The 72,089-nt window shown below is 35.5% G+C and overlaps 4 protein-coding genes across 10 annotated transcripts in view; 2 read left to right on the top strand and 2 right to left on the bottom strand.

Moving 5' to 3' along the window:
- Positions 1-17,268: 17,268 nt before the first annotated feature.
- On the bottom strand, positions 17,269-22,808 carry LOC128219513 (acetylcholine receptor subunit beta-like 1). Its single transcript, XM_052927323.1, has 3 exons — positions 21,836-22,808; positions 18,303-18,448; positions 17,269-17,280 (listed from the first exon to the last, which is right to left on the bottom strand). Exons 1-3 carry the CDS (start codon positions 22,806-22,808, stop codon positions 17,269-17,271), a joined length of 1,131 nt encoding a protein of 376 aa, XP_052783283.1.
- An 8,013-nt stretch (positions 22,809-30,821) lies between these two features.
- Positions 30,822-44,419, bottom strand: LOC128218923 (putative ankyrin repeat protein RF_0381). Of its 3 annotated transcripts, none has more exons than XM_052926698.1 (7): positions 44,236-44,419; positions 40,560-40,743; positions 39,874-40,074; positions 38,380-38,562; positions 34,159-34,341; positions 33,415-33,538; positions 30,822-31,750 (listed from the first exon to the last, which is right to left on the bottom strand). In XM_052926698.1, the coding sequence occupies exons 2-7, from the start codon at positions 40,725-40,727 to the stop codon at positions 31,308-31,310; spliced, it is 1,302 nt and encodes a 433-aa protein (XP_052782658.1). In that variant the 5' UTR covers positions 40,728-40,743; positions 44,236-44,419; the 3' UTR covers positions 30,822-31,307. The 3 variants fall into 3 exon arrangements, with proteins under 3 accessions (XP_052782658.1, XP_052782656.1, XP_052782657.1); XM_052926696.1 differs by having other exon boundaries at positions 40,560-40,748; positions 44,236-44,418; XM_052926697.1 differs by lacking the exon at positions 44,236-44,419 and adding an exon at positions 43,839-44,126 and having other exon boundaries at positions 40,560-40,748.
- A 3,279-nt stretch (positions 44,420-47,698) lies between these two features.
- Positions 47,699-57,039, top strand: LOC128218809 (uncharacterized). Of its 5 annotated transcripts, none has more exons than XM_052926523.1 (5): positions 47,699-47,774; positions 51,952-52,049; positions 53,540-53,663; positions 54,887-55,135; positions 56,477-57,039. In XM_052926523.1, the coding sequence occupies exons 1-5, from the start codon at positions 47,714-47,716 to the stop codon at positions 56,530-56,532; spliced, it is 588 nt and encodes a 195-aa protein (XP_052782483.1). In that variant the 5' UTR covers positions 47,699-47,713; the 3' UTR covers positions 56,533-57,039. The 5 variants fall into 5 exon arrangements, with proteins under 5 accessions (XP_052782483.1, XP_052782484.1, XP_052782482.1 ...); XM_052926524.1 differs by lacking the exon at positions 47,699-47,774 and adding an exon at positions 48,157-48,294; XM_052926522.1 differs by lacking the exon at positions 47,699-47,774 and adding an exon at positions 48,230-48,323 and having other exon boundaries at positions 54,890-55,135.
- An 8,273-nt stretch (positions 57,040-65,312) lies between these two features.
- Positions 65,313-72,089, top strand: part of LOC128219728 (uncharacterized) — a 25,248-nt gene continuing 18,471 nt past the window's right edge. The window contains exons 1-3 of the mRNA XM_052927674.1: positions 65,313-65,472; positions 68,475-68,551; positions 69,995-70,187. Coding sequence (XP_052783634.1) covers positions 65,385-65,472; positions 68,475-68,551; positions 69,995-70,187 — 358 coding nt within the window. The 5' untranslated portion in view covers positions 65,313-65,384. The remainder of the gene's footprint in view (positions 65,473-68,474; positions 68,552-69,994; positions 70,188-72,089) is intronic.

The following is a 72,089-nucleotide window of genomic DNA, read 5'->3' as shown; positions in this document are numbered from 1 at the left end:
TACTCAAGGATTCTTACATGAATAGCCCTTTGATACGAATATCCCAATTCCATGCTGATTGTTGACATTAGTTTTTTCGACAGAAAATCTTCTCTTACGCGTATAATTCACTTATAATCCATGTTTTACTGTAATGACTCAAATTGTTAGATGTATCGTAATCAACTGTCAGTGTGCACTTTTAGTGTTTACTTATTTTAAACGTATATTCATGACAAAACCGAGTTTCCAACTATTAATCGACGCTGTTGAAATTCCATTATTGACCTATGAATAGCGGGGAAATACCTTCTGGTTCTAAAAATAGCAACATCCGGATATGTGTAGTGTTCTAAAAATAAAACAACTCTGGGGCAATCGTAATACAATTTTACTAATGTCACCTTCAACACATTAAAAAATAAAGTTAGGTGAACATTTAATCCAATATCGATTAAATTAAAGAAAACAGCTTACCTCATTGTTTATTAATGCAGTAACATAACAAAACAACATAAAACATAATTATTCCCATTCACATAATTACCGGTCCACACATTTTACATTTCATTCGGAACTCCTCCGAATATTTACATTTCCGGCACATGATATTACAGTTAACCAATCGGAAAACGTAAACGAAACGGGAACAGTTATTTAACTTATTTGTCGTTCTTCAAATATAATGTTTTGAGGATAAATTGAAGACAATCTATTCAACCACAAATAGCATTTTTAACACCCATGCAATCGCCATCCATTTGCATTTTTTAATCATAATAAAATAACAGTAAAACCCAACTGTCAATCAACTTAAAAACCGCTTCTACCACTAACTAAAAAAAAATTCCCATTCCATAATCAAGCATTTATGTTAAGAAATTCCTTACTAAATAACATCGTTTAGATCTTTCAAGTATTATGACATTTGTAAATAGCCTCCCATAATACTTCATTAGTTAATATAATATATATCTCAGTTTGCATTTGAAATGTATCTTTTTTCCATTTATTGAAACTTTTTGTGTTCTTTAATTTAACTTACTTATACTAGTGTCTTTTATTTGTATATAGGCCATGAATCGTTGTGACCATACTGAATATTTATATGTGTGTTTATATTTTCTATATTTTGTCAAGAAACTGTTAAATAACATGTTTACGACAAAAACATGTCTGGTCATCCGTCCATCCTTAAGACCGCCCGCCCGTCCGCCCGCCCGTCATTCCGTTCGTGCGTCCGTCCGTCCGGCCAATTTAAGAAGCAGCAATACAGATTTTTTTATTCCTAAATGTATTTAAAACGGCTCTAATTGTAAGCTTACTTTTCTCATAATTTGTTACCCATTACTAATTTGTTTTATTGATAGCGGTTGACCCTAACCCACCCATTGGTATGAGGGAGTTGCAATAAAGATGCCCTATCTTTCAAGTTGCACTCTTACATGTTTGACAATTTTAACTTATTTAAGTCAGAATCAGAATCAGCTAAATTTGGCATCAATGTCTTCATTTCTGTCATTAAGGTACCTCACAATAATGATCTCAAATATTTGAAAATCTGCCGAAAATTATATTTTTCTTAAAGCGTTAGTATTATAGTAACGCTTTAAGACATAGAAGAAAATTTATTTAAGGAAATATAACACACAATCTAACTTAATCATTATAATTATTATTATCATGATTATTATTATTATCATTATTATTTATTTGTTATTATTAGTATTATTATTATTATTATTATTATTATTATTATTATTATTATTATTATTATTATTATATATCTATCCCGAACATGCGAGTGTACGGGCTCCGTACATACATATATATATTTTTTCCAATAATGCTGTGCATAAAATATGTTTTTCTTCAAAAGTACGTAAAAGAAATAAAAAGAAATGACATTTTTTTATATTCATTGATAACTACGTATATCCATGGGTGTGGGAATGGATAAACGGAAGTCCGTACACGTGGTGTTCCGTATACGTATTCGTGTACGGGTCCCGTACACGTTGGGTGTACTGGGTCGAACACGCCCGTATATTAAAGATGTATGGGGTTGGGTTTAAAAGACTGGCCGGACCGGACCAAATCCGGACGAACGGAAATCTCCGAATTGTTACGAAATTCGTTCGGAATTTTTCTAATTTTGTGTTGGAGTGGCCGGACCGGACAAAATAAAAATAATCATTGCTATGTTTTATAGATATTATATTTATTTATGTTTTATTATGTCTGTCTGTGCGCCTGTACGTGCATCTGTATGTGCGACTGTACGTGCGTCTGTAGGAATGTCTGTCTGTATGTATGTCTGTGTGGCTGTGCGACTGTCTGTGCGTCTATATGCATGAACGTCTGTTTCTTTGTGCGTCTGTATGTATGTATGTCTGTATGACTGTGTGTCTGAATGTACGACTGTATGTGCGTCTGTATGTATGTATGTATGTGACTATATTGTTCACACGGAATCATTTTCAAAGATTAAATTAACTTATGTATGTTTTTAAAAATACTTTGTAATAATCTGTTAATTATTGTTTTTATTATAATTATATATTATTTTAATAATAATAATTATTATTATTACTGTTATTATCATTATTATTATTATTATTATTATTATTATTATTATTATTATTATTATTATTATTATTATTATTATTTTAACCTGACATAATAAAATATATTAATTAATAAATAAAATATCTATGAAACATAGCAATGCGTATTTTAATTTGGGCCGGAAATTAGGTAAACTTCCGAACGATTTCCGTAACAGTTCGGAGATTTCAGTTGGTCCGGATTTGGTCCGGTCCGGCCAGTCTTTTATACCTACCCATGTACGGGACCGTTCTTTCTCGTATATTCAACCATTTTCCGCAGTGTTAGTACAAAATGCGGTACACATGTTGTGAATCATCATTCATGAAGTATGATAAGCCGTCTCATGCCGCGCTTGCTTTCAGGTGTTCTAATTTTATTTGTGTTATGTTAGGCTCTTTTTCATTGGCTATAGGCAATCGCCAAGGTTTACCGACTGCAAGATAATCTATTAATAGAATACAGCGAAACGCCTCTGATTGGCTGAAATTGTCTCTGTTTGCTCTCCGAATCTTGGCGATTGATCCAGAGTATGGTCACATATCACCAACATTCTGGTGAGCGAGAAAGATCAACATGATGGGTTCTAAACTTATAATGTATGGCTTATAGGAAGCACATTTTTATATATAATCTGTTCATTTTATACTGTCAGTGAGTTCAAATTTAATTTTGAAACGAAGCTGATCTCTGCATCTTTTAAGGATTTCCGAAAGTTGTTTTTTTGGACACTTAAAAGTTGCCAATATAATTTCGAAATTTGGATTCAAGGCTCTGTCTCCTCCACCCCATAAATAACAAACTAAGCACAACATTTACTTTTTATTATGATTGAAAGCAACTGTTTGCTTTTTTCATATTTTAAATATTGAAGAGAAAAAAATGACACATAAAAAAACTCAATCAAATTTTACAAACCCTACCTACATATAGGCGCGACCCTACCGATTTTATAATCAATTGGTTTAAAAAATATTAAAACAATTGTATTAATACTTGTGGTACATCTTCTTTGGGAATAAGAGTGCATCTTTTTTAATATGTAGTTTAAGCATTTTTACGTTTTATACAGGAATTCTTTAACGCTATTCGCCAATGGAAAATAACGTTCTTATATCAATATTCTTAAATCAAGCCTTATAAAAAATGCCTGTTTTAACCCTAACCAAATCTTTGTTTTGCCTTATAGTTCTTAACACAAATAAATTATTATAACAGTACAACAATTTAAATAAAAGATTAAATGAGTCACTTTGCTTTATAAATCTTTAATTTTAAATTACATGACCTGTTTCTCAAGTTATAAATGGTATGATGTCATTGCCAGTAAGTGTAACTGACCATCAAATTTTTGATCAAACAAACGCACTGAACGACCCCTGCTGAGAAAAGTTATAAATAGGTCAGATCTAAGTTGATTACATAAGAAACACCCGCTGCTGACAGTTTATAGTATATAAATTAAGCATCATCAAAGGAACTCCAGATAATGGGAGCAGAAATTAAATCACAGCGGGTGGCTGCTAATATCAACTAAAATGACTCAACAAAGGGCTACACTGTATACATAGATATTCTTAACCACAGATCAAGAGAGGAAATGTTTCACTTTTCATTAATCTTTACTTATATATATTTATATATATATATATATATATATTTAATAATTGAAATGAAAGAAGTCGATCATTTTCATGTACTAAATCGTTAAAATGTTTTAGTATGTACGGAAATAAATGTAGAGAAATAAATTACTTGACATGACACAGCCGTACACAGCCATTTATTTTGTACAAGTACATACTGAGCCAACAATCAAAGTCACTGTTATCTTAACATTTCAATGACAGGATGATGAGGATTTAAAATCAGTGTTTCAATGTCTAATATGTTGTTTAAATAGTTCAGCGTATACTTTGTTGCAGCCCTTTCAAAGGGACTGTCTCATAGATAATAAAATAGCGGAAAAAAATAAAATTGTCGAATAATGACATACACTTGGCATCGATGTGTACAATGCATTGAAACTTATTAACTGAAGTACCACATAGTTTACAATTTATTTAAGTTTAGCAGTTATATTGTATTTTACCAAAAAAATACTGGGTATGTCTACCAGGTAGAATTCATTATGTGTGATTGGCTAGTCGGTGTTATCACGTGATATTACCGACATAATTTATAATTTAATTATGTCACCCATAGTCTTGATAGCTCAGTAAGGAAGACGCTGGATTTCAATTTTGGCGACGCGGGTTCGAATCCGGTCTTGGACACAATCTTTTTTTTTACATTTTGGTACTTTTTTACAATTATGACATCAAAGCGTAACAAATTCTATTAGATTAATGTCCTGAGATTCGTTACAGAAAAAAAACTTTTTGGTGCAAATCTGTGACACAGAATTTGCTTAATGAAACCCCCTTTGTCCCCCTCTACTTAAACACTGTTTATACTCCGTACCTCTTATACATCCAAAATGTTACCTCTGTGTACCCTCCGTTGATACGTATGTACGGTACTAGTCAATAGTTTGCTCGCCATTAGAATTTTTGTCGTTAGATGCGAACCGGGGATTGCAAATTTCTATATATAAAGCATTGAATGTAAATTTTTGGCAATATCTGTCTCTAAATATATAAAGCTATTGTTTCTGTTGAGCAGGTGTTATTCACCTATTGTTTGTTTTATTTTCGGCAATTTTAATTCGAACCTGCGCTAGACGGACCCACTTCAATTGCAAATCAGCGCCTAGGATTCAAACCTATTGTCTACTAGCCGGCGTTAATAAATCACCATTGACATGCAGAATAGATCCCTGCCTGGAATTCAGTTACATATACTTTTTAATGAGTTTTAAATAACCATGATTGTTTCGAATGAACCCGACAATGCCTAGCTGAACATGAGCCAAAGGAGCGTTAAGCGAAGAATGTTCAACATTACACTTTTCGCTAATGTTCCCTCAGTCGAATTTTCGGGTTCTATTTTCGCCTACTCAGGACAAAAGCTCCAACTATCGAAATAGCACAAATTGTTGGGCTCGTGGCCTTGTTCATCCCTGCACTTTTCGTTATAGTCCCCTTACTCGAATTTTCGGGTCAGTGCGTCCCCAAAATGGCTTTTACAGCAGCAAATTTCGATTTTCGAGCTCTATTTTCGCCTACTCAGGACAAAAGCTCCAACTATCGAAATAGCACACATTGTAGGGCTCGTGGCCTAGTTCATCCCTGCACTTTTCGTTATGGCCCCCTTACTCGAATTTTCGGGTCAGTGCGTCCCCAAAATGGCTTTTACAGCAGCAAATTTCGATTTTTGAGCTCTATTTTCGCCTACTCAGGACAAAAGCTCCAACTATCGAAATAGCACCCATTGTAGGGCTCGTGGCCTAGTTCATCCCTGCACTTTTCGTTATGGTCCCCTTACTCGAATTTTCGGGTCAGTGCGTCCCCAAAATGGCTTTTACAGCAGCAAATTTCGATTTTCGAGCTCTATTTTCGCCTACTCAGGACAAAAGCTCCAACTATCGAAATAGCACACATTGTAGGGCTCGTGGCCTAGTTCATCCCTGCACTTTTCGTCCGCATGGGATTTGAACATTTATCATACATACTCGTAATGGTAGTCAAATTTTAAGCATTGTAGTTTCCTTACTATAAATAAAGATTATGTTTAGTTGGTATGGTCCCGTTGGCCCTAGCTGGTTTGTAAGATGAGAAATTGTTCTTTCACAAGAAAATAACTGTGTTGGTGGACCGCTTATCAAAAAGACCCGAAGTAATCAAAATTATACCAAACGTAAAATCTCATTTTTTCTTACCACTATTTGCATTCCTATAAACAGCTGGAAAGCATACAATGATTAACTAAAGTAGTATATAGTTCATATAAATCATTATATTCAAATTTAAAAAATGTAGCAGCTAGCTGCCAGCAGCATAGCAGCTAGCTACCAGCAGCATATCAACTTGCTGCTGGCAGCTTGCTGCTACGCTGCTGTGCTGCTAACTTCACGCACATCATTAATTCCTGTATTTCTCCTCACTCAACGACCCCATTTTAAACTTCCGTGATATACGGAATTATGTCGGACGGCGGTTGACAAAGCCTGTCGTTCAAATTTCATTTTTTGTGTCGAGCTGATAGCGTTATTCGATGCTAGACCGACATGTCACGCCGTGTTACAAATCAAGATAAGGTATCAAACAATGTCTGACTGATGTCGCGCCAGTTTGGATAATAGCATCTAATTTATATCGGGCCGAGGTCAATAACGTATGATATCCTTCCCTGGACGGATGTCAGGGTATGTTGCAAAATAAAGGCATATTGTTTAACCGATGCTGGGCCGATACTCGCGGTGACAAAAATTTAAATTCGTGACGATGTATCCGCGCAAATAGTTCAAGCCTCTTTGTCGGCACTGCGCTGTGCGGCGGCGACTCAAATCTCACGATTTGGTTGTTCCAGAGTAACTACTTCAGGTTAAACAGTTCAAAGATGTATTTTATCTAATCACAAGCCTTTGTATATTAACCACAATTACATTTTTATGTTTGAACACTCTGAAACATACAAAGTATATATACAAATTTAATAAACTTTAAAAGTAAATTACATTGCAGCTACAAGAATAATATATAAGTATTTTCATTTACACACATTTTATTAAATTATATGGAAAATTGACTTTTGCGTTTGTGTTAGTCTTTTGGGGTCTAATTTGGGGTTAAATTTATATTGTTTTATATGAAGATTATTTTGTAATGGACATGTATTGTGATTACCTCGATACTATTATAAGTGTTTTAACCGCAAATATTAAAAAAAATTTGTTTTGCACTAATTATCTAGAATGTGATTTGATACTGAAACTGTTCTATTGGACAAAGCAAACATTGCACGATGTAACATGTTGTGTTCTTATACGGAATTACTTGTCAATAACTAGTGAGTGCATTTATATTGATATTGTAAATATATCATACCAATGTGTGTTCAAACATATATTGAGTTGATGGACTACAAACCGATGTTTATAAGATAAGACAACCATAAGGTCCAACGTAGACCTTAATCTTCGACTTTCCATTCGGTCATTATTCTGGGCTATTTTTGTGTTTATACTTGTTAATAAGTATATCAATGAAAACCCATAACTGCACTATGATATTTTGCCACGCCCAATACAGATATTAATTAATAGGAACACATTATAAAATACACGGACCATGAGAACGGTTTCGTTGTACTACATTTTTGAAATTGATATCAGTGTGCGCAACGCATTCAATCTTACTTATTGATGTATCACATCGCTTTCGACAAATGTGTCTTCTTCAGTTTTTGCGTATTATTTCAATTCGAAATTAACTGGGTTGTCTTCCATGTAAATCCCATTTATTTTATAAATAGCGTCGGTATATGTATCTGTACCTATCAGCAGACTCACATGTTAAATACACACTATAATCTTAGAAACCATTATGCGCATTTTTAAACGGATTAACTCAGCTGAGAGAGCGGCAAATATTATTCTTATCATGTAAAATGACGTAGTATCGGCTTCGTACCAACTCGTACTGACAATTCTAGGCTTGTTTAAAGGTAATACTATATTTGCCGATGTTGGGACCATCTGGTGTTTAGTCCCTTTGATATATACCGTAGAACTCTGAATTAACAGATTCTGTGTCTGATTCAGGACTCAGCCAGAAAAAGGACAAATTTGGTACCAAACCCAAAATAAAAGGGTAGGTTGGGCGGGATTTGTTTCGGCAAAATTGTGTCGGAAAATCAAAATCGCACTTCCAATAGCACTGGTCTGGATTAACGTTACCTTATGCGCTCTGTGAAAACATTTCATCAGGCATCAGGATACTATAAAAGCTATCTAAAACTACAAAAAAAGAGATAAACCATGTCAGATGTAAATAAAGCATCAAGAACCGAATGGAAAACAATGCATTGTTAAGTAACCCCTTATTTATAATGAGGTGAAATTATGTGTGCATCTTCACTATGATAAGAACATAACATGAGTCTTTTTGGGGGCACAATTCTGCGTAATATCATATCACAAGTTGATGCTATTGTATGAAAATGAGCGATATGTTGTAGATAGTATGCACTGTAATGTTGTGTGTAAATATTTGAATAAACTTGTATAATGATAAATTATTATATAATTATATGGTTAAACAACATTACTGTTATAGAATGCATTCCTGCATTGTTGTGTGCAATAACACCGGGGATGAGCAAAAAAGTCACGTGACCACAAATGCAAACGCCAGTAGTATTTTGGCTCGATTGATCGTCAATCAAGGTATGTTTCTTATCGATATTTTTGTTATACGCGAGAGTTCGTTCAAATGACATCGCGCAAAAAAGAATGCATTGTTTTGTCTTTCGATCGGTGTATTGGTCACCATTCATGTCTGCATAGTTTTCGAGAACACTTCGATACAAATTGTGTCCATGAATGCAAACGCACGTAGGTAGTGTTAAAATGTCACATATTTTGATAAATTGCCACAATTTTTCAATTGTTTTGACTTTCAGTTGTTCAATAATGGCTTTTATTTGTTTTATGAATATTTTATGCGATGCAATTTGTACAAACAAATGCATTTTCTGAAGTATTTAAATTTGGCAAACGCACGTTGGCATTTTCATAAGGCAAACGTACGTAGTCTACCTAAAATGACAAACGCACGTAGGCATCTTATATAATAATAATAATGACTTATCGTATATGTCGAAAGCTTTTAAAACTTTTTATTATTTTCATATCCATAACTATTGCTGTAAGATTTTTGAATTTATATTTAATTATTATTATGATCATAATGCTTACGGTCATATGCATAAGGGAAAGTGAAACGCTTTATGTCGTTTTACTTAGCTAGATAAGCCATCTTTTAAGATTTTAATAAGCGTTTGTTTGCATGAGACGTATTTTTTATGAACATGCTTTTACAGATGATATTCTTTTAACAAACTACAATTTGTGTAATATATTTTGCGAAGTAAATAAGTGGCGCTTAATTAATGAATGACAGTGTCTGTTTCAGTGATGTCATTGTTTGCCACGTTTGTGGGAATGCGTTGAAAACGACATGGGGGCTGAAATTGCATGAGCGCCGCCATGACGGTGTAAAAGCATTTACATGCTGTTAGAAACAGTTATACACCACGGAGAGTTTGACGCGCCATATGTAAGTGTATTCTAGTATTAAAAAATGCTTATATTATTCTTGTTTTATTCTATATTATTCTATAATTAAGCAATTATCTACCAGTCACAAGCTCAGGCGTTTTTTTTATTAAAGGTTACCAAAATATTGCAATTACAAGTATTTTAATTGCATACTTTTAAAGGCATACATGTATTTATACAGGTGCATCACACATGGATCCAATAAGCAGTTTCCGTGTCCGAAATGCATGCAGGAGATCACCACACATACGTGCCTGAACAGGCATTGGCGAGGAGAAGATGGCACGACACGTTATACGTGCGACATGTTATCGGCATAGAAATAGATTGTGCAAGCAAAAGTTATTAAACACACCAAATAAAACATCAAATTTTAGATAATAAGTATCTTTCATGGCCGAGAGTGCAAGGTTCATCCCAACCCGAACATAGAGTGTATTGCGAAAGCGGGGTTTACCGTGTTTCCGCAAAACACCCTGCGAGAGGGGTGGGATGAACCTATCTTACACGAGCGGCGATGATCCTGGAAAAACCTGGAAATCTTAAGTGCGTAGTGAATATAATGCGCGTATAGATTTGTAATAATTCGTGTTTGTTATGGATATTCGTGCAGTGATTCAGATGATGTTTATGTTATGATTAAATATTTACAGTTCTAAAAAGAGGACAGCGTTATTTCTTGAATGGAGCGCGAAAACTTTTCTATTGCTCCATTTGAAGCGAGAAATAATCAATTCTGAATTTTAAAATTGCCACGAGACAATGTTTCCATGATGCTACAGACGACAGTCGTCTACAAGGGAGGTAATTGTGTGATGACGATTGAAAAAAATGAATTCCATACGGGTACTTTTTTATCTTGGCCCTTGCCAAAATTTTAGGTCAACTTATCTGATGTGGAAGAAAGTAGAATCTCAGGCAGATCATAACAAAAGTTTGTTTATTAATTAATCGTTATGTTATTTGATTTCTTATCTTTGATTTTATCTGATTATCTGTGATCGCTTTTATTGTCAATCATTTTATTCAATGTATAAAACTAATCTAAGATATACAGTTATAGAATAAATGAAGAACATGTCCATTATAATGTCTTTATTTCTGTAAAACAGCACTTATACATATAGTTCAAAGAGTATTTTCAGTGATATAAACATTGTTCCGGGTAGAGCATACATTGTCATTGTATCATCGCAATATCATTTTATGGTTATCATTATCACAATATCTGTCATTAACAATTATCATGACAGTATTATCATCACAACACGAAGAATGGTTCATTAAAGATGTTTAAATTATGTTCAAATGAAACGTTTATCCCCATGCGATCTGTTACAAGCATCTTAGAATCGTTGCGTCTGGCCCGCTCCCAGCACACACCAATGGTTCCCTTCTGTAATGCATTTCTGTTTATCAAAACAGTCCCGTACTGTACTGGACTCCGACTCTTTGTATCAAACGCGTGGTTCCTGAAATGTGACATTACAACAGCTGTTCTAAATATTCGAGATAAACATTTAACAAGCATTGTTAAGTAAGTTAAGTCTGTATACCACCGGTATGGCCGGATGAGAGTTTGTTCGAGAACTCATATTTCCCGCAACACTCCCGCATAATATCGTGTCAATGTTTGTTACGTATCATAAATTTATATAACTTTCATTATGATGGATATTTAATAATAAAGCGGATAAATATCTTCAATATCTTGAACACATTTTCAGTTTTTAAAGGCTAACGAAATATTCGTTTGCTCCTTATTATAAGATGCCTACGTGCGTTTGCCATTTTAGGTAGACTACGTAAGTTTACCAAATTTGAAATACTTCAGAAATTGCATTTTTGTACATATTGCATCGCACAAAGTATTCATAAAACAATTAAAAACAATTATTGAACAACTGAAAAACAAACATTTGAATAAAATGTGGCAATTTATTAAAATATGTGACATTAAAACACTACCTACGTGCGTTTGCATTTGTATCGAAGTGTTCTCGGAAACTATGCAGACATGAATGGTGACCAATACACTGATCGAAAGACAAAACAATGCATTCTTTTTTGCGCTATGTCATTTGAACGAACTCTCGCGTATAAAAAAAATATCGATAAGAAACATACCTTGATTGACGATCAATCGAGCCAAAATACTACTGGCGTTTGTATTTGTGGTCACGTGACTTTTTTGCTCATCTCCGGTGAATAATATTCGTACAAACAGAAGGCCAAGAACTTTTCAAAGAAGTTGAACATGTGTTGCTTTACAAATTTACGCTATGTTAATGATACTAACATAACGAACGCAGTGCCACTTCATGCGTATGTTAACAAGAACGAAAATATTACATAATATCCTGCCTAGAAATATTGGAACGTCCGAGCAAATAACGCAACTTTGATCATCATGCCCGAATTTCTCGAACTATATTATTTCTCTTTAAATGTATATAAAACTACATGTACTAACAGTACTATATAAAAAAACACTAGCAAATCTGTAAGGATATTGAATCATTTTGAGGCCTGCATGACAAACAATTGTACGTTACCTCATTTTAAAATCAGAATTACTACCGGTGAAGTCGACTATTGCAGTAATATGCAATATTACGTTCATAATCAAATATAAATTATCTGTCCAAACACTAAGTTCTAAAGGAAGGCAAATGTTTACGCATGACACGTGTTATATAAAAAGAAAAAAAGTATAAAAACAAGCACCAAAATGTTTTGGGGGGTTTCTACAAACATAAATGCTTACAGCATGAACACACATTCCACCTGTCTGTGATTCTGAACATGGAATGTAGCTGCATCTGAGCCCGGTCACTATAAATATAGTGTTAAAAGAAACTGTCATGTTCGGTGCGGTTGTATACAACGCAATGTTTAAACTTTTTCCTGCCCTGAACTATGCAATGCAATCGCTTAAAATTTAATTAATGCCATTTTAAAACCGTTTTGGATGTTTTGAGACATACCCAGGGAAATAAAATAAAGCCCTGTGTATAAAACTCCCAGACAGTTTTAATAGAATCTGCAGAAAAGACTTTCCAAAAAGAACATTATATATTTCATGAATAAGTCGTTGAAGTAGATTTTAACGGACCTCATTGGCATCGTTTCTCTTTACGGGAGGTCCGACCGCGCCATTTCTTTCTTCGGTCTTAAGGTAAGCGATATATTTTTCTCACACGATCCGCCGAACCAGCTATTAGTATTTAACCAAACTCATCATTTTTCGAAATTGTCACGAAAACAATACAATAAATGACACACAGACAAACATCAAACACTGTTTGGATCAATCCAATTATTGCATACTATGTTCATCCTTGATCAAGCTTCTTGATTTATAAATGGGGAAGCAATGCCCCCATGGCATTGTCTTACTTTTGCAGGCCCATTTGTCCTGTATGTCGTGCATCCCAAGGAATTGGATGGCACATTGTTTAGTAGTGGTCAAGCGCTGTCATTAACAACAGCAGGGTTGGGGACTGTAGCGGATATTGCCATTGACTGCGCCTCCCTTTTTTGCAAAATTACGATTGAGAGCGTCACAGAACAAGGATTACGTCGGTAAGAAGTTTGTATATAGGCTTGGTAAGAACGAAATGATCCTTGATGGATTAGTGATAAAACTTTGGATTAACAATCAGCACAATCAGTGTTTGTTGTCAAGTAAACAATGCAAATCATAACAAAAAGCATGGCGTAGTCATATCTAATCCACATTGAACTTCTTCATTTATTGTCCACTCAATCGTTAACGATCAATCCCAGAGTTTCATTAACAAAGAATGCTATCGGTGACTTTACGAACTCATCTATGGATTCGAACATACTTGTTGATTATACACATCTTTGGTCTCAGTTTCCTCATCAGACGGTAAAAATGTTCGGTAAACACATTCGTGTCGGCGAAACAACAAACACGCCTATCAAAAATAGAGTTGCGGAACGACTAATGCTTCAACTAAGTTTCAATTTAGCTACTGCATAAATTTTGTTGCAATATATACGTGTCTGTGCTTACCATATTTGCTAAGTTTACAACTGTATATTAATTAATACCATTTTACAATATTACCCTTAATAATGATTCATTCAGCAAAACACCTCTTAATAGATTAATAATAAGATGGACTTTAAAGGGACAAACCCCATAACCAAAAACCAATAATAAAGATACCATCAAAATCGCCACAAGAATAAGGCCTGACACACTGACTAAACTAAAGACACACAACGGCCGATCACACATGCATCCACTTATCTTTAACAAAATAAGTTGCTAATGGGGTCACCGCCTTAGAAGGGCCAGCAACACGGGAGATTACTGTGTCTACTAGCTAATTTGTATCCAAACCAACCCTTGTCCAACATTTATTTACTATTGCAACATTTGAAATATAAGTATAATCGTAGCTAGCATCAACTTAACGACAAGAAGAAAGTAAAGTATTAACAGCGTTGTTCGGCTGCAAGCGGCATTAAAAGAATTTCGTCCTGAGGCATTGCAAGAATTAAGAAGACTGCGAAGACAATGTAAATGGGTTTTATTTGGCCTGGTATCATATTTTACTATATACCTGCACCGTTTAGCTAATATTGATTAATTTGTAAAAACGAGAATACCGAATTTGGATCTGCGTTTGATTGCTTCATACGGGTGTTTGAGTTCAGTAAAATATTTTCAGAATGAATAATTTATGATGTAATTGACCTTTCTGTCCTCCAAACAATGATAACATACGTTCTTCACAACGTGTAGAACAAGAAAGCAAATACCAAATTGAACAATATTAAACGTACAAAACGAGAAGATCTTTCATTAAAAAGACTCATGTATATTAGTATGCACAGTAAGTTAAATTTCATAAAACCAATCCAGATTATAGAAACAATGGACCACAAAGCGTTTATTACATAATACTTTATATATCATTCCATATATCACCGATTTCAATAAAAATAAGTTACTGCCATTCCCACAGAATACCGCCTTGAGGTTCACACGGATTTGAACAACGGTTTGGTAGATGACTGGTTGTTTAACAACCTTTGTATCGGTAATAAAAATGAGGAAATAGCCGATAATTCCAGCGCCACATCGGGCATTGCGTTGTTTTAGGACAATGAAAACTCACTACTTCGTTGTCATAGAACTATCACTACAGGTAAACAGATCAAACGTGTATTTACTAATTATCTAATCAACTAGCACTAGCATTAACCACAGCTCAAACCAGGAGACTCTTGGTGTGAAAATAATGTGTTAACTGCACTAAGTGAACAACACCAACAACACTATTTAACATAACATAAGTATATATATCACTCGGAAACAAATAAACATCGTTAATGTATACAAGCAATCCTCTTTCAAAACAAATTACATGGCTGCAGCAAAAAGAGTACACACTTTCACGTTTATTGATATTTTTCGTAAATAATATGAAATGCTGACTTGAAGCTATTTTACTTTGAAAGTATTTTGGGTCTTAATTTCTGAAAAAATTAAATATATTTCGCATTTGCTGAAAAGGCTATGTTCACTTATCTTTAATAGTGGTGATTACTCTAGACTGTTAAATTGTATATCTGTATATCTAAATTAAAATCTGTAAGTGCATAAAGAGCAAGAAAGAACAAGAACAAAACGTTGTCAATAATTTCAAAGCATTGTTGTTCTTTCATAAGTTGTTTATTGTTGTCTGCACAGTGCTTTCAAACATCCAAAAGACAATACGCAGGTGTGTCGTTGGTTCACGAATGAGTGAAACCACTTTACCAACGCCATGGACAGTGTACCCCGCTTTGACAAAATATAAGAGCCAGACAAAATAACTTAATTCAAAATATCCAATGGTAATCTGAGATGAAACATAGTTGTTTTCATTGTTGTCCATGCAATTGTGCTCTTATTGTGTTTCGAAGTTGTACTGACTGACTCAAACTTGAATTCAATATTTAGTATGCTACAAAACAAGAATTGTATTCCCTCATCGGTAATAATGGTTGCATCCGGTGTTGAATAAAACGCTCTATGGATTTTTGGGACTTATTGAAACCATTGTATCCTGCAAGAAGAATTATATTCGCCATCTATTTAATTTTTCAAGTTAAAGGATAGCACTTGAAATATATGGGGTTGTTTTGACAAGCTTGTGATTCTTTTGTTTGGCATCACTTATCGCGAATAAGATGCAATTATGAAACTCAAAAGTTCGCACACAAAACATAATGGATTGTGTTGCATATCGTTTGGAGAGCTTTTTTAATGGACATACTTGTCAATGAACATAAAGTACCTGTCGAAAATGGTCAAATGGTGCGAGAGAGAGAGAGAGAGAGAGAGAGAGAGAGAGAGAGAGAGAAAGAGAGAGAGAGGGAGAGCCAGCTGTTTTCGAAACAGTTATAATCTATGACATTAAGCATCCCTGTGCATGGTAAAGTTGGCATTCGGTTTCGGCTGACTGGTTATTTTTTTACATACGCCAACAGTTATTAGAGATTTGTACTATCAATATACAGGTAACTTAAACTGGGCTGATATAACTACGTAGGTATTAGAAGTTACTTGTGAACTTATTGGATAAATGCATAAATAGAAAGTTGGTGTGGAATATTTGTCTAATGATTTCATTTTCTTTGATTTTAAACCACATCTGTTCCAGTCAACTGAATCGTGTGTGGGCAATCCAAGCAATTTTTTTATCTAAGCATGCTATTTGGAACCTTCATTAATTCATTCTCAATTCCGGAGCAGACTTTTGTAACATACCTATGCTGTATAATACATTCATTAGATTGACCCGACCGCAATGTAGGCATAAACATAGTTGTGACGTCACAACACATGAATCGAGAACACGCTAATAGAAAAAAAAATATAACACATTTCATAAAGGAAGCAATACTTTATCTTCACTACTTGTGTAACAGAATCGTCCATGATGAAACTGACTGTTCTGCTGTTCAAGGAACAAACATAATCATACTATGACAATCATACCCATATATGCTCAAGACATTTAAACACTGTTAATCACATCATAGTGTATGAATTTTGGTTAAAATGATGATCAAAATAACATAACTGAATCAGAGCTATATTGACTTCGAGATTATCAATTGTTAATTGAGTCTGGGCTGCTTTGGTGACTTCTAATGGACGAAATATAAAACATCTATTTACCTTAGCGATTTGAGGTTTGTCCATCATATCGAGCATGTTTTGGATCTTTTAAAGAAACACTTAATTTCAATAATGAAAATAAAACACATATGCAAGGATCAAACAAGGAAAACAAATCATATTTGAAACTGCCCGACCACCGATCTGGTTATGAGAGTGGTGCCATAAATACATCTAAACCAAGGATCAAAGCCCGAGCCTCATTAGTATGTTAACCACTGCGCTAATCGGACCACCACAATATATGGTTTCTCTATAAATCTCTCTGAAATATTTATACAGAGTATATATTCAAATTTAATCCAATTTGAAAACATAATACACTTAAGCTATACAAAAATGTAATTATTGGCAAACATTTTATCTCAAAAAGATGAATAAGTTATATACCTTTTTGGTATATAAAAGAATGTTGGAATGTATGTCTTTTCTTAGTTTAGTCACACTCTTGATATTGTACACGTTTATAAGTAGTCTATAATGCGCCTGTCAGGTATCGAATTTAACTTGAAACTATAATAAGTGTCACAACCGCAAGTAGAAAAAGAGCAAGAAATATCCAAAACATAACACACTCCATCGTTTCAAAGGACTGTTCTTTCATCATCTGATACATTGCAGTCACGTGTTTTTGACTACCTCGTACACTTTTAGACATCTACTTAAACTTTTATTGTTGTCCCTCTTTTTCGAGAATGCCCCGAATGCTAAATGCCTTGTCACAAATAACTGCAGCATGGACACTTGACTGGAGACATTAGGAATTGAGTCACTGATCATGGTCAGTAAAACCATGAATGAGAGAAACAGGGACACGCGGTAGGATATTCTCTCGCCACTTTGTAATGGGATCTTGAAACTGAGTACATTCATGAAAGATAATATGAATACCGGAACGATCGTATTTATTATATATGATAAAGGCTTCCTGGTCAATAAAATGTGCACCTCCAGATAACTTTTATGTGTGTGATAGTCATTTCGGTATATCGGTGAATCATGTATGGTCCATTCGCTATTTGATCCAACAGCTTCCGTAAGCACAAACTTTTCGGCTGGAATGAGTTGCATTTCTCGATCTGATAAACTCATTTTCGATATTTCAACGATACATGTTTGGTTGTCAAATGGATACCAACTGACATCTACAGTGCATGAGGTCTCGAGCTGGCCTCCTATAATCCACACGACACGTCCAACAGCAAACAGCATAACTTTATCAGCATCGTTAGTTAAAGTTTGGCCATAATCAACACGATTATGAAAATTTATATCTGGTGTCCATACCTGACGAGAATTAAGTGTTATTTTGTCTGCTCCCCCGAAATCGGACTCGTTCCATCGAAGAAGATCCTGCTTCCACCAGAGGAACAGAGCCATTGATGTTTTCAGTGTTTGATCCTTTGCATTCAACTCTTTGAGTTCTATCAGAGCTGGAAGGAGAGAAATATTAATTGACCTTGTTTGATCCAGCACTGGTCTTATTCCGGGCTCCGCTTCCTCTGTTATAAAAGTATGCAATCGTTTTTCATCTTTAAATGAGTGACATTGTACTTCGTACGAAATAAATAGAATAACCACCAAACACAGTCTACTGATAATCGCCTCTGGTTTTTTAGTAGAAGCCCAGTTGGAGTCATTTGTATGCCTGCTTTCTTATCTGATAATTAATTATACTTTAATTCTACTGACAGCTTCTTCTTTTCGATTATTATCAAATCCTTCACACAAAAAAACAAGAAATAACTTAGCTAATCTGCTCAAATAGTTTTAACCGGCTTGGTTAAAAAGTTTACAGGAACCGTCCTGTTAGTTATGGCTGTATCCCGGAACGTTTAGATCAATTGAAGTCATTATCCCACGCTAAAAGGATATATTTACGGTGTTTTTACTTTTTTTTGAAAGAAATGGATTGAAAGAATAGCGCTTACAACAACAAGCTTTATATCTGACACTGGGTGACTCTTTTGTTTTTTCAGTTACCGAGAAATACATTAAATATTGAAACGGGAAAGCTCACACACGACAAACATTGGATTGTGTTACAAATAGTTTCGAGGGTTTTTGAATGGATGTACTTGTCAATGGGCAGAAAGTAAATCGCATACTTGGTAAAATGATTCGACAGACGGAGCCCGTTGAGCAAACATTTCATTACGCATCATTTCATGTTGTGTTCTGATATAAGGGTACTTGTCAATAACCAGGATTTGCATTGATATTGGTATTGTTAGTGTAGGTACGAGTCGATGGACCATGAAATGACGATCTATATATATATACGCCCTCCCAAAAGAGACCTTATGCGTTCGGTTTCGGTCCGATGAATATTTTGGGCTATTCTCATTTTTAATACCAAATGTAAATGAACACACAATGAAATTCATTATGAAGTATTATGTGTAATATTGGAGCATCCCATCCTTACTTATACCACATATTTCTAAATTTAACTTTCAGATTGAACTAAACCAAGAAATAGGGTAGGTCGGACGGAATTAGATTCGGAAACATGAATTGGCGATTTTCAATTTTGCGGTCCGGACTGCTTAGCGATAATTTTGCGGCCTACGCGAGATCGCACACGAATTTTCGATTTAAAATTTAGAAAGGCTAACGGTAAAGTCGTCGGTTGCAGTAACTCTGCAGTTTTTAGTACATTATCACATTCATTAATCTGTTAAAAAAAACTTACAATTTAAATGTGTGGCACCGCGAACGAGGTTTGGAAGATTATGATGGTGATCGATAAGCACGCTGTCTAAGAAAGGCGACTTATAGAAATGGTATATTTGTATCTGAATTTATTAAATGTTGTACAATATATGTATTTAGTAAAGGACAGAAAGTGGCACTGCTTGTTACGACATACTTCATATTAATTTAAATTGTGAAAAATGTGAGAAGAATGTCAGTGATCCCTCCGGCAAGATAATCGGATAAGGCTCATGGGACTTCCATGACTACAAGGCTAGTATTAGTGTTTTTGCTGATGCAAAAATACACATGCAACACGACCTTGTGTGCTTTTTCCAACTAGGATTACTCTCACAACCTTGTGCGCATACTGTAGCTTGGCAACATCTCGGACCGTGTTTCGTCTATGCATGAAATTATTTACAGCAATACAACTATTACAACTATATTGACTTTAAGAGTATGATTTATTATTTGAATCTGGCGCGTAATTATTCTGATTCTTTAAGCAAAAGTAAGCTTAGTAATTCAAATATTACAAAAATGCATTGATTTTTTGTTTGATAAATTGGTGATTAATTTTTGACAAATAGACAAGAATGTTTTTGGTAAAACATCATGAAATGCTATTGACATATTTCGTTTTTTTTGCTAAGTTTATAATTCACTCCTTACCGTTTTATTGTCATATATTAGGTGAAAATGGTATATCGTTTCTCAAAAGTTCCCATGACCTTAAAGTTGGTGGCGTTCGTGCAGGTCAATGTTTGTCTCTGATAAAGTTTGAAATTTGGCTGAAATGGACTCCCAATAGTTCAACATTAAAATGAATTTTCCTAATGTCTTTAAGACGTTATTTCATGAATATTCAAACAATGAAATATTTAAACATTTCAACTAGGTATTATTATTATTCAACAACTGTGAACTACGTCAGTATAATACAATTATGATACTTCTTCGCGAATACAACTTCTATGATAGTATACAATATAACCTCCATCACCTAAGAACAATTTGTAGCATTGTTAGAAACATTATTTTATCACACTTAAAAGCATTTGTTATTTACAATTTAAATAATTAAGAGAGAAAAAAAATGCAATTATCATTTACTCCCACATGACAATATTACCTTGACACTGAACATGACACGTTAGCATTCGAACCTACCTTGTCCTTTTTGTTAATAGGAATAGTATTTGTATCAGAAAAAAATATTTCTACATACAAATACACATAAATACATCATACATGCAGATATGAATTATATATTTCCATTCCAAACTGGTTTAATGAATCGCTTAGCAAATTAAATGAAAACAGCACACGCAAAACATATAAACAATAATGAATTGATGGAAAGCTCTTGTACACTAGTATTAAGTAAAGCTTTATTACACTATAACAGATTACGTTATATGTTCAGATTGATTATTGTAAATAAATATTCATAATCTGCAGCTGTTGTTCCAACAAATGAATTCCGGGAGGATCACATGGATGACAACAATGGAATGTCTGCGTATAGTTCTAGTCTCGTAGTTGGATTTGTGCTGTTTTGGGGGAGCGAAACACGCATCGTTTGTCCGGACCCGAACTACAATATCAGGTAATAATACAAAGGGTTATTTATGAAAAAGCTCAACTAACTTAGACCACGGACCGAACCAGGGGCCTCAAAGCATGAAAGCAGTGTGCGGACAATTACATTGTTCTTATCATTAATAATCTCGGAGTATATGTACAATAACAATCATCTTTGAAAGCGAGACAGATACCACAAAGAGTACATACCCTTATTTACACAGACACACGTCTGATAGATAGTATTATAAATTGCAATTATAGATGTTCCATTTTCTTTACTAATGATGAAACATTAATTAGCACGTCTTCTGTTTAACTTGACACTGCTATTAGGGTCACAACAGCAAATACAGAAAATACAAAAAGAGCAAGAAATAACCAGAACAAAACACGGTCGATCGTTTCAAAGCACTGCTGTTCCTCCCTTACAACGTCGACTTCCTTTTCGGTTTTTCCATCTTCTGATGTATTGCAATCGTGTATCTTTGACCTGTTGATACACAGTCCTTTCAAACAACAATTTGAAATGATACTGTTGCCTTGCTGGTTCGCGAAAGAGTGAGACCACTTTACTAACGCGATTGACAGTGATGTAACCGTTGCCCCTAATGCTAACTGCAGTGACACAAACAGCTGTAGCCCGGAAACCTGATTGGAGACATTTGGAATTGAGTCACTGACCATGTTGAGTAAAACCATAAATGAGAGAAACAAAGATACGGTATAAGAAATTCTTTCTCCGTTCTGCAATGGGATCTTGAAACTGAGTACATTCATGAAAGAAAGAATGAAGACCGGAATGATCGTGTTCATTATATATGATAAAGACTTCCGAGTCAATGTTATGTGCACTTTCAGAACACTTCTATCTTTGTGTAGGGCATTCTTGTACATTGGTGATTCATTAATGGTCCATTCGCTGTTTGGTACTTCGATGTTTATATGAACAAACCGTACGGCTGGAATAAGTTGTATTTCTGGATCTATTGAGGTCACGGTCGCTATTTTAAGGATACATTCTTGGTTATCAAATGGGTACCAACTGACATCTACAGTGCATGAAGTTTCGAGCTGGCCTCCTATCATCCAAATGACATTTCCATCAGCCATCAACGTAACTTTAAAAGATTTATCAGCATCGTCAGTAATAATGTTGCCATAATCAACACGATTTTGAAAATTAACATCCGGTGTCCATATTTGTCGTGCATCAATATTAAATTTGTCCGCTCCTCCAAAATCTGATTCATTCCAGTGAATGATATCTTGATTCCACATAAGCACTAACGCCATGGATGTTTTGAGAGTTTGATCTTTTGAATTTAGTTCTTTGAGTTCTGACAGAACTGGAAGAACAGAAACATTAACCGGTTGTGTTTGATCCAGCACTGGTCTTATTCCGGGCTTAGTTTTCCCTGCTACAAAGGCATACAATCGTTCTTCGTCTTCAAATGAGTGACAATGCACCCCGTAAAGACTTAAAAGAATAGCCAGAAAAGGCACCATGCTCCATTGGTGAAATATGAAGAAGCACATGTGGATCGTTGTTGCTTATGCAAGTGTGCTCTTATTCTTTTTAAATTTCTTCTGAACAAATCAAACTTGAATTTATTATTGAATTATCCAAATAACAAGAAATAGATTCGCTGATCTGCAATAATGAGTGCATCTGGTGTTGAATAAAACGTTTATAGCGATTTTTTGCGATCAATTGAAACCATTTTCTCCTGCAGAAAGAAACTTTTCAAGTTAAAAGGAAAGCACTTTCAAGAAATGGGATTTTGTATGACATTTAAAGTGGTTCTTTTTGTATCAACCATTATCGAAAGTGATATTGAAACTGGAAGGGTCACACTCAGCAAACATTCCATTGTGTTACACGTTGTTGGAGAGCTTTTAAATTGGTGTGATTGTCAATGAACAGGAAGTACATTTTCCATACGGTTATAATGGTGCGAGTGAGAGTCAGCTGGTTTCAAAGCTCTTCCAGTAAATGAACCTTTTATCATTAGAGTTTCACAGTTTATTCAAATCCATAAACGGCCATAGGCCCATGAGCATATATAAATGGAATTGATTATTTATATGAAACTGTCAATCGATCCTTGGTCACAATATAAGTATATGAAAACATGAATACAAACAATGTACTGACAAATTACAAATTATACTGGACATTCAAAATCGAATGTTGTACACATAGTATATAATATAATCAAGGTGAAGGACAGTGTTTACACATGTCATTATTATACCTCACTTTTGTCTACAATGATAAACTCTCATTACCCGAAGAAGAGATATTTTGACTATCAGAAACATTTTCAACCTTTTTGACACGTGACCAAGCGAAAATTCACTGTCAGATTATGTGACCGCAGTGACATTTTGAATGTCATATAAGGGCAAATACCTGCTTCAATATTTTTAGCTTAATCATGACGTGATTGCCTGTATACACATACAGCAGTGACGTCACTATTCAATTTGTACACAAAAACACTAGACAACAGTTTTTGAAGGAATGTTTGCATAATTAAAGATAGAATTTCTGGGTATAATTATTTTATTATGTTATATTATGTTTAACCTTGTTAAACTTGTTTGATTAAATACATTTTAAAACTATTTGATGTACTTAATTGTGTTCGGTATAATAAAATAAATATCAAATGTGTGACAGTGACATTGTCAACCCTCGCCTCGGGTGACATTCTGCTCTCGGGTTGACAATGTCACTGTCACACATGCTGCCATATGATATTTATATACTATAATGTATATAATGTACTTTAAGATTTCGATATATTTCGACATATAATTGTCATCTACGATATATTTCGACAAATAACTATCATCTGCGATATATTTCGACACATAATTGTCATCTTCGATATGTTAAAACAAAAAGTGTCATCTTCGATACATTTCGACAAATAGTTGTCTTCTACAATACATTTCGACACATAACCGTCATCTATGATATATTTCGACACATAATTGTCTTCCACAATATGTTTGAACACATAATTGTCATCTTCGATATATTTCGACATATAATTGTCATCTACGATATATTTCGATACATTATTATCATCTACGATATATTTCGACACATAATTGTCATCTTCGATATGATAAAACAAATAAATGTCATCTTCGAAATATTTCGTCATCTTCGATATGTTAAAAGAAATAAATGTCATCTTCGATATATTTCGACACATTTTTGTCATCAATGATATATTTCGACTCATAATTCTCCTTTCCAATATATTTCAAGACATAATTGTCATCTACGATATTTTAAAACACATAATTGTCATCTTTGATATATTTCGACACATAATTGTCATCTTGGATATATTTCGATACATAATTGTCATATACGATATATTTCGACACATAATTGTCATCTTCGATATGTTAAAACAAACCAATGTCACCTTCGAAATATCTCGACACATTATTGTCATCTTCGATATGTTAAAACAAATAATTGTCATCTTCGATATATTTCGACACATTAATATTATTGTCATCTATGATATATTTCGACACGTAATTGTTATTTAAGACATATTTAAAATATAAAAAAATCGTGGTTAAATTGCATAAGCAGCAAAATTCTGTGATATTCAGATAAATATATAAAACACATCTGATATGATGAAACAAACTACATAACAACAACTTCCATTTTCAAAGCCTTTTTAACATCTCAAGGTAAATATCAATTAGCGAGGCTTGCTTTGCAGGTCAGTTTTCATGTCAATATGAACATTGGTTTTCACAAAAGTATTTAAATAGAATATTCTGATCGATTCTATTTATCACCATAAATTATCGAGACCTGTATAAAACTTTGATTGCTGGCCCAACATTCATTTTAGAATGTCCAATGTCGTGCCAGCATGAAATTCACTTTTGAATGTCCAATGTTCAATGTCGTGCCAGCACGAAATTCACAAGTTCCGGCGCACGGTGGTTTGAGAATCTTGACTTTGTTTACATATAACGTATTTTAGCTTACTTCCATATGCAAAAAATCAAAACCAAGTTGTCCTTCATTTTCTACTCAATTAATTAGAATGTTAACACGACTTACTCTTATCATATGTGTCATTATTTAAGTTAGATGTTAGTTTAACTCTTCCTTTAAAGCGCTAGGCAGATTGTTGTCAAAGGAGAAATGAAACGATGAATACTTTTGAAGGTATTCGCTCATGTTTTAAGACCAAAAAATATTTTTTCCCGGTAATGCATCTGAATCACTTATTTTATCATTATTTTACTCTATGAGATCAAAATTGCAGAAAAAAATACAATAATAGCATAAAAAATATATTGGTTTTAGTGGGGTTCGAACCCACGCCGGTAAAGCCAAGAAAAGGTAGAAAAGAGCCGACTAGTCCATACGGCCACCGGGACATTAATAAAACTGGTGGATATGTTGACCTGTCGTAGTGCACGCGTGGTACTGGACGGGAAATATTGAATGACGTTCTCATCGCGTTGTCTCTAGGTTGTCATTGCATTCCTGCTACGTTAAAGGAGCTCTCACCACAACCTCTCTACGCTTTTACGATGACTAAGGTACGTACGTGCAACGTTGTAGAAGGCCTCATTTAAATGTTCTTTCGGTGCTTAACACGTCTTAGATACGTTTTATCAGGTTCTTACCACGTCCTGTCAGGTTCTGAACAGTGATCATGTATAAATACAGGATTCAACTCCCCTATAACTTCATTTTTTAAGAAAACTAGATATGAATGAAAAATATACAAGTATATGTCCAAGCATAGGACCATTTAATTGAACTACGCAAGGAATGCACTACCATGGTGATTATTATTTTCACAGATACGTCCATGGTCATCAGTGTATCCTAAATATTCCTATCAGTACCTCTGGCCGTTACACCATGACGTTCTGGTCAACGTTCTCTGAACATTTCAAGAAGAACACCAGGAGGAAGAGCACATCCGAGAAGTAACGCACCAGACCCGTTATAGATTTGTGCGTCGGATGCTGCTCCTTTCCCTGAAAATCACAAATTACATCAACGTGAACATACAGTACAGATAGTAATACCAAGAACAATCTAATTCAATCTCCACTAAAGACATTATGTGAAAGAACACTTACCACCAACATCTGCCCAGATGAACTTGTAATCTGCGTCCACTAGGGCCATAATCACCACATAAAAGAATCCCTTGTATTTGTAGTAGGTTGATCCGGAAGAGTTAGGGCATCTGCAGGCAACATGTTTGCCGTCAAGGGCATCACAATGAGGGAAGTTCCACCTTGTCATGAACTGGTTGGCAATCTTCCGGAGTGCTTGGGGGGGGTCATCACCTCAACCAGATACTCGTCAACGATCGCCCGGCACACTTCACGGACAAGGACGGAGATTGTGTTGGATGGTACGCACCACCCAAAATTCATGTCAGCATACTTAGATCCAGAGGCCAAATGTCGCAGAGTTACCGCCAGTTTAAGGCCAGGGTCGAGGGGCTCTCGGTAAAAGGTGTGCTGCTTCGTCAATCTGCCTCTGACACGTCCAAGGATCACAGCAAACATATCAGGTGGCATGCGCATAAAGTTCGTGAAGGAACTGACATTTTCCTGTCGTACAGACCAAACTCTTAACGCCTTAATATCCATGATTTAGTCCAGCACTGTCGTCTTCGTCGGGGTCTTTTTCTCTGCGGGCGAGGTCCCTTGATGTGTTCAGCTATGTTCAAGTTCAGTACATCTACTTCATGCTGGGCTATAGCAAGCATATATAGCCTCCCTAGTCTTTCTGGATCTTCCATAGTAGGTGCTCTCTACGGTAGCCCAAAATCAAATGAAGCTTGCTTACAAAGCATCGGTTTATATACCCATATGCATGGACGTTCGGGAAACGCTCGAATGACGCTCAATGGACGCCAGAAGGACGTTCGTTTGACTTTAGTCACACGCTGCGCTCGCTAGGGAACCGTTCAGCGGTCGTTGACAGGTCGCCAGTGAGTCGTTGACTGCAAAGCAAGTGATTAGTAACAACCAAGTAACGCTACAGTAACGACTGACTAACGATATCCGAACGCGTGCTACGCTCGGCTAACGTTTGTAAAACGTTCCACGAACGTTCTCAGTGCACTTTTGTGCATATTTAAAATAAATTTCCGGAGCAACGTTCTCCGCCGATTCCCGGCGATCATCGACGTTCACTTAAGGAATGAATTGCGGGGTTAATGTCATTATCGGGGTATGAACGCGATTGGGTTGGTCAATGTGTGTGGAGTCCGAAGGACTCCACGCGTACTTTGACCAACCCAATTGCGTTCATATCCCCGATAATGACATCAACCCCGCAATTCATTCCTTATATTTACACCAATAGTTGATTATTGCGTTCAGGAATTGTTAACAAAATTCTTCATTTCATTTAAGAAAACCTTTCAGTAATCCGTTCTTACCCATTCTGTAAATAGAACGACCCGACTATAACCGGAAACATTTTTTTTCAAATGACGTCACAATAACGCGGGAAAAGATCTACCACTTGAAATTAATTTAAAACGTAAAATTGAAACACTTCTGGTATCAATATATTTAAAATATAATAAACTAACACTTTTAAAAATGTTGATCTATATTTTACGGGACCTGCAGACACAATACAACCAATAACAAGATCAATAGCTTTCATGTATATTGTTATGCAATGAATTACGATCCGAACATATCCGAAGAAGTTGCGTTCATCGATTGATGAACGCAATTGCCGAAAGGCAGTTCATTTAAGGAATGGAAGTTGAGGTGTAAATATTAGCGTTCACACAACGCTCTTCTGGCGATATCCCAGCGATCATGGGAGACTACCAACGTTTCCTAAAACGTCATAGAACGCTTACCAGAACGTCATGGTGCGACGGCCCCATTATATAAGGATTCCGATTTAAAGTATACCTTTCCTTTAAGTGACACTCTTATTTAAAATCAATACATACACATGTATTTCAAACACAAATTTTGAGTGATAACCTTTAACTTATTACTAAGTAATGCATTTATTGAAAACATTAATTACTGATAACAAGATTGTAACCGTGTATTTAATAGCTGAAAACGCAAAAATACTAAATGATTGGTGAGTGCAAAAAAGATTTACTATTGTCTCGTAAGGTAGAAATACCATGTTTTCTGCACATTTCCTTCAAATTAAACTCGGTATCCTTTATATTATAAGAACACTTGTTTTGGACATTTATTCATCCTTTTTGATAAATTAAAACAATTGTATTGATTGTGGTAAATTTTTTACAGGAGTAAGAGTTCATTTTTAATGGATTCTATTGGAAAACTCTACGATATTCATCCCTTATTACAGATCGAGACTTGGTTCTTTACACAAATCCATAGTTGCATTGGTACCTGCAGGGTACGTATTCACTAAAGTCTAGAGTCTGAGTTTCAGACTCAGATAACTGAACTTTAAAATGTTTCTAAATATTTATGATGTGCGCCAGATTTTAGAGCAGAACATGTATAATACATACATCACGTTTATTATATTTTCTCATAGAATAGCATTTTTACAACACAATTAAAATTTAGTTAGAGCCTGAGTATTTAATTTATACTCAGAGGGTTAGCGAATACGGGCCCAGGGGCCGTATTCAATAAACAACTTAAATTGAACTTAAAATTAAGATTAGAAACTAAGTGTTATGGTTTGCCTGTATTTGAGATGACCAGTAAGCTGAATGGAATCACTGACTGTCTAAGATCGACATTGAAAACTTGTAAACTACCCAGGAACTCCTGTTTTCGCTGCCCTGCGCAATAGGTCTCCCCCTTCATTAATTGATGAACATATTCGTGACGTTGTTTGTCCTTAAGGCCTTTATCTTGTGCCTGCAGGGGCGTAGCTTGACCAAAAGTGTTGTGCAGGACAGGTTTAATAGGTGGGTTTGGGGGCATGCACCCACCTATTTGCATGGTGTATCATGTTCTCCTTTCAGAGTGCTATGTACTGCTTCGAGTGTGCTTTGTACTGATTTGAGTGTGCTGTGTGCTGATTTGAGTGTGCTTTGTACTGATTTGAGTGTGCTTTGTACTGATTTGAGTGTGCTGTGTACTGATTTGAGTGTGCTTTGTACTGATTTTAGAGTGCTATGTACTGAATTGAGTGTGCTGTGTACTGATTTTTGTGTGCTGTGTACTGATTTGAGTGTGCTGTGTACTGATTTGAGTGTGCTGTGTACTGATTTGAGTGTGCTGTGTACTGATTTGAGTGTGCTGTGTACTGATTTGAGTGTGATATGTACTGATTTGAGTGTGCTTTGTACTGATTTGAGTGTGCTGTGTACTGATTTGAGTGTGCTTTGTACTGATTTGAGTATGTTGCGTACTGATTTGAGTGTGATGCGTACTGATTTTAGTTTGTTATGTACTGCTTCGAGTGTGTAATGTGCTGATTTAAGTGTGCTGTGTACTGATTTGAATGTGCAGTGTACTGATTTGAGTGTGATGTGTACTGATTTGAGTGTGTTGTGTACTGATTTAAGTATGTCATATTTCGCTTTCTATGACAATGTCAAGTTCTGCTTATCATTTGCAGTTTGTTCTACTTTGTTAACAGCATGTTCTAATATTGCAATATATGAACTACAACCTATACTGAAGTTGTAAAAGCATGTACGTAACGTCGATTGAATTAAATTGAACGTAAAACACAATTGCTTACATTTTTCATTTTCTTCTCTTTTTTGTGAAAATCCTAAAAAAATATACGATTACAGTCCTTATTTCTAAGTTTTCAGTTTGACGCGCGCTGACGTCAGTGCGCGTGTTGACATCCCTACATGTTTGTCATTGCGTCTTTGAATGAACTTCATTGTAGGTGTTAATATCTTGAAGGTACACAAACACAGCGGTTTCAGGATAGGGGAGCGAATTATGGTCTTAATGGTACTTATGAAAAATATAAAACGATATACACCCTGTTACATAAATCAGACCTAGAAATTCATACACATTGACAAAATATGCAGATTGATTGAGTACCATCACAAAAATCTCCTTAAACTGTAATATATGTCAAGTGTTAAAACTCTATGCAATGTTGACGGTAAATAAATGACCAAATCAAGCTCAAAACATTTTTGAAAAATATCCTCAAAATACCATGCTCACAGATGCATTAGACATTAATCTCTATGCTGGTATAGAGATCTTGATCAATGAAAGTTGCTAGAAACAAAAACTTTGCCGAATATTGCATTTGTCCAGCGGTGGTGATTGTTGGAATTTTATCACTTTAATAATGTAACAGTTTTAGGCGATTGAGATATTTAATTAATTCCTTGGTTTGTCAATAGTTGAATCAAATTTTAGATTTTTCCAAGAACTCCATTTAGGCCCTGAATCGCTCACCTGTTCTAAAGCCGCTGTTTACATGAAAATTCATTTCTTATTTGGAAAATGAGAGAATGTCTACCTTTCTACTTGATAACAACCAAAATATATTCGAAAAAAACCTTTATTTTTTAACCCTTTGTATTAAATACATTTCATATTAAACAGAAAAAAATGCATCACAGTTATGCACCAGACAATTGTAATCACGACTCCGCAAGGTCCGGGGAATAGCGGAGACTTTGACTTTCGGTCCTGTCAATCCCGGATAAAATACCCGCCCTGTGGGACAAACTGCTGGTAAAATCCCCGCCAAATGCCCCCGCTTCCCGGGATACCTAGGTAAGGCCAATTCCTCGCTATTTTCGGCGCGAAAACAAAACCATCGCATTCACTCGGCACTGCGGGGCCACCTGGGAGGTAAAATCACGGCCCATTTACTATCCCCGCTATCCCCGGTATACTCCCGGACCCCAGGGACCGTGGTTACAATTGACTGGTGCAATTTCAACAGTTTAAACAATAATGAATATGATATAGAAATGGTAACGAAAAACTATTTGTCAAAACATGTGTGGAATTATGTAAGCGCGCTCATGTCAAAATGTCTTCCAGTTGAACAGCACTGATCAGAGACCTAGGAAGTGGCAGTTCTGTCGCTCTGTCAATCAAATGTCCCGTAATACAACTCCTGATTTTCAACAAAGTCCATCTAAACAAACTCTGAACAGTTGTCGCTCTTTGTCTGAAGTACTCACACATCACCTGGTTATGTAGTAAGCTACTAGTTGGCGTGATTGACCAGTCCACTAAATACGAGACACACGAAAGGTCATATCCAACGTCGGCTAGTAATATTGCTATTTCGAAAGCGCCAACGTCAAGAGCCAGATGAAAAACGTCGGCGGTATAGTCCAACTCGCCTCTTACAACGCGGCCCTTCCGGTACAGGTTGCTATGCCACCGGAGAAGTAGCTTCGCCGTCCGTGTGTCCTTGTTCCGTGTGGCAATTTGTAAAGGCGTGACGCCGCACCAAACTGAAACGAATTGGACGTTTTATTAAGTCTAAACCTTATCTATTTACAACGATTGAGAGAAAAAATTATTAAGTATGCTAATCCACTCTCGTTGGAACCTAAGCGCATTCTGAAAACTAAGTGGAAAATGAACCTTAGCGCATTCTAAAATCTTAGTACAAAATGAACCTTAGCGCATTCTGAAAACTTAGTGAAAAATAAACCTTTGCACTTTCCGAAAACTTAGAGGAAAATGAACCTTAGCGCATTCTGAAAACCAAGAGGAAAATGAACCTTAGCGCATTCTGAAAACCAAGAGGAAAATGAACCTTAGCGCATTCTGAAAACTTAGAGGAAAATGAACCTTAGCGCATTCTGAAAACGTAGAGGAAAATGAACCTTAGCGCATCCTGTAAACTTTGAGGAAAATGAACCTTAGAGCATTCTGAAAACTTAGAGGAAAATGAACCTTAGCGCATTCTGAAAACCAAGAGGAAAATGAACCTTAGCGCATTCTGAAAACCAAGAGGAAAATGAACCTTAGCGCATTCTGAAAACCAAGAGGAAAATGAACCTTAGCGCATTCTGAAAACGTAGAGGAAAATGAACCTTAGCGCATCCTGTAAACTTTGAGGAAAATGAACCTTAGCGCATTCTGAAAACTAAGAGGAAAATGAACCTTAGCGCATTCTGAAAACTTAGAAGAAAATGAACCTTAGCGCATTCTGAAAACCAAGAGGAAAATGAACCTTAGCGCATTCTGAAAACTTAGAGGAAAATGATGTCTTAACCTTATCTATTCACAACGATTGAGAAGAAAATTTTATTAATGATGCTAATCCACTCTCGTTGGCACAATGTTGCGAGAGAGTGTGGTCTTGTGTTGTGGGGGAAACCGGAGAACCTGGAGAAGATCCACTTGCCCGGCTTGATGACCACCAACCAAACTCCCATGCGCCCAGGCCGAGAATCAAACCCGGGTCGCCTTTGAGTGAAGCGAAAACGCTTACCGGACGTTTTATTGAATCCAATGAAGTGGCTTCTTCGAAACAGCCTCGACAAGTGGGCTGGGGCAGACGGAAGACGGACTGACGGACGAATGCAACAAAGAGATGTAACCTAAACCATACACAATTTTAATTATTCGAACAGTAAATCCAAGCTCGTATTGGTAATGATGGAAATACAAAATGCAGTAGAGTAACTTTCCTGCATTTTGTTTGAATCAACCAGCTGGTACAATCTTACATACAAAGATCCCTGTGATTGGGACTCCTTCATCATCGGATACCCCCGAAACACAACAACGCTATGCTTCGTTGTGTACCGTGGGCGCTTTTGCTATGAAAGCTCGAAATGATGAATAATGAATGAGGCAGTTGTATTTGTTCTGCAAGAAACCATATGCTTTCCCGTTGAAAAAAATACTGGCGAAAGCCGAAATGAACCCGATCCGCCTTTCCAGTACAATAATTTGTGATGTCCAGATAAATATTTGTAGAACTTGGCAGGAAGCTGAAGGCTGTGACAATTGATTAATAAACATATGGCTGGATAATTCAGCTTATGGGAGCCTTCTCGGACTCTATTTGTTTAAGTGATGGGTAAAAATACAGCTCAACCACGAGCCTGTCCTTGCAACATTAGAGGGATCTTTACCTTTAAACGATTTCTTATTTACTTACAATCCCCATTTTGAGAAGCACCGTTACATAGGAAGTAGTTCACTAAGGGTGCACACCGAAACAGCGTGGCCATGCACAGGGCATTGCTCTGCTCGTACTTGTGAAGATTTAGGTTTGCACCGGCCTGAAAATGAACAAAACCTCGTTCAATCAATCAATCAATCAATCAATCAATCAATCAATCAATCAATCAATCAATCAATCAATTAATCAGTCAATTAATCAGTCAATCAATCAATCAGCCATTCAATCCACATATCAATGAATGAATCATTCAATGAATCATCAACCAATCAATCGACCTTCCATCATTAAGTCAACCAATTGATCAATAAATCATTCAATCAATTAATTAATCAATCAATTAATCAATCAATCAATGAATTTATCAATCGACTTTTAATCAATTGTTCCTTTAGTCGATAGTCAGAAAATCAATCAATCAATCAATCAATAGACCAAGTAGTCAGTCTATCAATAATCAGTCAGTCAATCAATCAACCTGAGTATTAACAATCAATCTATATATCAATAAATCATTCACTAAATCAATCAACCAACCAGTCATTCGATCAATCAACCAATTAATTAAATGATCAATATATCTCACAGTCAATGTTTTGAGACATTTTGTTAGAAAAGTGGTATAACAGCCTTCATAGTTCAAACCTGACGTTCTACATAAGAGAGCAATTTGATCGACAACAAGTTATTCAATTTGTTTCATTAAACTCTAATTCACACCTGAATGAGCATGATGACGATTACCATGACGTCATCATCTACGTCACCAGCCAGGTCGATGCTATGATGATACCAGAGAAGGTTGGTTACCGTGCACCTGCCCGCGCTATCGAGCGTGTTGAGGTCAGAGCCGGCGGTCAGCAGCGCCTCTATCACAGGAATGTGCTTTGTCATCGTCGCCCTCTAGATTAACAGGTTGTTTGTACTTTTAACAAAAAATGGAATAAAACAAACTAGGCCTAAAATATACATTTGGTTCGGGTTACCCGACCCTTTCTTCGACATAGACGCCGACCTTACCATTGTTATAGTCAGTTGTAAAAAAAAATTAAAACATAAAAAAGTGTGTGTTTTTATATGGAGTTTAAAACCTTTTAAGCTTTATACAGAATGATAACAATATAACATATAACATATAAAGCCTATAAATAACATTTGGTTCGGGTTACCCGACCCTTACTACGAAATAGACGCCGACCCTAACGTTTTTAGTCAGTTGTTATTAAACATTTAAAAAAAATAAAAAAGTGTGCTTTTTTATGAAGTTTAAAATCTTTTAAGTTGATACAGCATATTACATTAACACCGTTCTCCAATGATGACAATAACGTACAACGTATAAAGCATAATAAAAAAAAAATAAAAAAAAATAAAAAAGCCTACCTACCCTACGTGTTTTTGAACAGGATGTAAACCTTACCAGGCCATTTCTTTTGGCCATGAAATGTGTTGTCAAACTGAAACAGTTATGCCTAAAATGTACCCATTGACTTTTAAATATAGAAAGTTTTCATACAATATTCCGCCACTTGGAATACTTTAAAGACATATATTTACATTCACACTTCATTCCTTAACGATGGTTGTTGTTTATCAATTGCACTTTATTTCTGTATAAAGTGCAATGGCATTTCCCATCGATATCGCGTGCGTTTATTCGATACTTCTGTCCTGTCATTGGGCGCAATAATACCAAGGGGCGGGGCATATTTACTACGGAACTATTTTTTAATGAAATCGTAGTAAAATTATTGGCAACATGCAAAACTGTAATCTGCAGTAAAGCCGTTAAAACAAAATAAGCAACGATAATTTGATCGATTTAAATGTAGATAATTTCATGATGGACGGAACAGTTGAAGAAACGTTTGTGTTTAAAAATGCTGTTAAATGTCACGAAAATGCAATTTAAACAGTTAGTTCAAATTAACCTATATAACGGGTGCTTGTATGACGTCATGAGTGATGTCATTGAAAAAGTTTTACATTCAGCTCGATTCGGGCCGCAACATAACTCGGCAGCTTCATTTTGTTTCGACGCCATTTTTTGCAGTGTTCATTCGTTTTGAAAGTGTTGTTTTTGCGAAAATTGACTGGATTACTGGGATTATTTACACACAATACCTACTGGGTAATCAATTAATTACCTATTTAGTCCTACTTTAACCATTATTTGTTTTGATAACTAATTTAAGCCTGAAAATATTGTAAACTGGCATGTTCTTGATAAAATGTATGTAGCATCTTCAGCATCAGAGAAAACATATTTGAAATTTCTTTGTTCATTGCATACGACGTAATGGAATCATGTCCATATACGTAAGTCGTATGTTCTGAATAAAACCGACAGAAATAACTAAAGTTTGGAGGAGTTAGTCGTTTTAGACATAATTTAGTGCTTTTAATAGTCAAAACAACTGCAGAAAAAACTATTTGGTAAACACTTCAGCTTGCCAGGAAAAGACAACTCTGTAGAAAATATGTAAGTTATATGTGGTTTATTTTATGTTTTGGTATTTGTATGCAGCTACATTATATATTCTAAAATATGTTTTTGTGCAAAAGTTTGCATCGTTGACCAACCTTCGGTCAGAAACCAGGTCGCTTAGCCTTCATTGATGCGGGCCCTGAAAGCGCATATGTAAAACAAGAAACCGGGCATTAACGGTACGTGAATTTACTGAATAATGCACGTTTTCTACAGATAACGCCCGGGTTTTTGCGTTTTAATACACCACGATAAGGCCTAAAAAATGGTTTGTTTCTGGTTACATGCCCAAAAAATATTGGGTCGGTAGGTAGGTTTTTTTTTCTTGTTTTTTTTCTTCATTGGTTTGAGTATTACATCTTCTTTTCTGCCATGTAACTCATCGAAAAGGTATTTTATAGGTTGTCCTTGTTCTACACACTTTATTTGTTTGAATCCCAATGCACAATGAGTGCAAGGGTATACATTTACTGCAATCAGGCATGTTAATTTCGTCGCCATTCCGGTCTACTCAAGGGGCATTTTGTTGTCAGGAAAAAAGAACTAATGCACCGGTTGGTGCTGGAAAAATATCTAGTTGTGAAATTTAGCAAATGGCATAAATTTCGGACAATTTTTTTTCCGGATACCGGATATTTTTGGCAAGTGATTTTTTTGGCAATAATTTTTTTTTGAGTCGGTGGCAAATAAATTGAGTCGGTCGGGTAACCAGAAACAAACCTATTTTTTGTTTAGGCCTAACGGACCGAAAACACACATTGTCTGCAATAATACGTATTTATAATATTCTTGACCTTGAAAAGATAGAAAATAAACATATAAATAAGGAACTATTTTATCTGTGCATTCATTGTGGTATAAAATTAGGTCAAAAATTAGGTATTAAAAATAGCTGTTCTAATTTACCCACCGTTAAGAACAACGAGAGAAAGAAAAAAGAGAAAATGCTCTTGAATAATCAATTTATTTTAGCAGAAATGTAGATTTAAATGAATGTAAATATAAGTATTAAAATTCGACATGTTGCATTTTATTGGGGTATGGTATGCAATGGGGCTGTTCAAAATGGGTGGAGTCCTAATGCAACATGTCGAGTTTTAATCCTTAAACCGCACTCAACCATGTTTTTCTTTCAATGTATATCGAAATAAAAAGTGTATACATGTACATTGTTTTCACTGTTAAATGCACAAGTTCCCTGATCATAAGCGTTGCACACAACGTAAGGCAGTCAACACTTCTTTATTGCTAAACTTTTTTTTAAATCAAACTTAAATTGAAACTAGATTCCATTTATCCGCTTGAATTTAAAGACAGTCAGCTTTTGGAAACGTACTGCAGCTAATCCATGATGACGTCTTAGTTTCTCAGTTTTTTTTAGTGGAAATAGCACTACTTTAAAGATTTTGGTCACTGTTTTATTTAACTATAATACGTTGTTAATCCTGGCTTCCATAACTTTAATGTATATACACCTCCTAAAAGCTAATACATAACGTGTTCGCTGAAGTTATTTAGCTAATAAGTTTGGTTCAAAATCTTTGAAATAACGTCAGCAAAATGACGTCACAAAGTTAAGTGCTACACGCGATTTACAAATTTACTCCAATTAAATTGACATTTTCATCCTTTTTTCTGATTTAGCTGCTGAACAAGGAAGGTCACTTTTCATTACAATTTAAATTTTGAAATCTGATTTATTTCATATATTTTATCAGACGAAGGAAACTAATAGGACAAGTGCAATTCAAAAATTAACCCAGTCTAGCGGTACAAGGTAACCCAGTCTAGCGGTACAAGGTAACCCAGTCTAGCGGTACAAGGTAACCCAGTCTAGCGGTACAAGGTAACCCAGTCTAGCGGTACAAGGTAACCCAGTCTAGCGGTACAAGGTAACCCAGTCTAGCGGTACAAGGTAACCCAGTCTAGCGGTACAAGGTAACCCAGTCCAGCGGCACAATTTAAGAATCCAAACGACACTGAACGGGAGTCACAAATATTCAAACACCATATTCGGAACTGCTCGGCCATGTTCCATCGACAACAACAAGTGGCGGTAACAATATTAAATAACAGTATTAATTAAGTGTAGTGTTTTAACAAGTATTTTGTGATACTAAGTTTAATCTATTGCCAGTGAAGGGTATTATTGCATAGATAAATAAGATTCCAAAGAGTAAAGTCATAAAGTTTATCTGCATATTTAAATTTACCTCGCGATCAACTAGCAGCGTAGTGTAATGTAAAGAATTATGCCATTGTAAGCCGTTCATGTACATCCTAGGTTATTTTTTATGGAAAATAGCCGAGGTATTTCGATTCACAAACACCCCGTGCACACGTACAAACAGTCGAAACACGCATCCAAATAGCTTTACCGATAAACGATGGGACACATTATATTTTCTTCGTGTTTCAATTCCGCTTCATGCACAATAACTATCTCCTTGTACCTGAAGCGCGTTCCTGTTTTCCCGGTAGTCCCGCATGTTGGGATCAGCTCCGGCCGCGAGCAGCATTTGTACGATCTGGAGCGTGACGTCAGCGTCCAGCGACTTGTCCCCACACACCGATATTAACGGTGTCACGCCGTAATTGTTTGTGACGTTGACGTCCGCACCGTAACGTAACAACAACTACAGTGAAAAAACTTACAATTATACTGTGTATAACATCGCCCTCAAACTGACTCACTCATAAGTTGTAAAATAGCATTATTTTGTTTTGTAAAAATTGGTTTCCTGGCCCGAAAGCATGCATTGCAGACCAAAACCCGATCCTGAAATTCCTGAAAAATTACTGTAGTAATCAGTGTATGTATACTACTAGCGGTTCCATGGAGGGGGTGCACTCGGCGACCCCCTCCCCCCTCAAATGCAATATTTCGGACTAGAAATTGTTAAAATTTTCCTGGATGAACATCCCCAAACCCCCCTGCCAAAACTTTTACCAATCATAATTTGGTTCTGGTGGAGGGAAGCAAGTCAAAAGGTTAAGCCCCTAAGTTACGCCCCCTCTAACGTCGAATCGTAGATTCGCTCCTGGATACCACGTGATTCATTGCGTCATCATAAATGCTACGTCGGAAGGCAATATTTTGCCCTGAATGAAGATTGTAATAAAAAAAACTTTACATTATCATCGCGGTTTTGAACAATACCAAAACTAAGTGAAAGCTTGTACCGTGTAGTTTATAACTCGTGTGTCTTTTACGTTTTTAGAATACAATCAACATTCACACCAATGGAGATAGGCAATCATTAAGTACTAGACTGAATCATTAAAAATTTCAACTTCGTGGGTGTTTAAAGGTCCGCCCACTGCCACTTATCTGATACACAATGCCTGCGTCATATTTTGCGTTGACAATGTGCCATTCAATGAGGCCCAGATTACCTGAATTAAAACTTTACGATTAAAAAGGCCTCGTCTGCTACACTCACTTTTCCAATTCTTATTCATTACTATTACATAGAAGCTTGCGAATGCGCACCTGACACTATTTAATAATGCTATCACGTGACAATACTACAGGTATTTGCGAGTTTCCTGATGAGATTTGCTTGAATATCAGTAAACTATACCCAAGTTCAACAGCATCATAACATTAAACAATAAGATGTATGTGTTTTAGGCGGAATTGAATTATTCGATTTGTTGTGTGTCTGTTTATAATGTATTGCTTTTTTCTTCCTGAAAATGGAGAATTTCAAAGGCTCATTTGGGGAAATCAGTGTCCGCAGCGCGTACTGGCTACGACAAAGTAAGGTTAAAATGCACCGGCAATTACTTTAGCTAATAATAATAGTAGTTTACTACATTTTCTAAAATACGTATTTCGGTAATCGAATATTCGAATATTCGATCGAAAGAATTACCGAATATCAATTTTGCCATTCGTTTGCATCCCTACTTTTAGCGATTAATGATAATTAAATGACTTATACCTGGACGCACTCCGCTGAGCCTCCTTCGACCGCGATGTGCAGAGCGGTCTTTCCGTACTTGTCACCGATATCTATGGCTTCCGGATTGTGGTCCAGCAGCAGCGCCGCTATGTTCTCGTACTGGGTCAAAATGCTGTACATAAGCGGCGTCTGGTACCAAGTGTCACGGATTAACACGTCAGCGCCCTTCTCCAGTAAAACCTGAAGGCAAGTGAAACGTCGAACATGAATTAGTGCGACTCCAGCAGGGTCGCCAAGTTCTCGTACTAGGTATATATGCTGTACATAAGCGGAGTCTAGTACCACGTGTCACGGATTAATAAGTAAGCGCCCTTCTCGTATTACACCTGCAGATAGTAAAGAGTTGACTATCATCTAGTGATCTGAAAGTAGAGCCATTTTGCCTGCCTACTTGATAAATGCGGAAACACTGTCTTCAGAAAGAGATGCAAACATCTTATATGTAAAGATATTTTGTTAGAATATTACTGAAATGGACACGTTATCGAATAGTTTTACAAAAAAAAAACGTCCAGGATATTAATTCTTGGAATTTGAGCCATACCTTGACGAAGTCGCGGCGTCGCTCTTGACAAGTAATCGGTGACAAATCATTCCACTTTTCGCTCACTTTGTAAGTCAGTGTTTAAGCTTAAATGAGCATCTTATTATTTTCTATTTCTTACCTTGGCGCATTCGTATCGTCCCTTTTCACAGCACATATGGAGAATGGACTTAGCGCTTATAAGAGTCATATCTTGGTAGTACTCGTCTACATCGCCACCACGGTCTATCAGCCGACGTAACGTCGCCGGCTCGTCACTCTGCACGGCCTGGTACATCTTCGCGTCCATACTGACGTCAGTGTGTCTATACTGAACAGAGTATGCCATTGTTCAAATAATATATATATATATATATAAATCCAAAGATTCAATATGTTTAGGTCACTAATCACTAGATATAAAGGCAATAGTTATTTTCATTTTTGCTTTAAATTTATAATCATCGATAAAACAAGCATCTTATTTAATGTTTGTAAATACATACGAAGAAACAAGTTTTACTATACCCACCATACATATCCATGAAACAAAACATATCCATTAGACATATCGATTAAACAAATCCATCAGACAAATCAACCAGACATACCCATCAGGCATATCCATCAGACATATCAACCAGCCATATCCATCAGAAATATCCATCAGGCATATCCATCAGACATATCCATCAGGCATATCAATCAGACATATCCATCAGAAACATATAGCAGACACATCCATCAGACATATCCATTAAACATATCCATCAAACATATACATCAAACATATCCATCAAACATATCAATCAAACATATCCGTCAAACATATCCATCAAACATGTCCATCAAACATATCCATCAAACATGTCCATCAAACATGTCCATCAAACATGTCCATCAAACATATCCATCAAACATTTCCATCAGACATGTCCATCAAACATATCCATCAAACATGTCCATCAAACATGTCCATCAAACATGTCCATCAAACATATCCATCAAACATATCCATCAAACATATCCATCAAACATTTCCATCAGACATATCCATCAAACATGTCCATCAAACATGTCCATCAAACATATCCATCAAACATGTCCATCAAACATATCCATCAAACATGTCCATCAAACATGTCCATCAAACATGTCCATCAAACATGTCAATCAAACATATCCATCAAACATATCCATCAAACATATCCATCAAACATGTCCATCAAACATATCCATCAAACATGTCCATCAGACATATCAATCAAACATATCCACCAAACATGTCCATCAGACATATCCATCAAACATATCCATCAAACATGTCAATCAGACATATCAATCAAACATATCCACCAAACATGTCCATCAGACATATCCATCAAACATATCCATCAGACATATCCATCAGACATATCCATTAGACTTATCTATCAGACATATCAGTCAGACATATCCATTAGACTTATCCATCAAACATATCCATCAGACACGTCCATTAGACTTATCCATCAAACATATCCATCAGACATATCCATCAAACATATCCATCAAACATGTCCATCAAACATGTCCATCAAACATATCCATCAAACATATCCATCAGACATATCCATCAAACATATCCACCAAACATGTCCATCAGACATATCCATCAAACATATCCATCAGACATATCCATCAGACATATCCATTAGACTTATCTATCAGACATATCAGTCAGACATATCCATTAGACTTATCCATCAAACATATCCATCAGACACGTCCATTAGACTTATCCATCAAACATATCCATCAGACACGTCCATTAGACTTATCCATCAAACATATCCACCAAACATGTCCATCAGACATATCCATCAAACATATCCATCAGACATATCCATCAGACATATCCATCAGACAAATCTATCAGACATATCAGTCAGACATATCCATTAGACTTATCCATCAAACATATCCATCAGACATATCCATTAGACTTATCCATCAAACATATCCACCAAACACGTCCATCAGACATATCAATCAAACATATCCATCAGACATATCCATCAGACATATCCATCAGACATATTCATTAGACATATCCATTAGACTTATCCATCAGACATATCCATCACACATATCAATTAGACTTATCCATCAAACATATCCATCAGACATATCCATCAGACATATTCATCAAACATAATCCTCAAACATATCCATCAGACATATCCATCAGACATATCCATAAGACATATTCATTAGACATATTCATTAGACTTATCCATCAGACATATCCATCAGACATATCCATCAGACATATTCATCAGACATATCCATCAAACATATCCATCAGACATATTCATCAAACATATTCATCAAACATATCCATCCATCAGACATATCCATTAGACTTATCAATCGAACATATCCATCAAACATATCCATCAAACATATCCATCAGACATATCCATTAGACTTATCCATCAGACATATCCATTAGACATATCCATCAAACATATCCATCAGGCATATTCATCAAACATATTCATCAAACATATCCATCAGACATATCCATAAGACCTATCCATCAAACATATCCATCAGACATATCCATCAAACATATCCATTAGACATATCCATAAGACATATCCATCAAACATATCCATCAGACATATCCATCAAACATATCCTTCAGACATATCCATCAAACATATCCATCAAACACAACCATTAAGCATATCCATCAAACATATCCATCAATCATTAACCATATCCATCAAACATATCCATCAAACATATCCGTCAAACATATCCATCAGAAATATCCATCAAACATATCCGTCAAACATATCCATCAGAAATATCCATCAAACATATCCGTCAAACATATCCATCAGAAATATCCATCAAACATATCCGTCAAACATATCCGTCAAACATATCCATCAAACATATCCGTCAAACATGTCCGTCAAACATATCCATCAAACATATCCATCAAACATGTCCGTCAAACATATCCGTCAAACATATCCATCAAACATATCCGTCAAAAATATCCATCAAACATTTAAATTAAACATATCCGTCAAACATATCCATCAGAAATATCCATCAAACATATCCATCAAACATATCCGTCAAACATATCCATCAAACATTTCCGTCAAAAATATCCATCAAACATATCCGTCAAACATATCCATCAAACATATCCGTCAAAAATATCCATCAAACATTTAAATTAAACTTATCCATCAAACATATCCATCAATCATATTCATAAAACATATCCATGATGGTCAGCGATGAGAATACGTGTACTTACAGCATTAACGCAGAAAAGGAAGATAATGGAAAATAATATAAGGTCTATAGGTTTAAACCCAACATCAATAATGGTCAAAGGTTACAAGGATGCACTTACGTCCTAGGTCCTGGAATGTCACAGACACTTAATGACCATTAAACCATCCAAATATAGTGCTTGAGATAAGGTTTTGTCAACTGACCCAGTCTCTTAAAAACCTCATTAAAATCAGTAACGGCCGACTGCTGATTTATCAAAATAAATGTGCGACATAATTAAGATATACTGTCACCCAATTGCACAAGAAATAATTTTGATAACTTTTTATGATCTTTGATTTGTTATATTATTCTTTCGCAAAACTCCTGCAATGTAATGGCATAACAAGTTTATCTGCGTAGATGTCTTGTGACACAGCGATGATGTGTAACATAAGCAAGTATAGATAGACGACATGAGTCATATTATACAACAATTTCTCATAGAGAAAACACAATCAAAACAGCATACATACATCTAAAAGCAATCAGATATAATTCCACTTCATACGGAAAGCTTCGGAATTAATCGGAAAACTCCAATAACCGATTTATATTCCAAATTTCCTCAGTAAAAACACAAAACAAATCTAGGCGAAATTTCCAGAATTATATAAATAGCATGTACGCTATTGGCACAGGCACAGGTAAACATTTCGTCAGTACAGACTGGAAACCGCCCGCTGATAAAATACATCGGTACACCAGTCTGACCTTGATAAGTGATGCCAAGACAATGCCTGCCTACAGAGTTCCCAGTGTAACATGTGTAAAACATTGATCGAATGTATGTATACATTAGGTATGTAACTATTTATTACAAAAATATTCAGCAATACGTTATTCATAATTTGGATTTCTTATCAAAACTGGAGTATGCGTAGACCGATCAGTACCAAACAAAAACAGTTTGAAGTAAGGAGAAAACAGAGGACAATTATTTTAGATGATGATATCTAGATACAAGATCTCCGATCAAACGGAAATCGATTCATACACTTAACTGATGTCGTAGATACAAGATCTCCACATCTGGAAATAAGAGTTTGTCAGTAAGACTGTATACTAAATTTGGATATAAGGTGGTTCGAAGATACTTACCTTCTGCGGCAATCATGTTTACCATACACCGGCAAAATTGAGTTTTTCCCCATTATATCTCGATCCCTAATGTTGGGCATCGAACATCAAAAGAAAACATCAATGTGGTATATAAATGTAATTTAGTCGATGATAAGTTAAGTTTGAAAAAAAATGAATGTGTTTATAAAAAATCGTCTGATAAACATCGTGACTCCTTTGATATAAACTGAATCAATTTAGCGTATATGTCGGCAAAAGAAGGAAAATTGCCTTATAGCAGTCGGAATGATTGCTTATGATCTCATGTTTCGAATGCACGAAGAAACACAAATGCTGTACAGTAACGAAAGGGTTGAAAAGCCGCGGGAAAACGCAGTTGTTGTTTCTTCGTAGGTTATTTCGTTTCCCCGGCCCCCTCCAACCCACATCGAAATCAACGAAGCCCGGCGCAATAGTTTCATTGTCGTTGACCTAAGGTGGCGTAGGATGGAATTGAATTGTGTTGTGTGTAAACTTTAATTGATTGATGTACAACCCCTATTGATTAATATTGTCTTCCCCCTTTACTTCTCCAATTTGCTTGTGTATACAAAACAATGGAAAAGCTATGGTAATAATGGCTGTCCTTGATGTTCTCCTCTTGCAATGTTAACTGGATTAATCCATATAAAAACAAGGACCGACTTCTATTTTTCTCTTAATAAGACTATAGACAGAATATTAATGTTATTTGAACCAAACACTTCATTACATCGAATGCTTTATTGGACTCGCTAAATAAGGCAAAAAGCTGTCACCTATTAATATACGCATTATGTTAAATGTAAAAGAACCGTTATGAAGACATACATTAAATTATGTCGATGAGTCAAATGTATTATTTGTTATCAAACGGCTTGAAGAAGTTTGCATTTCCACGCAAGTTGATGCTGATAAGAGCGGCCGTTGGAGCGGTAGCTTTAGATGTTCCGCCAACGCGTTATACAACACAAAAGCTGTACACTTCTAAACAATAATAAAAGCTTCAAGTGACACTCTTATTTAAAATCAGTACATACACATGTATAACAAACATATATTTGCGTGTTAAACCTTTAAAAAATACAAAATAATGCATTGATGGAAAATATTAATTACTGATAACAAGATTGTAACCGTGTTTTAATAGCTGAAAACGCAAAAATAGTAAATAATTGTAGAGTGCTAAAAGATTTACTGTGATCTACTATCGTCGCATAAGGTAGAATTACCGTGTTTTCTGCACCTTCCTGTCAAACTAAATTCGGTATCTTTCATATGAACCATTGTTTTCGACCTTTGTTCATCCTTTTTGGTAAATTAAAGCAATTGTTTCAATTGTGGTAAATCTTATTTGGGAGTAAGAGTGCATCTTTAAGGCGTTGAATGAACCTATCGTACACGAGCGGCTATGGTAGATGCTTTTTCTCCCACCTCAGTTAAACAAAATTAAGTAAAAATGTACTTTTTGCTGGAACTTTTTTGTGCGTAGTGAAAATAATTTCCTATGGATATGTGATCATTCGTGGTTGTCATGGATATTCGCACAGTGATTTCGATTATGTTTGTAGTCAAATCGGTCTTTAAATAGTTCTAAGGAGAGTGAAGCATTATTTCTTGAAAGGTGCGTGAAAACTGTTTTATGGTGACATTTGAAGCGAGAAATAATTAATTAGCGTTCTAAATATTGCCACAAGACAAGGTTTCCATAATGCTACAGACGACAGTCTTCAGCAAGGGAGGTAATTACAATGTGATGACCATTAAAAAGGAGCTCCATACGGGTATTTTATCTTCGCCCGTGGACAAGAAAAGAATTTCTAGCATGGTTAATTTATTGGATCAATTTATCTGAGGTGGGAGAAAATGGTTTCTGTGCCACACGCTTTCAACAAACACAAGAACAAACTAACAATCAAAAAAACAAGAAGTGTCAAATAAGAGACAATTTAGGCAATATAAAACTAGAAAATATACTTATGAATGAAATACAATCACCATAAAAAATGATTGATAAAGTGAAGTATTTTTCTTTCATTTAAAACATTATGGTTGAATATCTTACGCCAAATTAACATTTAATTGCTTCATTTTACGATCTATATATTTTCCGGGTTTTAACGAGTTCTCAGAGTTTATTTCCGGGGAATAAACCTGTCCGAACGAGATATCTACAATGTACATGTAGATAGTATCGGTCCTCGGCCGGGCAATATCTAAACACAGGTATTTAATGCATGTATTTATTTCATTCAGTACGCGTTCATTTTGAAACTATGTGCGGATTCTGCTTTTCATATTGCGTTCTTTCACTCGCCGATATTAAAATATTGCGTTCTATATGACTTTAATTGCGTTATGATACGCAAAATGCAGCTTGTTCGAACTATATTAATCGCAAAACATAGATTGATAACTCATTACAGGGCTATTTTAGCAAGGTAGTTAATATGCAGAGCGCAGTCCGTAGCTATTAGAGCAGTTTGCTTCTAGATAGTTTCGATGTTAATGTTAATGTAAATTAGGTCGTTGACCACCGCAGTTCTAACCGTGCTGGGGTTGATACGCCCGTGCGCGCATTAATTCGCCAAAAGTTAAAAATGTTATGTCGATCTGCCGATGTGATTTCCGAGATACGGTTATAAAAGTATGCAGGCCTGGCGGCCTACAGCATATAAATGGTTATGCAATTCAATATAGATGAAAACGAGCATTGTCAAGCTTTAATTGTTCAACAATTTCAATGCAAATTGATGTTACAGTCAAAACTCGTTGGCTCGATATCCTCGTTGGCTCGAGCCACATTAAAAGGACCGTTTTATTTCACTAAATGTTCATATTAACTTCGATTGGATGGCTCGATATCTTGAGGGTCGATATTTCTCCACGCGTGATGTCATTTTCGCGGTCCCTAGTAAGAACTTCACACTATATTTTGTTTTGTTGGCTCGATGTCATTTTCGCGGGCTCAGGTAAGAATTTCATTCCTTGATTTGTTTGCTTGACTTCATTTAGCAGAGAGCCCTTATCGATTAGATTTGCTTGATTGATATCATATTTATTATTTAATTATTATGTATTATTATAATGTATATAAGAACGCTCATACGGGCGGAAGCTATACATATGCTCAGCCAACGTTATACATAAACAACTTGTTCCATAAAAAATGCAACATTTCTTGCCCCAACAAGAAGTTAAGTTTTAACGATTAATAAAATATACGAATAGGAAACACCGAGGCTTGTTACGACTTAAGCTGTTAAGACAACATATTGTTGATGTCTTTATGACGTATCAAAGCTCTGCCGTGGTTAGTGCTGTCATATTTAATGTTCGCTGTGAATAAATTTCCAACAATTAGACGGCAAAAAAGTTATATGCATGAGATGTAGCTTCATGTGCACAGTCAGGGAAAAACGGGAAATAACAAGGTACGTGATATTAACCGTGGATAGTTTAGGTGTGTTCTTGTAATGTATTTGAATAGACACTATTATGTACATGTATTTTAGTCGAATACACTAATAATTCAACGTCATCGTTATCAAATCAGAATTCGTTGACTTAATTAAACCTTTTAATTTATATAACAATATTCGATCCTTATATTGTAAATGATTTTGATGTGTTTATTAAAAATTGAACCCTGATAAAAAAAGAATATATTATATAACTGAAGACGCCAAAATAAATTACGCGCTGTATAAACTTACCATACGCTATAGCCTCTGTATTCATATCAATGTTATGTGTTATCGAATCATTTATCATTAATATACATTCCTAAAAAGAACACATGCACTTCATTATTGTTTATTTAAGTTTGAAATATATATTCATTTCTATTGTTTTCGAAATAAAGCATTTTTGATCATTATCTAAGCATGTTCAGAGCCATTCACATTTCATGGTTTTATGGATATTTTGCTGGAAGAAAATAATAACAAACATAAAAGTATATTAAGACCTTTTCTCTGTTATTCTTGTGTGTTTAATTTCGGTTCTTTGACCTTTTGGAAAGCTTTGATTACGACTGGGTCTGATTGAGATGATTGGACGGTAAAGGTTCAGTCGAACCCCGTTTGCTCGAATTCGCTTGGTTCGAATTCCTCGTTGGCTCGAACTCCATGTTAAGAATCGATTTCGATATAATGAAGGTACGTATTTCCGCTTGGCTCGAATTTTCCGAGGCTCGAGGTATTTTTGCGGGTCCCTGAGAGTTCGAGCCAACGGAGTTCGACTGTATATATATATTATAACAAACGTACAATACTATTCGGACTATTGGCTAGGTACATGAACATGAATCGTGACAAACAGAAATAGGCCGTTTACTTAAACTTATATTTATTGGACAGTTAATCGGAAACAGTTGTTGAACGAGCTTGGATTTGCTTATTTATTTACATGTGATAATGTAACGAATATACAGATAGAAGCTGTCGTTAGAAGAATATATGATACTTACTTACAACAATGGTATACAAATGTTAGAATTTCAGACAAGCTACAGTGTTATGTTAATTTTAAACAAGATTTTGCGATTGAAAAATATTTATTTTGTATTAATAGCAATAAGTCAAGGATACTACTTACTAGATTTAGATGTTCGGCACACAACCTTTATATTATATATTGAATATATATATATTATCATATTGAAGAAGGAAGATATAGAAATATAAACCGAGAAGATAGAAAATGTAATAAATGTAATATGAATGTTGTAGAAAATGAATATCACTTTTTGTTAGTGTGTCCTCATTATTTGGATTTACGTACAAAATATATACCCAGGTATTATATTCACTGGCCTAATATGACCAAATTTAATAACTTGATGTCCTGTAATAATGATAAAATATTGAATAATATTGCTACTTATTTATCATTCGCTACGGATAGAAGAAATGCTGCTTAGCATAATTAACATGTCTAAATACATTTCATGTATAGTTATAGTTCATACTTTTCTCCTCAAGATTAAATGTTGTAAAAATGATCTCATATTGTTTTCATATCTATATTTCACTCTATTTTGTTGTCATTAATGCCATCTAGTATGTTTTTTTGTTTACTGGCAATGTTCTAATTGAATTTGCTAATAAAACTTTGACTTGACTTGGTCAAGTCAATATTACTATATTACTATTAAAGTACGTTTGAGGTTATCATAGTTTCCTGTAATATGACGTCATGAATTCCTGAATTTTGGTACTAAAATTATAATGGCGGCATCAATCAATATTGGATGTTTCTTTAAGGTCGTTTACGATTTTTTTTACTAACATAATGTTTTGATGTGATGCCAAAAACATGACAATTTGCAAATTAAAAATAATAAGAAAAAATAGATAATTTGAATAAAACATATAGTTCACTATTACCCAAATTAACAGTTATATTTGCATGCGCCAGAATGGTTTTACGGTGTGTCTATATGCCCCGAAATTTAGTTGAAATGCCAGCAGACCTTTTTTCGCTGGAAGGTTTGGTAACCCGAAACAAATGTATGTTTAGGCCTTAAAGCTGCACTCTCACAGATTGACCATTTTAACAACTTGTTTTTTAGTTTTTATCTTGGAAAGAGCAAATTAATGCGTAAATATCTGCAAACCAATGTTATAAGAATGCTGACAAAAATCAGATCGTAGATTTTCATATTTCCGTTCGAAAATTAATGTTTGATGGCTTACACCGTTACTAACGGTGTAAGAAAAATGCATAAAACATCAATTTTTTAACTTAAACATAAAAATCTGCGATCTGATTTTTTGTCAGCAGTCTTATATAACTGGTTTCCATGGATTTTAGCAAAAAATAGCTCGTTCCAAGACAAAAAAATAAAATGTTGTCAAAACGTTCAATCTGTGAGAGTGCAGCTTTAACCTGTTAGGGACGATTGTGTTGAATCTGAACCATCAACTTACTGAGAAATGAAGAATATTCACCGATCTCGACATCACCGATGAATGCCGAATCCAGTGTTTTATAATTAATTGTGTCAAATTTTGCGGCAAACGTAAGATTGCAATATGTGCAGTTGTAACCAGAGCACACTGACTTACTGACTATTCAAACAGACGATAACCGTCTGCAACTGTCAAAATGTCAGATTCAGTTTATTATGTGTGCATGTTGTTAAATCCCTTTGTTTTATCATCCTCGGCACACCAGTGTTTCATAACCTATATGATATAGGTTATGATACGCCGGGGTGCCGAGGATGCTGTTTTATATGCGTCCATAATGTTTGTTTAATCTATGTCTATTCTTTGTAGTGTATATTTTGTAAAGCTATACACATCTTAACACATGGAGAATAAACATTATAAACTAAACTTCAGGATTTGACGCTAGAGGGTGCGTAACTTAGTGGCATAAACCTTTGACTTGCGCCCTTCCAGCAGATTTAAAATAAAGTAAACAACACGATTAACGACATTGTTTTTTATATTTTAAACGTGAAATATTTAATGATGTGCTCATGTATTCATGTGCTCAGTCAGGAGTGACAACTCTTCTTCCAATGAATGCACATGTTACACTCAAATATTGTTCAATAACGTTACAGTATCAGTAGCCTCCGTGGCAGTGTGGTCTTGACTTCTGCCAAATATTATTGTACTTAGGAAGCGGACCCGTTCAACTCCGGCAATCGCCAGAATATTTTTCAACCGTAAAGCATCTGGTACTTTGGGACCAATGTAACTGCCTCATTTATTATTAATGAGTACGACGATATCAAAATTGGTCTGGCTACAGCTTTGCATATTATTTCCGCTATGCTTCAAAATCAAGTAGTCTGTTGACTGTCCTTTTCATAGCATACGTATATATTTAAAATATCAGAGTCTAAAACCAGGCCACAATTTCTCGAAGAAAATTAGCTTATCGAGATGAATTTTTATATAGCGTATTTGACTCCACAAAATAAAAAAAAATGTTGATTATGACTTGAGAAAGGTAGCTTCTTTTTAAAATAACACTATGACTTACAGCAGAACAGAAAACTGGGCATAACTTGATCCGGCTATAAGCGACTTGTTCCATAAATTGTGGCCAGTACTTACTTCCTTTATTTTCAGATCCCACCATGTTTACACGTCCTCTTCTCCTGCTGTGTACATGTGTGACAGTTGGTGTGGTCACGGCACAGGGCCCCCCGCTAGACACACAAGCAAGTGTGAGTATAGTAGCTTATTCTTAACGTCTGTAAAGAAACGATGTGTCCCCGATTTTAATACTAGTAGATTGATTCGTTGATTTATGTACCACCGGTAACATTCTTCGACGTGTCCATTCTGTACTTGGCGTAATGTATAGTTGTTACACAGGGGCAGTGTGCGTCGTTATAACTCACCCCTATGACTACACCCCTATTTTTTAAAAATATTTTTTTTTTTTTTTTAAATAAAATAAATACATAAATAAATGAATGAATGACTGACTGACTGACTGACTGAATGAATGAATGAATGAATGAATGAATGAATGAATGAATGAATGAATGAATGAATGAATGAATGAATGAATGAATGAATGAATGAATGAATGAATGAATGAATGAATGAACGAATGAACGAACGAACGAACGAACGAACGAAACTAACGAACGAACGAACTAATCAATCAATAAATCAATCAATCAATCAATCAATGAAAAATTAATTTTATAAATAAATAAATAAATAAAAAAAATAAAAAAATGAATAAATAAATAAATAAAAAGAAAAGAAAATAAATAAATAAATAAATAAATAAATAGATAAATAAATAAATAAATAAATAAATAAATAAATAAATAAATAAATAAATAAATAAATACAAATAAAATAAAAAAATAAACTGAATAAAAAAAAAAAAAAATAAAATAAATAAATAACTAATAAATAAATAAATAAATAAATAAATAAATAAATAAATAAATAAATAAATAAATAAATAAATAAATAAATAAATAAATAAATAAATAATGATGGGAGAGCTGTAACTAATGATAACTAACAATAATTTTATTTTTATACTTTTAAAGTATTGACGCCAGTGGGACTATGACTAAAAATTCAAAGTTTATATTTGGGCAGTCGCAATTTGACATGGAATTACAGTCACTAACAACTCATGGCCCCTTTTGTCATTCGCTGGGACTCGGTCATGTGTTTGTAAATGCATTTTTGTAAGACGAAATAAAATACGGCAAATCATTACGCGTGTTTAAACTAAGATACTGACGGCTGAAACCCTTCAACAAATGTTTATGTTTATATTTATCTGTGAGTCCTTGTGGTGGGCGGGCTATTGTTGTCAGTTTTCTATTTTTCCCTGACTGTATTTTCGCTGGTCACTGGGAGTTCGAGCCAACAAGGTTCGACTGTATATTAAATATGGTGCCTGAACGACACAAGTCCACCAAAGTTATTTCTGTGCATTGTATCCCCATTTTTCCCTGGACTAATCTACTCATTCATCACACCTTATGGCGAACACTTGCAAATCGTTATGTGTTGAATTATTTATATACAGTTGGGACACACTAGTCGCATTAAATAAACAAGGATGAAATATGAAACACTGTTAAAGGGGATAGCTGCCTAATGTCACTGTTGCTAGTTCACTACACATTTCATCATTTTTCTTGCCCAGTGTTGACCACAAAATCTGTATTTATGTCAGGCGACAGAGTATAAACCTCGCAGAGGGCGTATCGTGGCTCGCGTCCATGGCTCCAAGCTGAACATCCCCTCATTACACAAGAAGGCTGCCGAGAGGTTCGCTTCCCAAACGAGGGTTAATTCAGGTAGAATTTTGAAATTTCCATTAATGTTTTTATCTCTTCTAAGATGTCATCGAAAATCATCATCGTCGTCGTCTTTATAACGTAGTCATTATCATCACCTTTAGTATCGTTGTCGTAAATCATCATCATCATCATCATCATCATCATCATCATCATCATCTTGACCAAGTAAAAAAGGGACTCGCTCATGTTTTGAGGCAAAAAAAATCCTGGTTATGCATCTAAAAACACAAGTACAATTATAGTACAAAAAAGTATTTTAGTTTAAGTGTTGTGCGAACCTACGCCGGTAAAGTCAAGAAAAAAGAAAACAGACGATATAACCTATAGGCCACCATGACCTTACCAAAAGTGATGGATATTTTTACATTTTGACATTTTAACAATAGATTGGTATCATCATGTGATATATCTCGCAACAACGAATTGCTAAAACTCGTTATTAACGCCAATGAAAATTGTGGCATTAAAAGACGATATTTGACCAATTATAAACATCTGCGCTTGGCGTCTAAGTCTTAACACGCCTTATTTAACACGCCTAATGATTTGCATCATTTTGTTTCGTCATACAAAAATGTTCATTTTACAAAAACAGGAGCGAGTCTTATTAAGAGACACTGTATTTGTTTCTTAAATTGACTTGCTCATGGTTTGGAAAATGCACAATTTTTAATTACGAAATAAGTGCGGCAAATCATACGGAGTGTTAAAACTAAAATACCAAAAGCTGGAACCCTTGATATTCGTTCAAATATCGACTTTGAAGACCATAATTTTCACTAGCGTTTATAACACGATTTAAAAATAATTACGGTTGTGGTGTTGCGTGATTGGTTGATTGACATTATCACGTGATGTTATCAATGTATCCGTAACAGGTCAGCATATCAACCAGTTTTGTTAAAGTCCCGTAGGCCATGTGGACTAGCCTGCTTTTTTCTTCTTCTTTTTCTGGACTCTTCTTAGTTCGAACTCCACTAAAACCAAAATATTTTGTGTATGCTATAACCGTATTCTTTCTCAGCAATTTCGATATGATAGAGTAAAATAACGATAGAGTAATTGTTTTCAAATGCATTACCGGGAAAACTTTTTTTTGTCTTTTTCGAGTGCAATTTATGCTTACAAGAAAGAAGACGAAATGATGTTGCTTTGTGTCCATATTTAGGAAGTTTTTAAATGTTAAGTAGCTCATTAAATAAATGATGTTATTTTAACAGCAGAATGTGGTGAGCTGTGTCCACCACAATGGCTGACGTATATTGACGGAATGAGGGGATTGATAGCGAACGTTTCCGAACCCGCCTGCGAGTTTGCCGAACAGTTTTCGGCTTGTTCCGTACCTCACGAAATATGCCAAACGACGCCCGTTCGTTTCCGATGTTGTCCGAGTCACTGTGTGACTTCGGCAGCAACGTGCTATCGTGGACCCCCTACTGACTTCATTTGTGTGCCAAAGACCATCCAACGTAAGACGAGATTAAGTGAAAAGATTACAACACATATGCTCAATTCTTATTAAAAAAAAATGTCTCTTATATTTCACCAAAAATCGAATTGATCGCAATAATGGGCTGATCGTTCAGAACTTTATAGACTTAACAAAGTTGTTATCGTCGTCGTTGTTAAATTTCATTTTTTCGGCTCTTGAAGTTAAATGGAAACACTTGTGATATTCAGATTTTTTAACAAAGTTCTGAATAATCAGCCCGCTGTGTTATCCACTCATATTTTAATTATATGCACGTGTTTTCCAAATCGAGGCTTCTGATTTGGGGCCAAATATCACGTGATGATATATATGCTTTTATTTTTGCAAAAGGACAATTATTCAGCTCCAAAATCAATATTGTTCTCCTTCTTTTCTTAATCAGATTTTGACTAAAGAGTAATAGATGTCTTAACAAAATAACCACTGCAAGGTTACATCCAGTTCAAATTTGACTGAATAGTATAATATAACCATTGCAAAGTTGCATCAATCGTATGGCTAAGATTTTGACTGAATAGTATAATATAACCATTGCAAAGTTGCATCAATCGTATGGCTAAGATTTTGACTGAATAGTATAATATAACCATTGCAATGTTGCATCAATCGTATGGCTAAGATTTTGACTGAATAGTATAATATAACCATTGCAAAGTTGCATCAATCGTATGGCTAAGATTTTGACTGAATAGTATAATATAACCATTGCAAGTTGCATCAGTCGTATGGCTAAGATTTTGACTGAATAGTATAATATAACCATTGCAAAGTTGCATCAATCGTATGGCTAAGATTTTGACCAAAGATCAACATATGTCTTAACAGTATAACCATTGCAAAGAAAAACCCATCGAATGGGCCCAGCTTGTCTGAGACTAATAATTATTACGTATTATGACCGTTTCTGATATGCCATAACAAGTTTTGCCTTAGGCTTCATTAAGCTATACATATGTTATGCACCAGTCAATTGCAACCACGCCCCCAGGTTCGGGGTATACTGGGGATAGCCGGGGAAATGGCCGTGTTTTACCTTTGGTCCCGCCGTGCTGAGTGAATGCGGTGGTTTTGTATTCGCGCCGTAAATAGCAGGGACCGGGCCTTACCTAGGATGTCCCCGGGTGCGGCGGCATTTGGCGGGTATTTTACCTTCAGTTTGTCCCCGCAGGACGGGGATTCTTCCTGGAATTGGATGGACCGAAAGTCAAAGTCCACGTTATTCCCCGGACCTGGGGGCGTATATTCAATCAACTGGTGCATTATGTGATTGATCATTTGCTTTACAGTGTCTTAGCAAAACGTTTCATTTACATTTCAGCGTGGATGGAGAAAATGTTCAAACTTCTGGTACTTGGCCAGGCTGTACGAACCTAACACTTGGGAAGTGTTCACACAGGGATTAACTCCCTTGTCCAGTATCTAATTAAATCATAGTTTAGTGCATGAAGATACATTGACAAAATATATGATAATGAAAATTGAAACAAAAAAGTGCATTGTGACATTATATACGTTCATATAAAAACGGACATGCAATGTGATTGGACCACGAGTTTTTTCAGCATCAGTTACGGCCCTTTCCATCTAAACGAGAATAGCATTGAAGCTAAAAAACTGTTTCAATAAAATGGTGTGTAGTCTTTATGTACTTTGTACAGATACTATATACACAGTCTTATACCAGAGGACTCCTGAATTTCAGCAAGGGCTTATTAGCAAGTAAATTACTAATAACTGTAAACATCCCCTGAGCTGAGAGCCTAAGACCACCAGTGGTTGGCCCTCCTAGATTTTATCTGTGGTCCTGTAAATTGATTTCTGAAAAGTCATGTTCATATCTGTAGATGACGTTTTGCATATAATTAAAACACTTATACATTTTCTTTTGTACATAACTGCTTTACTTAAACATACCAGGATGCTGCGGAAAAGTGCCAGAGGGTTTAGGAAGAGAAGGGCACGTTATGTCGGGCAGTGAAGACTTCAAACATAATGAATTTCACAGAAAATGTGTGCTTTATTGAAGAATTATTAAGTTTGAACTGCAAACTATTGACAAGTTTGTATGCATCTATAATCATGTTCTAATTTTTAATCAAAACGAAAGAAAATATTTTATCGTCTTCAGCATTTAAATCCAAGTAAGGATGGCAGAAGGATACCAATGCTGGACTTCGTGAAGTTAATAAGAGGGTACCGCGGGTCCAGCATCCTTCTAGAACTCGTGAGCCATAACCCTGCACGTATATATACCAGTGTGTGGAAGGCCATTTTTGCTTAAAATGAAGACTTAAAACAAAGATAACTTTTCTTTTACTACACCATTTTAAATGAAACAAAGAGCAGTCTATGACGATTGAAGAGTCCTGCCTTCGTTTTATTACCGGAGTTTGTTAAGGTGATTAGTTTCATCGAACACTTCGACAAACCTGTTTCCAAAGTAATGTTTTGAAAGTGCTCCGTCAGACGGCCGTTTTGTGAAAAGGTTTATCGAAGTGTTTTAAGAAACTAAACTCTCAATCAAACTCTGATAGAAGATCAAAGGCGGGGCTCCAAAAGCGGCCTAGACTGTGCTTTGTTTCATTTAAAATGGTGAAGAAATAGTGAAGCTATCTTTGTTGTTGTCATTCGGAGCAAAAAGTTGCCTTCCGACGTAGCATTTATGACGTAATTTATCACGTGGTATACACACACTGTATACGTACGTATTTTCTAAAGCACATCCATGAAGGACAATCCCTTGATGTGGTGATCTACAGAAAATAGTGCCCGCAATCACCTTACGTGAAAAATTGAACACCTGAAATCTGCCGTCCGTCGTAGAGGTACTCAAAATAGTTATGCGGTGTTGCAAATACAATAAAATAATATAATTGATTTATTTTTTAGGAAACAACTTTGTTTGTTTACGCATTTACAAATCTGCTTACGAAGTTTGCGATATAATGGCTAATTCATGAAAAGCGACAATGCTAACTCTCGGAATATTGTCACAAAAAAGCGTATGAGAACGGGTTTGGTGCAGAGTTTGAAGTAACAGCAATAAAACTCCGGTAAAGAACCGCAAATATGACTCTTTGTTTCAATAAAATTGGTGGAAAAATAATTATTCGTGACGTCACATACCACCTAGTAAATGCAAACTGTTCTATGTGAAAAAAATGCATTAACAAAAAAGAAAGAATACACGTTCCAATATACTACAAATAAATCAATAGTGTTTCATTATGTGACTTGTTGAATTCATATTTATAAATGTGTTTGATATTATTTTACTATGTACTGTGATCCTACATTTGCAAAATATATGGGAATGAAAACAAGAGAAACACAGAAACAGTGCATTGTAACAGTTTACGTTCATATAAAAAATGACATGAAAAGTAAATGGGCTACGAGTTTTTCCAGCATCAGTTACGGCCCTTTCCGAATAAACGAGAATAGCATTGATAGAAACACTTTTTCAATAAAATGGTGTGTCTACACGTCTAATAAAATTCTGTTCTGTTCTGTTAAAACCCTACAATGTCAATGTTAAATCCCATCTTAAAACGCATTGGAACGATTGCCAGTGATAATTAAGTTGTTTATCTTGATCAACCTTTCATGCATAAGGTTCATTATGTTTGACCCATGCTGCATACTGTATGTATACTAGATAATGTGTTTTTTTTACATTTAACAGCATTTCTATTCATTCGCAAGATACGCTAAAATCCATGGAGAACGGAGGTGAAACTCTGTCCGTCTTTGCGAAAAAAACAATGGTAGGCTGATTGTGTCCTAATCCCTTCTTTATTGTTTTTCTATACGTCGAAAAGTACAATGTTTAGCAAATTTATCAATAATTACGAATAACATCAACTGGAATATACTCACTTAGCTTGTTAATTTTAACTGATTCTCAAAAAGTCTGTTAACCAGCGCCTTAGACCGCTCGGCACGCTACCCTTAATGATAAGGTTGCCAGGGCACTAAATCTACTAGTTGTCAATTACAAGTGAAAGTATTGGTCAAAATTTGTGATAATATAGTAATATGTTTGGTACATATTATGTATATAACTGTTTGGTGACCGTTTTGCTCACTATCTCCTACTGACAATGTCATGTCGAGAATCAATGGATGTAATTATAAATTCATTTGATCATAAAAAGTGTATAAATCACTAGCGGATCCGGGGGGGGGGGGGGGGGGGCGCACCCGGCGCCCCTTTCCCTAAAAATCGTTTTGTTTGTATTTCAATATAGGAGACAAAAGGGAATAAAATACGCCCCAAACGCACCATTTCGGACTAGAAATTGTTAGAATTTTCACCCCCCCCCCCCCCACACACACACACCCATGCCAACTCTTTTAACAAAAGAAAAATCGGTTCTCAGTAAGGGGCATAAGTCAAAAGGTTACGCTCCTAATTTACGCCCCCTCTAACGTCGAAAACTGGACCCGCCCCTTTAAATGTTTGATTCTATTAATACATACAAGCTCTTTTCTAGTACATACAAGCTCTTTTCTAGATTATGAATCAGAGCTCTTAATTGAATTAATTATCGTTACGAACGTTTTATACGCTGACTGATCACCAGATGGTAATGGAATTATGACTATCAGCAAGAAGAGCTTACGCGCCTGGGATTATCCTTATATGTACGAGATGTAAAGCAATATTCAGGCACGTAGCTGCCTTTACGCGAGTACGCGGCTGAATCCACATGACTAAATAAAAAAAATCAGCCAAAGTTGCAGTATGCATACTTGACTACATGATCCTAAAGCTGAATATTTTTCAGTACTACATAAAGCACCACAGGACGCCCTGAATGCAAGATTGCACTAGGGTTTTCAAATTTTACGATTGGGCCGCAGCCCCCGAACCCCTCTAGCACAATTACGAATCCACGTGAATAGAGGGCTGGCTACGCCCCTGGTATTAGGTTGAAATGAAACAGAATAACAGAACTGATTCAGAAGTTTATTTCCACACATAACATCACTCATAATTACATCAATGAAGTAAACTATGACAGGCCATGATCATTTTTCATTATTAAATATTTGCTTGGCGGTTCATATAGAACATACAGAAAAATAAATATTTAACTTCTTTTTAAGAACTAATATTACGTACGAATCATTTAAAACTTTTTAACAGTTTAACGGTACTTAGATATTAAAAAAACATGTATATGTATGTAAATTTATGAAATCCTTTCCCTGAGCAAATGCTTTATACACGGACAAAGAAAGCTTCTTTAACACACATATAATTTCTGTATTCAGCAATTATATGGTTTGATACATATTTAGATGAGAACGATAACATCATGGAATATATTTCGATCTAATATTTGTGATAGGCTTCAATCAAAAATGAACTGGTCTTCTAAGAAATTAAATTATGGGTGAATTATTTCCCCACAAACTGTATTATTCCACCTACCAACTTCTTTATTGAATCGATGATTAAATTGACCATTTAAAAGGTATCTACTAAACATATCCTTAATTTTGTCTTTATTAGCCTTAAATTTCCACGTGTTACAATATTCCTCTAAAATATTAATATTCGCTTGTAATTCTTCTGCTAGATATACACATAAAATAATAACGGAGATAGACGTTCGCCTTGACGGACACCTTAATTACTTTAAAACACTGCACACTCACGATGGTATTTATCTCTTAAATATACATGATTATACATATACTTTATTAATGAAAACGATTGCCTGTTTGAACTTATATATATATATTACAGCACAGATTGTCACGTACTACATAGTCAAACGCTTTCGTAAAATCCATAAAAAAGCAACATAGAATAACTGTTTGTTTTTATTACGAATATGGTAAATTAATTTTCGTGATATAAAGATATTATCGACGGTACTCAATTTAGCTCTGAAACCAGCTTGTTTCTCGATCATGTTGAAAGCCGACTATTAATTAAATTTGTAACTAGTTTTCCCACAAAACTTAATAATGTGATTCCTCGAATTTTTTCAACTTCATTTTATTTTCCCTTTTTATGTATTGGGATTCTATAACCCTTAGTCCACCTTTCCGGAAATTCCCGATAACTTATAGTTTATCAAATAGTCTTAATAGAAAAGTCGATAATCTATGTTTACCATATGTCAAAAAATAAGAATCCGATCTATACCAGCACTTTTGCCAAGTTCAAATTTGAAATACCCTTTCGAACGTCTTGCTCAGTGAATGGCAAATCTAGTTCAGGTAAAATAATATTTAATTTATTTTGTAAAATAGTATTATTAAAGTATTATATGTCTGACTGAAAACCCCCCACTAGGATCATTAATTAAGTAGGCTGTAAACTATTCAGATATATTTAAGGAGTTGTTCCATCTTCTAATATTTTCCAATGTTCTTTTGCATTGTTATATGTAGCATTTATTAATTATCATTCTTTTATTCCTATATTAATAGTTATAACTTCTTTTATAAATACTTCTCGCCCGAATCATTGTATCCTTATTTTCCACAGTTTTATATTTCCTGTAATTTTTTCTATTAAAGCAATGTAAATTGACGTTCGATCGTCTTTTCACGTTTCATCGAAAAAAACTATTCCTTTCACCAAAAGAAGAAGGATTTACATATTAATCTGTTTAACATAAAAAAATATGGTACGCATATATAATCGATACCGTTAATAAAAATCGATAAACACGAATCAATATCAGAATTATTTTCCGATCGTTCAACTGATCTCTCTAACTGATTCATAAACTGAATAAAATTTTCGCCGTTTAAAGTACTATCATATTTTTTTTTCTCCGTATGACTCCACGAAATGGTATTTTCAAAATTATTATGTGAATGACTTGCGTTATTTTCTAATTTTTCATGTATATTTGATGACAGTTCTAGTTCAAATTCAGTTAAGCTGTAGTCTGACAAAACGTTTGGCCCATGAGCATTGAAATTTACAAATTTAGCGAGCAAAGCCTTATCTTCAATGCAGTAACCTATTACACACCCACTAATGTAAAAGCCCCAAAATCTTTATCATCCCCTTCACGCCCGTTTGCTATTCTAAGTCCTGTTTCAATAAAAAAAATCAATATGCAGTCCACCACATTTTGTTTAAAGTCATCACTCGAGGCAAAATATTGCCTTCGGCGTAGCATTTATGACGCAATTTATCACGTGGTATACACACACTGATATTGCAGGGAGTCAACGTAAACCTTTTTGCTAACGTGGGCGACTGTTCGCAAGCTGGTGTAAAAAGCCAACAAAAGCTAAACCACATGACAGACAGACAGAAGTGTTTATACTGAGCTGATGCAGTAACTGTATTATGAACCGTAACAAGGCCTTGCAATATATATCCCGACGCCCGTTTAATTGTTGTGTACAAATGACAAGTTTCTGATTGCTGGCTGTCATCGCTAAACGACATCCAATTAGCATATCATTTTGTCATAAATGCTTTTTTGTTTTCTCTCGGAGGCCCGCTCTATGATCGTTTAATAAATAATATCATGCAACAGGATAATATTTGCGTTACAGGCATGCTCTGAAACCGCAAGTGTAAATAGCAATTTGTGCAAGATCAAGTTACTTAGTTTCTTTATGAAGCACTCTTATTTTTTTAGAGATGATAGCCTTTGGTAGGCCTTAACTACTGTAGGGTTTTAGTCAGGTTTTAAAAAAGGGAAATGTGTTGCAGAAAAAATACACAGAGTGATGAGTGTGAAAAAGGCCACATTGTTTCGGGCTGTGAAGAACTAAATAGTTTTAAATTTGACAATGTTTGGAATGTGTTTAATTGAAGTAGTTTTAACTTCCAACTGCCAGATATGTTAAGTTTTTACGTAGTTACAACATATTATAAGCATTTTAATAAACGACAGCACACATTTTAACAAATAGAGCATTCAATTTCTTGATTGAAAAAGAGTGCACATGATGTTCTCCATGAGGGAAAACCCTTCCAAAAAGGTCAGCTCGCTCTAATAACTCACTGTATTCACAAAGCCACATATAGGTGTTCAGTACAGATCTTCAAAGTGTCCATGATTCAATTCAATTAAAATGTGTGTACCATTACAAAAAATGAGATGTGATATTTTTACTCACAAAGTCACATTAAAGTAGTCTTTAACTTTTAAAATCAATGTACTCACAATGTCAGCTTAAAGTAGTTTCTAACCTTTACAATCAGTATACTCACCTTAAAGTAGTCTCTAACCTTTACAATCAGTTTACTCACAATGTCACCTATAAGTAGTCTCTAACCTTTACAATCAGTTTACTCACAATGTCACCTTAAAGTAGTCTCTAACTTTTACAATCAGTTTACTCACAATGTCACCTTAAAGTAGTCTCTAACCTTTACAATCAGTTTACTCCCAAAGTCACCTTAAAGTAGTCTCTAACCTTTACAATCAGTTTATCCACAATGTCACCTTAAAGTAGTCTCTAATCTTTACAATCAGTTTACTCACAATATCACCTTAAAGTAGTCTCAAACCATTAAAATTAGTTTACTCACAATGTCACCTTAAATTAGTCTCTAACCTTTACAATCAGTTTACTCACGATGTCACCTTAAAGTAGTCTCTAATCTTTGCAATCAGTTTACTCACAACGTCACATTAAAGTAGCCTCTAATCTTTGCAATCAGTTTACTCACAATATCACATTAATGTAGTCTCTAACCTTTACAATCAGTTTACTCACAATATCACATTAAAGTAGTCTCTAAACTTTAAAATCAGTTTACTCACAAGTCACCTTAAAGTAGTCTCTAATCTTTACAATCAGTTTACTCACAAGTCACCTTAAAGTAGTCTCTAATCTTTGCAATCAGTTTACTCACAACGTCACATTAAAGTAGCCTCTAATCTTTGCAATCAGTTTACTCACAATATCACATTAAAGTAGTCTCTAATCTTTACAATCAGTTTACTCACAATGTCACCTTAAAGTAGTCTCTAATCGTTACAAACAGTTTACTCACGATGTCACCTTAAAGTAGTCTCTGACCTTTACAATCAGTTTACTCACGATGTCACCTTAAAGTAGTCTCTGACCTTTACAATCAGTTTACTCACGATGTCACCTTAAAGTAGTCTCTGACCTTTGCAATCAGTTTACTCACGATGTCACCTTAAAGTAGTCTCTGACCTTTACAATCAGTTTACTCACGATGTCACCTTAAAGTAGTCTCTAATCGTTACAATCAGTTAACTCACAATGTCCCTTAAAGTAGTCTCTAATCGTTACAATCAGTTTACTCACGATGTCACCTTAAAGTAGTCTCTGACCTTTACAATCAGTTTACTCACGATGTCACCTTAAAGTAGTCTCTGACCTTTACAATCAGTTTACTCACGATGTCACCTTAAAGTAGTCTCTGACCTTTACAATCAGTTTACTCACGATGTCACCTTAAAGTAGTCTCTGACCTTTACAATCAGTTTACTCACAAGTCACCTTAAAGTAGTCTCTAATCTTTGCAATCAGTTTACTCACAATATCACATTAAAGTAGTCTCTAATCTTTACAATCAGTTTACTCACAATGTCACATTAAAGTAGCCTCTAATCTTTGCAATCAGTTTACTCACGATGTCACCTTAAAGTAGTCTCTAATCTTTACAATCAGTTTACTCACAATATCACATTAAAGTAGCCTCTAATCTTTGCAATCAGTTTACTCACAATATCACATTAAAGTAGTCTCTAACCTTTACAATCAGTTTACTCACAACGTCACATTAAAGTAGTCTCTAATCTTTACAATCAGTTTACTCACAAGTCACCTTAAAGTAGTCTCTAATCTTTACAATCAGTTTACTCACAATATCACATTAAAGTAGTCTCTAACTAATAATCACCTTAATTAGTCTTTACCTGGAACATTATTTTTGTCTACTACCGAGCCAGTATACCCATTCATAAATAAACATTTTCGCGTGTTCCTTTTAATGTATAAATACTAAATTAATTTTACGTCAAGCATAAAACGTGAATCCAAAATTATAACAATCACATTTACTAGCAATGCATTGTTTTAATCATACAACTTCAACACTACTTTCTTATGTGCTTGATAAAAACTAATTCCCGGGCCTCCGTTTTAAGCACACCGTGTCAAAGTCGTGTTTAATTGCAATCAAATAAAGCTATTACAATCGCTTGTCTGCACACTCTTAAAGCTACAGCCTTGTGAAAGCAAACTCAGCCGTGAAGATGAGGTACGCTAACGATATAGCACTATTTATGTGTGTTTTATATGTGTGCGTCCGTCTGTCCGCTGCACAATCAGGACCTCCTCAGGGTGAGTGCGCTTTTTATATCGGTTCTGTTTTTGTTAAATCTTGCTAAGCTGGTAATTGATTATATATGGCAAATTTACGACAAGAGTAATACTTAATTGTATGCTTTTCGATGAAATATAATTGAACGTTTTCACTTCTGTTATTTTCACTGCAGTGAAAATATCAATTTTATATTATTTGTGATTTAAAACCGTTTTCTTTGTAACGTTTATGGACTTTACCGTTTTTAAGTCTTCAAAATGAAGTCACCAATATGACGTCACTATGTTATGTTGATCATTCGACTGAACAAAAAACAACAATTAAATTGACATTTTTAATAATTTTGAGCATAAAGAAACAGAATATTTCTTGATGTTGGTGTACAATCAAAATTTAATTCACTCGTGATCACAGAAACGTGTTTATTCAAGCGTAACTTAGTTAACTCGTGAAACATTTCATTTCTCTCGGTGAAATAAATGTGGTCTTATACCAACATTCAAAAGGAATCCTTTATGTACGCTTTTTTTTCCTGGTGGGGGGGGGAAGAGAAATAACAAGTTGAAGAAATATCGTTATACCGATCAAAATATATCTCAATCTATCGTAATACATAAATATTAAAGATCAATGTTTTTAAAATCTGGATGTTTATGTGTATATGTATAAAGCAATGGCATTTAGGGAAATATTTATCATATATTACGAGTTATACTCATGCCATTAGATACTTCACACTATAATATATAAGGCCGCGATCATATGGTTTTGATCATATTGTAGATTGAAGCTTTAGAAGTTAATATTGTACCTTCAAGTGACTAAAAATACTTAAAATATGTAATCATAATGGGTGTTCTTATCGGCATTTTGCCTAGATATATTGTTTAATAATTACTACATAATTATTATGTTATGGAACACAGACAATAATAATCCATGCATGTTAATTGTGTGTGTGCATACTGTGTAATGAACGGAAAAGAAGATAACAGAAAAGAACATAATTTTATTCGACAATGTACATAGTCATAGGATATAAAATAGTTATTAGTACAGCGTTTTGATCCGGGAGGTTGTATTCCACTCGATTTTTGCAGTTTCGGATTACACGAGTCATATATTCATTTCTGGTAGATCACTTAAAAGCCAAATGATTTTTCATAATAAATGTCATTTTAACGACGCACTATTTTGTTTTATGACGTCATTCTAACATGGCGAAACGATATTTGCTATGACGTGACGTCACACGAGTGGAATACGGGCTACCGTATTTTGCGATATCTATTGCGTGTGGATTTATGATGAGTATATAATAAATACATTTATAAAACGTGAATTTAACATGTCACATAATATAGATTCGATGCATGCAATGTCTATATGTGGATATGAATAATTGTCCGTACCTGAAAAAAAATGCAAATGATAAAATATGAGGAAGAGCTGATATAAACTTATCTTATATGTAACGGTAGTTCTGTGTTCAAGAGCTTCTTAATGATAGTCGTGAAAGTCAAAGTGCAATCTATAAAGGGATTTCACTGACGTTGCTGTGATTATGTTTAGGTACCTTGTAAATAATATACATGTGTGTGTGTGTGTGTGTGAGTGTGTGTGTGGGGGGGGGTGCGTGCGTGCGTGCGTGCGTGCGTGCGTGCGTGCGTGCGTGTGTACGTTTATTTGTTTTCGCACTCGGACAAGCCCATTCGGCGAGTGCTCCGATAAGATTGTTAGTCATTTTAGGGTTTTGGGAGCAAAGTGCACATACATAATGTAACCCTGGTTAGAGCTACCCTGGTTCTTTAACATGCACCAGTGTATAGCACTTTCTCACAGGACCCCCATTTAACATCCCTCCAGGAAGACGATTATAATGTTTAAGTAATGCTGCGGGGAATCGAACCTCCGACAAATGGATTCGCAATCAATTGTGTTACCACTATACCAAGGGTCCGCCACACAATACACATACCCTATGATAAAATTTAAATACCAGTTGGAAGTGTCCGATCTGTAAGGTGCATTATTGGTAACAATAAGCTATCGCTTATATACTATACTGTTATATTCTACTACTTATACATCATCTTATATAAACTGTGTCTTTAGAATGTTGTTGACAAGTTTGAATGTACTAGCTGTTCGAACATTTTTCGGCCATCTTGTTTATTTTAGTCATTTATTGACGTAAAATATCATTTCGACTGTATCGATTTTTTCAGAACGATTTGTCCGCCGTCTTGAATATTGTTGTCACTAATTGAAGATTAATATCATATTAAATGTATAACTGTTTTCACAGCGAGCTGTCCGGCTGATTACCCGCAGCCTTGTATATTGTAATTATCTATTGGTGATATTATCATATTGAATGCATATCTGTATTCACAGCGAGCTGTCCGTCCGATTGCCCGCAGTCTTGTTTATTTTAGTAATTAATTGATGAGGAATTTCATTTTGAATGTATCGGTGTATTCACAGCGAGCTGTCCGAACAAATCTGTCCGCCGTCTTGTAAAGTGCAGTTATTTATTGGTGATGAATATCATATTGAATGAATATCTGTATTCACAGCGAGCTGCCCGACCATTATCGCCATCTTGTAATTTGTAGTTATTTATTGGTGATGAATATCATATTGAATGAATATCTGTATTCACAGCGAGCTGTCCGACCATTATCGCCATCTTGTAAATTGTAGTTATTTATTGGTGATGAATATCATATTGAATTAATATCTGTATTCACAGCGAGCTGCCCGACCATTATCGCCATCTTGTAAATTGTAGTTATTTATTGGTGATGAATATCATATTGAATTAATATCTGTATTCACAGCGAGCTGTACGACCATTATCGCCATCTTGTAAATTGTAGTTATTTATTGGTGATGAATATCATATTGAATGAATATCTGTATTCACAGCGAGTTGCCCGACCATTATCGCCATCTTGTAAATTGTAGTTATTTATTGGTGATGAATATCATATTGAATTAATATCTGTATTCACAGCGAGCTGTCCGGCCAATTGCCCGCCGTCTTGGGTCAATCTTCTCCAAGAGTACATGCCAATGATCGGGAATCTAAATGTAAGTATCATGTTATGAACATCTAATGTTTAAAAAATAACGGAATAAAATCCTCACTGCGGCAAAAAATGTAGGGTCGGGAGGAAACAATAGTGTCGGTCAGGTAAATGGAAAGAAGCAATTTTTATTTTACGCCTAACTGTGAGTTTTTTAGATATAAAGACATCATAAATGAAGTTCGATATTTTTAGCAATGTCAGATGTTCAAACAAAATGTATGAAAAATATCTACTGTTATTTAAATGTTTTTATACAGTCCATGCTATTATTAGTTATTTCAATGCAGTTAAGACTTTCGATCTACAATTACATGTATGTTACTTTTTGATGCTTGATGACCCCATTACCTTTTAGTATCTTTTGGAAGGATTTATGAGTAGGAAGAGCATATGTAAATAATAAACCGAAACAAATATTGGAAACCCCCATGTTTTGTATTGAAAGCTAGCAAACGGGCCATTGCACGTGCATTTTATCAATTGCAGTCGAACCCCGTTGGCTCGAACTCTCAGGGACCAGCAAAAATACATCGAGCCTCGAAAAATTGGAGCCAAGCGGGCTATTTTACCTTCAATATAAAGAAATCGGTCCTTTATGTCCAGTTCGAACCAACAAGAAGTTCGAGTCAAGCGAGTTCGAGCCAACGGGGTTTGACTGTATGCTTTTCTGGAATCTATTTTGCAAATACAGTCGTTTTTTTTTCGAATATTTTGAGTTTATTAAGAAATGTATTATGTCGGTTATATCGAGTGTTCGTTATCTCGAAGTTTCACCCAACGACTTCGATATAGCGAGTTTTTACTGTATGAAATAAAAAATGTAAGACCCCTCTAAATACTACTAAGCATCAACAAATAACATTATAAGCAATGCCTAAATGAAGTGACGAGTTTATTTTACATCGGATACATTTAAGGGACTAGACACTAGATGGTCCCTTGATTTAAAGGGACTTGACACCAGATGGTCCCTAAATCGGGAAATACATTATTTCAACAATACAGGCGTAGAATTGCCAATACGAGCTGATATGGGGCTAATACATCGTTTAACGTGATTAAAGTAAGTGAGAACACCCGTTTAAAACTAGCGCATAATGGTTTCCAAGTTTATAGTGTGTATATTAAGCATGTGAAATTCAAATGATTAGTACAGATGCTTACACCGACAATATATTTTTAATTAACTTTGTTAATTGTTAATTAACTGGGACTTATACGTGGTAGACAAACCCAGTAAATTTGGAAATGGAAAAATACGCAAAAACTGCGAAAGATACATGTGTCGTACGCGATCAGATACATAAGTAAGTAAGATTCAATGCATTGTACACTATCCATAACGATATCCATTTTATGTAAGTTTGTCTTGCAACTGTGTCATCTGGTGTCTAGTCTCTTTAAGTTTTTCACCACCTTAGAAAGATACTGTGTGCGTTTTTAGCACAACCATTCTGTTTGCCGAGTTGCCACGAATGCCGGCCTTCTGAATTCCTGTAGCAACCCGGGAAATAGGTGCAACCCACACGGAAGTAACCCAGCATTCGTCTGCTGTCCTGCCAGTTGCCTATCATCTGTTCCAAACTGTATCCAAGGGCCCCAAAGACAGAATTTGTGTGTTCCCACAGATATCAGCAGTAAGTAAAATTTTAATTATTTTCATTTATTTTTCCACATCAGAACTCCAAGATCAGGTTTTATTTGACAACTGAAAACGAAAGGGTGGCACTCACTCGTTCACTATCGTTGATTGTGTGGGTGGCACTCACTTGTTCACTATGGTTGATTGTGTGCGTGTCATTAACTCGTTCACTATGGTTGATTGGGTGGGTGGCACTCACTCGTTCACTATGGTTGATTGTGTGGGTGGCACTGACTTGTTCACTATGGTTGATGGTGTGGGTTGCACTCACATGATCACTGTGGTTAAATTTGAAGATGGCACTCACTCGTTTGCTACGGTTGATTGTGTGGGTGGCACTCACTCGTTCACTATGGTTGATTGTGTGAGTTGCACTCAATAGTTCACTGTGGTAGATTGTGCAGGTTGTACTCACTCTTTCAATATGGTTGATTGTGTAGGTTGCCCTCACTCGTTCACCATGGCTGGTAATGTGGGTTGCACTCACTCGTTTACTATGGTTGATTCTGTAGGTTGCACTCACTCCTTTTCTATGGTTGATTGTATGCGTTGCACTCACTCGTTCATTAAGGTTTATTGAGTGGGTGGCACTCACCCGTTCACTATGGTTGATTGTGTGGGTGGCACTCACTCGTTCACTATGGTTGATTGTGTGGGTGGCACTCACTCGTTCACTATGGTTGATTGTGTAGGTTGCCCTCACTCGTTCACCATGGTTGGTAATGTGGGTTGCACTCACTCGTTTACTATGGTTGATTCTGTAGGTTGCACTCACTCCTTTTCTATGGTTGATTGTATGCGTTGCACTCACTCGTTCATTAAGGTTTATTGAGTGGGTGGCACTCACCCGTTCACTATGGTTGATTGTGTGGGTGGCACTCACCCGTTCACTATGGTTGATTGTGTGGGTGGCACTCACCCGTTCACTATGGTTGACTGTGTTGGTGGCACTCACCCGTTCACAATGGTTTATTGTGGATGTGGCACTCACTCGATCACTATGGTTGATTGTGTGGGTTTCACTCACTCGTTCACTATGGTTGATTGTGTATGTTGCCCTCACTCATTCACTATGGTTAATTGTGTGGGTTTCACTCACTCGTTTACTATAGTTGATTGTGTAGGTGGCACTCACTCGTTAACTATGGTTGATTGTATGCGTTGCACTCACTCCTTTACTATGGTTGATTGTGTATGTGTCACTCACTTGTTCACTATGGTTGATTGGGTGGATGGCACTCACCGTTCACTATGGTTGATTTGGTCGTTTAGTAAGGTGACACTCACTCGTTTAGTAAGGTTTATTGTGTAGGTGACACTCACTCGTGTATTAAGGTTGATTGTGTAGGTGGCACTCATGCGTTCACAATGATTGATTGTGTAGGTGTAGCACTCAGTCGTTCACTATGGTTTATTGTGCAGGTGTCACTCACTCTTTCACTATGGTGGTTGTGTGGGTGGCACTCACTCATTTACTATGGTTGATTGTGTGGGTGGCACTCAATCGTTCACTATAGTTTATTGTGTAGGTGTCACTCACTCGTTCACTATGGTTGATTGTGTGAGTGGCACACACCCGTTCACCAAGGTTAAGTGTGTAGGTTGCACTCACTCGTTCACTATGGTTGAGTGTGTGGGTTGCACTCACCTGTTCACTATGGTTTATTGTGAGGCTGGCTCTCACTCATTCATTATGGTTGATTGTGTGGCGATTGTGAGGCTGGCTCTCACTCAGTCAATATGGTTGATTGTGTGGAGATTGTGAGGCTGGCTCTCACTCAGTCATTATGGTTGATTGTGTGGCTATTGTGTGGCTAGCTCTCACTCATTCATTATGGTTGATTGTGTGGCGATTGTGAGGCTGGCTCTCACTCAGTCATTATGGTTGATTGTGTGG

The sequence above is a fragment of the Mya arenaria genome, chromosome 15, assembly GCF_026914265.1.
Source record: "Mya arenaria isolate MELC-2E11 chromosome 15, ASM2691426v1".
Lineage (NCBI taxonomy): Eukaryota > Metazoa > Mollusca > Bivalvia > Myida > Myidae > Mya > Mya arenaria.
Note: the sequence above shows the minus strand (reverse complement) of the source record. Positions and strands in the feature narration are given on the sequence as shown.

Bases quoted from the DNA above. Each gene is read 5' to 3' on its own strand.
- LOC128218809 (XM_052926521.1), top strand. From the start codon at position 48,245: ATGAGATGTAGCTTCATGTGCACAGTCAGGGAAAAACGGGAAATAACA. The intron at 52,050-53,539 runs GTGAGTATAGTA...TATTTATGTCAG, and splicing joins CGCTAGACACACAAGCAAGT to GCGACAGAGTATAAACCTCG. The intron at 55,136-56,476 runs GTAAGACGAGAT...TTTACATTTCAG, and splicing joins TGTGCCAAAGACCATCCAAC to CGTGGATGGAGAAAATGTTC.
- LOC128219513 (XM_052927323.1), bottom strand. From the start codon at position 22,808: ATGGTGCCTTTTCTGGCTATTCTTTTAAGTCTTTACGGGGTGCATTGT. The intron at 18,449-21,835 runs GTATCATTTCAA...CTCTCCTTCCAG, and splicing joins CGCGAACCAGCAAGGCAACA to CTCTGATAGAACTCAAAGAG.
- LOC128218923 (XM_052926698.1), bottom strand. From the start codon at position 40,727: ATGGACGCGAAGATGTACCAGGCCGTGCAGAGTGACGAGCCGGCGACG. The intron at 40,075-40,559 runs GTAAGAAATAGA...ACTTGCCTTCAG, and splicing joins GACGATACGAATGCGCCAAG to GTTTTACTGGAGAAGGGCGC. The intron at 33,539-34,158 runs GTGTGAATTAGA...GTTCATTTTCAG, and splicing joins TCGTCATCATGCTCATTCAG to GCCGGTGCAAACCTAAATCT.